The sequence below is a fragment of the Hyaena hyaena genome, unplaced genomic scaffold (genome assembly GCF_003009895.1).
Source record: "Hyaena hyaena isolate Hyena2069 unplaced genomic scaffold, ASM300989v1 scaffold_29, whole genome shotgun sequence".
NCBI lineage: Eukaryota > Metazoa > Chordata > Mammalia > Carnivora > Hyaenidae > Hyaena > Hyaena hyaena.
Genome location: NW_024080661.1, coordinates 3,201,762 through 3,272,503, shown reverse-complemented (window position 1 = coordinate 3,272,503; position 70,742 = coordinate 3,201,762). Strand labels below are relative to the sequence as shown.

The 70,742-nt window shown below is 49.8% G+C and overlaps 1 protein-coding gene across 2 annotated transcripts; it reads right to left on the bottom strand.

Moving 5' to 3' along the window:
• Window positions 1–15,780: 15,780 nt before the first annotated feature.
• Window positions 15,781–63,210, bottom strand: IGF2BP1 (insulin like growth factor 2 mRNA binding protein 1). 2 transcript variants are annotated; one of them, XM_039227920.1, is made up of 15 exons: window positions 62,747–63,210; window positions 61,479–61,539; window positions 36,915–36,963; window positions 36,330–36,381; window positions 33,920–33,983; window positions 31,852–32,133; window positions 30,823–30,957; window positions 29,882–30,004; window positions 28,674–28,809; window positions 27,269–27,391; window positions 26,864–26,983; window positions 26,034–26,108; window positions 24,675–24,806; window positions 24,290–24,403; window positions 15,781–22,538 (listed from the first exon to the last, which is right to left on the bottom strand). In XM_039227920.1, exons 1-15 carry the CDS (start codon window positions 62,919–62,921, stop codon window positions 22,446–22,448), a joined length of 1,734 nt encoding a protein of 577 aa, XP_039083851.1. In that variant the 5' UTR covers window positions 62,922–63,210; the 3' UTR covers window positions 15,781–22,445. The 2 variants fall into 2 exon arrangements, with proteins under 2 accessions (XP_039083851.1, XP_039083852.1); XM_039227921.1 differs by having other exon boundaries at window positions 26,864–26,980.
• Window positions 63,211–70,742: the final 7,532 nt, after the last annotated feature.

The following is a 70,742-nucleotide window of genomic DNA, read 5'->3' as shown; positions in this document are numbered from 1 at the left end:
CACAATAGGCATTTGATAAATGCGTGAAATTATGAGTTACCCTCATCCAACTTGAGGTGGCGCTATTTGCCCTGAATAACGAACATTCTCTTCTGGAACAGCAAGGTTACATCTATTAAATCAGCTAAGGCCGTTGTAACAAAATACCACACACTGTGAGAGAGTTCTTTTCTCACAGTTCCGGAGCCTGGCAGTCTGAGACCGGGGTGCCGGGATACTCAGGGTGCCGGTGAGAGCTCTCGGGCTGGCTGGCAGATAGCTACTCTCTCACTGTGCACTCACAGGGTGGAGAGAGAACACAGGCCTTCTGGTGTCTCATCTTACTAGCGCACCCACTCCACCGTAAGGGCCTCTGCCTCATGATATCATCTAAAACTAATTACCTCTCAGGGTGCCCTGGTGGTGCAGTCGGTGAAGCATCTGACTTCGGCTCAGGTCATGGTCTCATGGCTCGTGGGTTTGAGCCCCGCGTCAGGCTCTGTGCTGACAGCTAGCTCAGAGCCTGGGGCCGGCTTTGGATTCTGTGACTCCCTCTCTCTCTGACCCTCCCCTGCTCATGCTGTCTCTCTCTCAGAAATAAATAAAACATTTTTTAAAAATTTAAAAAACAAAATAAAATATAAGCTCTTCACAACTTCCACCGAACACTAAATCTTGGCCCCTCTTCTAGAACCTTTAACACCTTTAACCCCCAAACTACACCTTTTCTGTTCTATCTGCTCAGTTTCTAGACTGTTGTTCAAAGTCTGAGGAAGAAAATCTCATCCTGAGAAATGAAAAATGAGGTATATTATATATAAAAAAAAATCTCTCTAGAAGGGCCAGCTGAGGGAAGCAAATTTCCCACAACATCTAAAATGTTTTCTTTTTATTTTTTTATTTTATTTTAATAGATAAGCCTGAGAGGTGCCCTGTACAGAAGGAAGAGAGCTTGGCAAATAGTCTGAACTTTTCTAGCAATAAAGCTAGATACACTCTAGGGATAAAACTGACAGTGGAAATAGACCTATTGTAACAAAGCATAAAACCAAGTCTCAGCAAGACAGGGTGATGTATCCGTAACTTAACTGCCTGCGAGAATAAAACATAATATTCTTCATAGAAAGATAAAATAACTCAGAACCTCTACAATATATTACCACAATGTCCAACATACACTAAAAAATTACTGGACATGAAAAGAAGGAAAATGTAACCAATAGTCTGCAGATAAAACAGTCAAAAGAAGAAACTTTTTCTGTTCGTTTGTAGCTACTTTGGACAATTTCTAACTCCATGATACCCTAGAGCTCTCTTTTTACACTTTGAGTTAATTCCTTAACAACTTTCTACCTAGTTAGCAGGGTATTTTTTTTCTTCAATTTTTTTAAAATGTTTTATTTATTTCTGAGAGAGAGAAAGAGACAGCATGAGCAGGGGAGGGTCAGAGAGAGGGAGACACAGAATCTGAAACAGGCTGTAAGCTCTGAGCTAACTGTCAGCACAGAGCCCCATGCGGGGCTCAAATCCACAAACCATGAGATCATGACCTGAGCCGAAGTCGGATGCCCAACAGACTGAGCCACCCAGGCACCCCAACAGGGTATTTTTAAATTATTATTGAGCTACATTTGATATAGAACATTATTTGTTTTAGATATACAATATAATGATATCTATCTTTATATAGAGAGTAAATAATCACCACAGTAAGTCTAGTTAACATCTCTCACCATAGATAGTTACACAATTTTCTTTATCTATTCATCCACTGATAGACACGTAGGTTGTTTCCACATTTGGCTATTATAAATAGTGCTGCCTGGATAGCTTGCTCGGTTAAGTGTCCAACTTTGACTTGAGTCGTGATCTCACAGTTCATGGTTTGGGCCCCATGTCGGGCTCTGCGCTAGTGGTGTGGAGTCTGCTTGGGATTCTCTCTCTCCTTCTCTCTCTCTGCCCCTTCCCTACTTGTGCTAAACAAATAAGCATATAAATAAATAAATAGGGGCGTCTGGGTTGCTCAGTCAGTTCAGCATCCAGCTTCGGCTTGGGTCATGATCTCACGGTTCCCGAGTTCTGTGCTAATAGCGCAGAGCCTAGAGCCTGCTTTCGATTCTATGTCTCCCCCCTCTCAGCTCCTCCCCTGCTTGCACTCTGTCTCTCTCTCTCAAAAATAAATAAACATCAAAAACATTTTAAAAAGAAAAATAAATAAGCTTAACAGGGTTTTTTTAAAGAGACATATTGCTGGTTGCCAGAAGTGGGGTGGGGCATCATGGGTGAAGGGGCTCAAAACATACAAACTTCTAGTTTTTTATAACTTTCAATTATAAAATTCATACATCATGAGAATGTGATGTACAGCACGGTGACTCTAGTTAAAATACTGTGTTGCATGTTTGGAAGTTGCTAAGGAAAAAAATCCTAAAGTTCTCATTATAAGGAAAACATTTTCTAAGTGATACGAAGCAATGACGTGACACTTAACATCATCAGCCATCAAAGAAATGGAAATCAAAATCACAGTGAGATGTGACATCATACCTACTAGCACGGCTATTACCAAAAAGACAGACAACGATAACAAGTATTGGCAAGGATGTGGGAAAGAATATGGAAAAAAACCTGGCAGTTCCTCAAAAAGTTAAGCACAGAATTACCACAGAAGGCAACAATTCCATACATAGGTATCTACCTAGGAGAAACAAAACTATACATCCACACAAAAACATCTACCGGAATGTTTCTAACAGCCAAAAAATGGTAACAACCCAAGCTTCATTCAATTTATGAATGGATACACAAAATGCACGTATAGCATATCCATATAGTGAAATATTATTTGGTAACAAAAAGAAATGAAGTATTCAAAAGATATAGAAATATCAAATCGTTCTGCTATACACCCGAAACTAACATAATGGTATATGTCAATTACATCTCAAAAAAGAAGAAGAAAGAGAAGTACAGGCAAACCTCAGAGATTTTGTGGGTTTGGTTCCAGAACACCATGCTAAAGTGAATATTGTAATAAAATGAGTCAGATGAATTTTTTGGTGTTTAGTGCATACAAAATTATGTTTACAGTTTCCTGTGGTCTAGTAAGTGTGCAATAGCATCACGCCTAAAAAAATGTACATATCTTAATTTTTAAAACTTTATTGCTAAAAAGTGCTCACTGTCATTGGAGTTTTCAGTGAGTTGTGATCTTTTGCTGCTGGAACGTCTTGCTTTGATCTTGACGGCTGCTGACGGATGAGAGTGGCAGTTGCTGAAGGCTGGGGCGGCTGGGGCAATTTCTTAAAATGAGACAGCAGTGAAGTGTGCTGTTATCAGTGGACTCTTCCTTTCACAAGTGACTTCTCTGTGGCGTGCCCTGCCATTTGAGAGTGCCAATCCCCCGCAGAACATCCTTCAAAACTGGGGAGTCAATGCTTTCAAACCCTGTTTTATCAATGAAGTTCGCGTAATATTCCAAATCCGTTGGTGTCATTTTGACTGTCTCCCCGGCATTTTCACCAGGAGTAGGTTCCGTCCAGGAAGCTGCTCCTCATCTCTTCAACTTCATCAGGAGATCGCAGCAACGCACTCCCATCTCCTGGTTCCACTTCTACCTCCATTTCTCTTGCTATTTCCACCACATCTGCGGTGACTTCCTCCACCGAAGTCTTGAGCCCCTCAAAGCCATCCACAAGGGCTGGAATCAACTTTCTCCACCTCCTGTTAATGCTGATATTTTGACCTCTTCCCACAAATCATGAATGTTCTTAATGGCATATAAGTGGTGAATCCTGGGACCCCTGGGTGGCTCAGTGGGTTGAGCGTCGGAGTCATTTATTTCGGCTCAGATCATGATCACAGAGTTGTGGGATCGAGCCCCGTATCAGGCTCCGTGCTGAGGACAGAGTCTGCTAAAGATTCTCTCTATCTCTCTCTCTGTCTCTGCTCCTCTCCCCAACTCGTGCACACACTCTCTCTCTCTCTCTCTCTCTAAAAAGATAAAAGCAAAATTTTAAAAATTCTTTTTTTATATATATTTTTATTTATTTCTAGGAGAGAGAGAGAGACAGCGTGAGCAGGGGAGAGTCAGAGAGAAAGGGAGACACAGACTCCGAAACAGGCTCCAGGGTCTGAGCTGGCAGTCAGCACAGAGCCTGACGCGGGGCTCGAACCCACGAACCGTGAGATCATGACCTAAGCGAAAGCCGGATGCTCAACCGACTAAGCCACCCAGGCGTCCCTAAAAAATTCTAACATGGTGAAACCTTTCCAGAAGGTTTGCAATTCACTTTGCCCAGATCCATTAGACAAATCACTATCTATGACAGCTAAAATCTTACAAAATGTACCTCTTAAACAACAAGACTTGAAAGTCAAAATGACTCCTTCATCCATGGGCTGCACAATGTATCAGCAGGCATGAAAACAGCATAAATCTCATTGCCCGTCTCCACCAGAGTTCTTGGGTGACCAGGCACATTGCCAATGAGCAGTAATATTCTGGAAAGGAATCTTCTTTTCTGAGCAGTAGTTCTCAATTGTGGGCTTAAAATATTCAGTGAACCATGTTGTAAACAAATGTGTTGTCATCCAGGCTTTGTTCCTTTTATACAGCACAAGCTGAGTAGATATAATGTAATTATTTTTTTACATTTATTTATTATTGAGAAACAGAGAGAGACAGAGCATGAACAGGGGAGGGGCAGAGAAAAGGGGAGACACAGAATCCGAAGCAGGTTCCAGGCTCCGAGCTGTCAGCACAGAGCCCGACGCGGGGCTCGAACTCACAAACTGTGAGATCATGATCTGAGCAGAAGTTAGACACTCGACCGACTGAGCCACCCAGGTGCCCTGAACATAATTTTTTTTAAGAGAGAGAGAGAATCCCAAGCAGGCTCCATGCTGTCAGCACAGAGCCCAACACAGGGCTCAATCCCACAACCCTGAGATCATGACCTGAGCCGAAATCAAGAGTTGGATGGTCAACGAACTGAGCCACCCACGGGTCCCTTAACATAATTCCTCAGGGCCCGAGGATTTTCAGAGGAGCACTGGCTTCAACTTAAAGTCACCAGCTGCGTTAGTCGCTAACCAGAGAGTCACCCTATCCTTTGAGGGAGGTATTGACTTCTCGTCTGTAGCTAAGAAAGTCCTAGACGGCTCCTTCCTCCAAAGAAGACTGTTCTGCCTATAATGAGAATCTGGCATCGAGTGTAGCCGCCTTCAATAATTACCCGAGCCAGATATCCGGGACAACTCGCTGCAGCTTCTACATCGGAACTTGCTGCTATACCTTGTACTTCGATGGGATGGAGATGACTTCTTTCCCACGAACCCACCTCTGCTGGCCTCATTTTCTCCTTCTGCAGCTCCCTCACTTCTCTCAGGCTGCACAGAACTGAAGAACTTTGGGGCCTTGCTCTGGATTAGGTTTTGGCTCAAGGGAATGTGGTGGTTGGTTTGGTCTTTTATCCAGACTGCGGAGACTTGCTCTGTATCAGCGGTGAGGCTGTTTCCCTTGCTTACTCCTGTGTTCTCCGCAGCAGCACTTCCCATTTTCTCCAAGAGCTTTTCCTTTGCATCTGGGGCTTGGCTAACTGGCTTTCAGCCGATCTTAGCTTTCGGCACTAGGTTTAATCATTTCAAGCTTTTGACTTAAAGTGAGAGGTGTGAGGTCTCCCTTTCACTTAGAGGCCATTGTCGGGATTTTAACTGGCCTGATTTCAATATTGTTGTGTCTCAGGGGGCTGGAGATGCCTGAGCCAGGGAGAGAGACCGGGAACAGCTGACCAGTGGAGGACTCAGAACACGCATAGCACTTAGGGATTGAGTTCACCGTCTCACACGGGTGCAGTTGATGGTGCCCTAAAACAAGGACAACCATGACCTCAAAGATCACTGGACACACATCACCATAACACACATAATAACCAGAAACATTGCAAGAATTACAGAAACGTGACAGAGAAACACAAAGTGAGCAAACGCTGTTGGAAAAATGGCGCCATTGGCTTGGTCAACACAGGGTTGGCACAAGCTTTTGCCGCAAAAAATGTGGTCTCTTCAAAGCGCAATAAAACGAGGTATGCCTGTGTTGGTTTATCTACCACAAGGACAAACCTTGAAAACGTTTGCTAAGTGAAAGAAGCCAGTCATGAAGGGCCAGTTCTATTTCTAGGAAATGTCCATGTAGGCAAGCCAATGGAGACAGATTGGTTGCTGGAGGCTGAAGGAAGGGGGCAGTGGGGAGGGACCATGAATAGGGTTTCTTTGGGGGGAGGGATGAAAATGCCCTAAAACTAGGCTGTGGTGATAGATGCTGAGCTCTGAGTGTACAAAAACCAAAGGATTACACACTTCAAATGCGTGAATTTTACGGTATGGCATGGCTAAGGGGAATTATATTTCAATAGTGTTACCAAAAACAACAGCAACAAAAAACTCAAAAAGTAGCAATGATGGCATTTTCCGTCATGATAATATATGAAAAAATGTTGCATCTTACAGTCGTTGTCATCTTAGCACGGATTCAATATGGTGTTTGTTTTCTTAATTATCAAAGGGATCCTGGGACTTACGTATTAATATCCTTATCTCATAGATCTGTGAACAGTCGTTTTCTTGGATTTGAGGTCAGGTCTGTAAGGCTCCCACACTCTGCCTGCGGAGTGATTGCAAACCCAGGGTTAGTGTCCGGCAGGAAGAAGGTTGTGATCACAGAGGAGCTGAGGTCAAGGCTGAACCGACAGGGAAAGTCGAGCTGATTCTGACCCCCGGAGTCCTGATGGAGAATTAGGTAGGCGTTGGTTTTTCCCAAGCGGGACGAAAACATGGTAACTGGCTATGGGGCAGGACAAAAATCTGGCTGGCAGCAGGGTGTTAAGTATCCTCAACTCAGTCGTTTGCTCAGGAACTGGCCCGGTGCTACCTCCCCTGCTAAGTAAACAGTATGGGATTTGCCCCGAGCCTTCTTCATCCTTCCTGGGGGCAAAGTCACAAGCTCTGACTCTCTTCCTGGGAATCTTTTCATTTTTCTGTCGGAACCCTGCAGCCAGAAAGTTTCTTCCCTCTTCCTGGTGCCGAGGCTCTCCCCCTTAGGCAGGGCCGGGGTTCTGTCCCAGGGAGAAGCCTACAGATGCCCTCACAGGCCAGAGGTACAAGGCAAACTGCTGTGTGCAGTTTCTGGACCCCTTATTTCAAAGCAGCTTGAGGCTGGGTTAGAATTTTGGCTTCAGGCACAGGTAGCAAACCAGCCACAAAAACCACGAGGACAAAGAGGAGAGAAGAGAAGGTGGCTGAGTTAGGTATGTGCGTGTGAACGTACAGGTTCAACCCCATCGACGTCTAGGAAACAAGGACGCTCTGGTCACGGCCCTTGCTCCTGGAGATCGACGATAAATAACATGTAAACTCATCCCGACTCCCCTCTCTTTCCTGCCTCCTCAGGACTGAGTCTCCAGCCTTGGCCAGTTTTCTTCTCCGTCTTGTCCCTCACCTCCAAGTCCCCCCAGATTTGCTGAATCAACTCGTTTTCCCTTCGTGAGGCTCAACAAGGGTAGATTTATCTGGAAACCGGCATTGCTGGAGGCGCTGCATTGCTGCTTCCTCATTCTGTCCAGCCTCCTGCAGGACCATCCGCTCAGTGTTCCCTGCCCATCTGCCCCTGCCCATTGAATGGTCAAGACTGCCACGGGCTGTCCTCAATCAGGCAGACGTGGGGCTCTCCACCTAGCTCACGTGGCGGGGTTAGAAATAATAGGCTGTCCCACAAATCTCTGTCCACCGTGCTTGCAAACTCTGCTTTGTCGCATCGCCCGACTTAGCCTCGTTAGCTAACTGCCTGTAGTCTAAGATCCTCTCTCTCCTTCCAGAAGAGCCATGGGGCTGTATGCCTAGTCTCTACGGCCAGCATTTTACTCCATCTGCGATCCGCCTGTGTCTGGCCCACACCACACACCCGGCTTCATCCTTACGTAGCTCCCCAGTTTCTTTCTTAAACGCTCTGTCCCATCCTGGAATACCTCGCTGTGAGCTCGGCCACGACCACCTTAGGAGCTCTCGCCTTCGATTGCCAGTCACGGTCATCAACGTCTACAGTGGCCCAAACCCAGAAAGCAGTGCTGGAGGTGGGGACAGGGCGTGGGCAAAGGAAGCCCCAGGTGAGAGCAGCCAGCCTCCCTCCCCAGATCTCTCTTACTCGCAAATTCCAGCAGCCCGGTCTCCAAGAGGTAGATGTGGGGGAGGAACAGGTAGAGCGAGAGGGCTACTTAGGTGGTTTGGGTCTCTTACATTCTGGGCCCCTTCCCCAAACTCACAATTGAGTAACTTATTTATTTTGTTTTCATGTTTATTTGTTTTTGAGAGAGAGACAAGAGACAGAGCATGAGTGGGGGAGGGACAGAGAGAGAGAGAGAGAGGCACAGACTTCAAAGCAGACTCTAGGCCCCGGGCTGACAAGCCCAATGCCTGTCGAGGGGCTCAAATTCACGAACCACGAGATCATGAACTGAGCCGAAGTCGGGCGCCCAACAGACTAAGCCACCCAGGCGCCCCTTTAATAACTTATTTAGATGGGAGTTACTTTCAGAGACCAAACTGTCCGAAATGTGTTCTGCTGGGTGCATAACCTCAACTATCCAGTTAAGTTATCATTTCTAGTTTTTCCCTTTTTAGGAGTCCCTACCATCTTTCAGGGGCACCTGCTGCCTCGGGATAATGCCAGCTGGAAAGGTCCAGCGAATGTCCCAGCTGCTGCCCACTGCTGGGTCCTTTTTGCTACAAAGGGTGTGCTCAGGAAGCCCCAAAATGTAACGCAGCCCACCCAAGAGTCCTTGATGGGCATGGCACTCATCTCCCCCACAGATGGAGATGGGAGTGCCACCCTGGAGAGGCATCTCTGGTAGGCGAAATAATGGATACCCAGAGGTATCTACATCCTAATCCCTGGAACCTGTATACACCAGTTGTATTGTCTGATAAGGGGAATTAGCCTTGCATTAGAATTCGATGGCATTATGGGGCGCCTGGGTGGTTTAGTCGGTTAAGCGTCCAACTTTCGCTCAGGTCATGATCTCGCGGTTCGTGGGTTCGAGCCCCGCGTTGGGCTCTGTGCTGACTGCCAGCTCAGAGCCTGGAGCATATTTCAGAGTCTGTGTCTCCCTCTCTCTCTGACCCTCCCCGGCTCACGCTGTCTCTCTCTCTCCTAGAAATAAATAAAAAAATAAAAAAAATAAAAAAAAAGAATTCGATGGCATTAAAGTTCCTAATCATCAGAATTTGAGATAAGGAGATCGATTAACTGTCCAAAAAAACGGAAGAAGTTCACCAACCTCTGTCACTGTCAAGTCCTCAGTAGACCTTGACCAATGCATATGCCCCCCAGCGCTCCCTGGGCAATAAGAGATCTTGGTTGCTGCCCTAGTCCAGTTTGTTACTTGAAGGAGGTGATGTCTGGGGAGAAGGGTTGGAACACGAGTCTGAACAGCACAGACCTCAGCAGGGCTTCTGAGTCTGCGTGGTCCTCCTGTCTGTCCACAGTAAACGCCAGAGCTGGCCAGGCACCTACCACAGCCCAGATCTTCCCATTCTGTGGCCTGATAGTGAGACAGAATTTCTCTTATGGGCAAACCATTAGTCTCCTCTTTGGGGACTTCCTGGTGGAAATGCCAGGGTCCACCTTGTGGACCAAGTTGTGGTCCAACTCGGACCTTCCATGTGTTTTCTCCTCTGTAGCGTGAAGGGCATTTACCTCCACCTGTGCCTGGGCTTCTACTTTGTTGAGTTAGTTGCCCCATGGCTGAGGTTTTCTGGATCCAAGTGTCCCTGACAGTTGGTGCCAACTGAACAAGCCAGTCTGACCCCAAGTGGCTATCTCATCATCTGGGTGCTTATGTTTTCCATTGTAAATCCAGGCTAAAGTGACCCTATATAACCCCCGAGGGAAGTTACAGCTTCCCCTTACTGCCGCCCGTGGGTACTTATCAGAAAGTTCCTCTCGAGTGGGCCATTGTTTCATTGTTGAGGTAAAAACCCACTGAGATTAGCGCCCTTGTAAGAGACCCAGGAGAGTCCCTCCGCCTTCTACCATGTAAGAACAGCTGGAAGATGGCTCTCTATGAACCCGGAAGCTGGTTCTCATCAGACACCAAAGCTGTGTATGACTTGATCTTGGACTTTCCAGCCTCCCTAGGAACCAGGACTCTGAACGATAAATTTCTGTGGTTTATAAGCCACGCGGTCTGTGGTTACAGCAGTCCAGGCTGACTAATGCACTAAGCTTTGGGGGCGCCCAGGGGGTTCAGTGGGTTGAGCGTCTGACTCTTGATTTCAGCTCAGGTCACGATCCCAGGGTTGTGGGATCAAGCCCCACATCAGACTCTGTGCTGAGCGTGGAGCCTGCTTAAGATTCTTTCTCTCTCTCCCTCGGAACCTCCTACCCCACTTTCATGCTCTCACTCTCTCCCTCTAAAAAAAAAAAAAAAAAAGACAATCAAGGTTTTGCCCCAAACCATCCCCAATGTTCCTCCTTTCCCACTCATTCTAAGAGCAGACCCTAGTATAACTCTGCATAAATGACTGCCCTTGACCACCAGGAAGTGTGGTACCCATGGTCACAGCCACAGGTGGGAGGGAAGGAATTTTTCTCTCCTGTGCAAGAGGGGGAACCACCCCCATGCTATTTTCCTCAGCTTTATGAAGTCCTCTCCTCTTCACCTGCAACTCCAGCCAACCCAAAACACTAGGGTCTTGGGGCAACAGTAAAGTACCCATTGTCCCCTTTGTCGCCAAATGTTTTAACAACCAGAGTCCAAGCATCCTGTACCATAGCTAGTTCATTGAGCTACAGGGTCTCACCTATCTTTTTCCGAAAGGACGTTGTGATCTCCTCAACCTCCAGGAGAAGAGGTGTTAGAAATCCAATAAAACCAACATGTCAGGGGCAGGTGGGCCAAGCCCCGTGTAGTATGGCCTCTGTGTGGGTGGAATGGCATCCCCCTAAAAGATATACCCACCCTGAACCTTAGAACGTGACCTTATTTGGGAGCACCTGGCTCAGTTGGCTAAGCGTCTGACTTCAGCTTAGGTCATGATCTCACATGTGTGGGTTTGAGCCCCGCGTCGGGCTCTGTGCTGACAGCTCATGAGCCTGGAGCTTGCTTTGGATTCTGTGTCTCCCTCTCTCTGCCCTTCCCCTGCTCATCCTCTGTCTCTCGGTCTCTCAAAAATAAACATTAGAAACAAAAATTTTTTTAAATGTGACCTTATTTGAAATAAGGGATTTTGCAGACGTCTGTAAGGCTCTTCAGATTAGGTCATCCTGGGTGAGGGTGGGCCATTAGTCCAATAGCGACTGTCTTCACAGGCAACAGAAACACAGAGACAGAGCCACAGAGAAGACCATGGGAAGACGGAGGCAGAGATTGGAGTGATTTGCCAACAGGCCAATGAGGGCCAAGGACCGCTGTCAAGCACCAGAAGCTGGAAGAGAGGCGTAGGTCTAAGGGCTTCCAGAACAGACCTGCTGACACCTCGATTTCAGACTTCTGGCCTCCAGAACTATTTTAAGCCACCAGCTTCGAGGTAACTGTAACAGCATCCCTAGGAAACGAATAGAGCCTCTTTTACAGCATGACAAATAGGCCAACGTTGACCAACTTCTGCCAAGAGTTACAAATTTTGAATTAGGAACACAGAATTTTTTACTTTGTGAAAAAACAGCAGTTTTTCCTGGCCTGTCAGGGAAATTCATTGTTTCGAGACACGTTACTTGGCAGGCAGGCCTCGAGAGTTGTTGGGATTATTTGGTTGTGGTCGCCCCCTGGCAGGCAGCCAAGGCCACTAAGAATGGGATCTTTAACTTGCCAAACAACAAGACATCATTATAAAGCAAGAAATAACACGGGTTGGGGAGGATGTGGAGGAAAGGGAACCCTCACACGCTGCTGGTGGGAATGTAGATTGGTGTAGCCGCTATGGAAAACAATGTGGAGGTTCCTTACAAAATTAAAAGTAGATCGGTCCTATGGTCCAGCAATTCCAGCTCCACTTCTGGGTGCCTATCCGAAGAAAGGGGAAATGCTAACTCGAAAAGATCCATGCACCCTTATATTCATTGCAACGTTATTTACAATAGCCAAGATATGGAACCAACCTGAGTGTCCATTGATAGATGAATGGATGACGACGTGGTCTATATAGACAATGGAATACGACTCAGCCATAGAAACAGAATGCCGTCGCCATCTGTGACAACATGGATGGACCGTGAGGATATTATGCTATGTGAAATAAGTCAAAGATAAATACCACACGATTTCACTTCCATGTGGAATCAAACAATCAATCTGAACAAACAAAACAAAACTCAGAGACACAGAGAAGAGACCGGTGTTTATCAGAGGGAAGGTTGGGAGTGGGGAAAAGGGTTTGGGGGTCAACCGTATGGTAAGGAATGGTAACTAGACTTATCATGGTGATCACTTTGCAGGGAGTGTACAAGCATCTCTCTGCAGTGCGGCACACCTGAAACTAACATAACATTGTATACCAGTTTTGCATCAATAAAAAAATAAAGGGGCAGCTGGGTGGCTCAGTCGATTAAGCATCCAACTCTTGATTTCAGCCCAGGTCACGATCTCATGATTCGTGGGTTTGAGCCCCACGTCTGGCTGTGCCCTGGCAGCGCCAAGCCTGCTTGGGATTCTCTTTCTCCCTCGCTCTCTGCCCCTCCTCCACTGTGTGCAAGCACACATGTACTCTCTCTCTCAAGAATGAATAAGTAAATAAATATTATATAACTATACATGCTTATTATAGACAAATAGGACATAATGTACAATGGAAAAAATAAAAACCTTCCTATGCAGAGATTCAAAAAAAAGATATCATCGTAGACCAAAAATCTTGGACAGCAGAATTTTCTAGCACATTGCGTGCATTCAGATTCAGCCTGCGACACATTTCAGTACCAATTATGACAGCTCCTACATTAAACGGTCTGGACCCTTCACTTGCAAACTTACTTCACCTTTACCTCCAGCACCACGAGCACCACCACGCCCCGCCCGTTGCTTCCCTGCAAGTGTTTTGCCCAAACTCCATTAGGTGCTTCTTTTTTATTTTCTTCAACAGAAACACAAACCAAGAAGTTTTAACATAGACACTGTGGGAATTGTGCTTCCTTTTGTTAATGTTTATTTAGATTTGAGAGAGAGTGTGAGTGTGCAGTGGGGCGGGGGGAGGGCGGTGCAGAGAGAGAGGGAGACACAGAATCTGAAGCAGCCTCCAGGCTCCGAGCTGTCAGCACAGAGTCCGACGTGGGGGTCGAACTCAGGAGCTGTGTGACTCTGACCTGAGCTGAAGTCAGACGCTTAATCGCTTAATCCACTGAGCCACCCAGGGGCTCCATACTTCCTTTTGGTTTTAAGTGGCCATCAACTCAGCCTCAAACTCACCCTTTAACCCCTGGAAGTACCGATCCTACCTCTAGCCGCTTGACCTCCAAATGTCTATCAACAGGTGGTATTATATTAACTACCAGGTTCCAGAAAGTCCTATGCTCTTACCTGACCCACGACCCACGCAGTTCCCAAATAGGGAGGACTCCTGCCCTCTCGCCCACGACTTAGGTGAGGGCTACACTACCAGGCCCTGGGGCACGCGTAGTGGCCCCTACCCTGGCCCATGCAGCCTCCAGTCTTCTTTTAAGGGCACCGTACCTTTATGGGCCCCACATTGGGCACCAAAGTTGTCAAGCTCACGCACACATGAGAAGGCAAGGCCAAAGCCAGGTCTGACTGATTCGACCAGTAAAGATATAAAAAGCCGCTTTTGAATTTACCACTGATTACTTACCCAAGGGGTGAAAAGAAGGGGGTTCTCACAAACCGGCAGATGAAATAGTTTTCGTGTTTCAGACACCAGTGAAGGTTTGTCTTGCGGAGCTGGTAGTTAACTGTACTGTTAAAGGTCCAGGTTCTTGGGGCACCCGGGTGGCTCAATTGGTTAAGCGTCCGACCTTGGCTCAGGTCGTGATCTCATGGTTCATGGGTTCGAGCCCCGTGTGGGTCTCTGTGCTGACAGCTCAGAGCCTGGAGCCTGTTTGATTCTGTATCTCCCTCTTTCTGACCCTCCCCTGTTCCCGTGCTCTCTCTCCTAAAAATAAATTAAAAAAAAAAAAAACATTACAAAAATGTTATAAAGGTCCAGCTTCTAGAATCAAACGCTCTGTGGCTTTAGTAACATAACCTCTCTGGTTTTCGGTCCCATTGATAAAGCGTGAGTAACATTCATTTTAGGATTGTCGTGAGAGTTACCATCATGTAAGGCCACGGATGCCTTAAGTGTGTGTAGAAGCACACTGTTGATCCCAACACACGCTGACCATTATTAGCAAAGTATCCACAGGGATTTATTCCCATGTTTAAGCCACCTTAATGATTCCCGAAACAAGGCAGGGAACAAATATTCACCTCCTGTGTGAAGTTTCCACCAGGACTTGAAAATCATGTCCCAACATTTATCTAATTTGGGGAGGCACAAATAACAGCAACACGAAATCCAGACTAATGACTTTAACTCATCCAAGATCCGCTTTCAAAACTTTTTCAAACAAGATTGGAATTGGGGCGCCTGGGTGGTTCAGTCGGTTGAGCATCCGACTCTTGGTTTCGGCTCAGGTCATGATCTTAGGGGTTCACGCGTTCGAGGTCCACATCCGGCTCTGGGCTGACATGCGGAGCCTGCTTGTGTTTCTCTCTCCCTCTCCTTCCCCCATTCGCTCACACTCTCGCTCTCTCAAAACAAACTAAAAAAAAAAAAAAAAAAAGATTGGGTTAAGTAGGGAAAAAAAGAAAAGATGTGGAGGGAGAGGGTTGGAAGGAGAAAAGATAGACGGGTAGACAGACATTACCCACCGTCCTGGGCGGAAGTGAAGTCTTCACAGATCTGCTCAATACCCAGGACAGACATAAAGTGGGAGGAACGGATCATTCCATTCTAAGCGTGTTCCCTTGCCACCAGACCTCACACCACCATAACTGGTGCTAGACCCAGCTATTTAGGGTCCAAACAGACCTAGGTCTAAACAGATGACCTCGAACATGTCTTTTTTCTTTAACTTTTAAAAAATTTTTAATGTTTTATTTATTTCTAAGAGAGAGAGAGAGACAGCGCGAGCAGGGGAGGGTCAGAGAGTGAGGGAGTCACAGACTCTGAAACAGGCTCCAGGCTCCGAGCTGGCAGTCAGCACAGAGCCGGACGCGGGGCTCGAACCCACGAACCGCGAGATCGTGACCTAAGCGAAAGTCGGACGCTTAACCGACTAAGCCACCCAGGCGCCCCGACCTAGAACATTTCTTTAAGCATGGTATTGCTCAGGACCGTCACATCACCTTTGAGAGATGTCAGAGCAGAAGGGGCTGGGCCAAGAATCAGGGTTGCCGTGTTGGGAGTCTAGGTTGTGTCCCACCGCCTGGCTGACATTCAGAAAGACAAACAGGCGAGGGCAGGGTCACCGTAGACTGTGATCGAAACAAACCCGGAGGGAAAAAGAAACCATCCGCGTAGCTTTTCTTGGGGCAGGTGTCAAGGAGAGCAATACTTCTTCCTCATTTCCAGAGCCACCGAGGCTGCTCTGCACGATTCCACAACACGTTCAGTGGCGGAAGCCATATCCCAAAGCGCAAAGGACGTTAACAGCAAGGCACCGTCTCACGCTGAAATCGGCTGCTGGAGGTCTGAGCATCTTAGCTACCCGACCCCAAAGACTCTTGATACAGACAGACACACACACACGGCTTTCGATAGAAGTTTCCTTTTATTTTTGAAATTGAAACAGCAGAATCAAGTGGGCTGTAGCTGAAACAACCTTCACGGGAAAGGCTGACGTGCCTGTCCGGCAAAAGAACAAATTCGCAAAGTCTGAGCCAGCCGCCCCACCTCCCCGGACAAAGCAAAGTACAGATTAAAGGGTGGGAGAAAGGGTACAATCAAAATACCGTGGCGATGGCTGGCAGACTTCCAGCCAAGTACAATTTTTGAAGCGGCCGCGAATTACAGAACAGGATAGCGCAGTCACGTGCGGGAGCCCCCTCCGGCCGCCACCAGGATCCGCATTCCGAAAACACGTTTTCCACTCTCCTGAGTGGGAGAGGTCTCAGCACTGGAGCCTCACTCGCTGTGCGTTGGGGAAGGAGGGCTCCTTTGATTTATTCTGGTTTCCCGGACCGGGAGGGAGATGCTGGACGAAGGGGAGAATCCAAGTGGCGGTAGAGGATGTTTATTTGTTATGCTAACTCATCATCTGCTGAAAATTCATTTTGAACACCTTTACATTGCAGTGGGTTACATAAAATTTACACGGACGTGTTACAAGTGGCCTCCCAACCCCCACAGGGAAAGGGGGAGTCAAGACTTAAGCACCCCAACACAGTCTTTAATCTTGGTGACGGGGGGACGGAAGTCACCTGGCCAGGAGGGTATCAGGGGGAACACAGGTAGCACTCGCTGGCGGGCACAGGGGGTGGGGGGTGGGACAGGCCAGGGGGGCAGACTGTGACCGCTATCCCAGTCAGGATAGCACATTATCTTAAAAAAGTGGAGAAACTCGCCGAAGAGTGAAACTTATTTATGGGGGAAGGAAAAAAAAAAAAAAAAGCCTGGGGAATTAAAAACAATCCAGTGGTCACTGGAAAATGTCTCCCTCTTTTTTTTTGTTTTTGTTTTTTTACTATTTTCTTTTTTTTGGTTTTTTAAATTTTTTGGAAAGTATTTTTAAGGTAATATTTTTTTTCCTTTGGAAAAAGAAATCTTTTTCCCCCCCTAACCTAAGCAAGTGGAGCCGCCACTACCTAATTTATCTCTATTGTCTTGCTAAGAGGTAGATAAAACAAAAGTGAAATGGGGCTTCTATGAGGAGGTCCATTAGAGGGTGGGGAGGGGCGGGGATCGCCCGGTGGACTCCCCCACCCCCCACCCCCAGACTACAAAGACGCCTGAGTGACCAGAGGACCAGGGCCTTGGACCCTCTCAGGACAAAGGATCCCACACCACCTCTTCTTGACCCAACTGTCCCCGTGAAGACTGAGGATATAGCGGAGGTGCAGCGTCCCAAAGAAACCCTGTTGAAAGAGTTCTCTGCTCTGGCTTCCCCAGGCTTCCGGACGCTATGGCTGAGTGCTGGGTTCCAGGCCAGAGCCCTGAACTTCACCTCCAGCCAGCCTCTCTGGTCCAGCGACACAGGACAAAGCAAGTGAGAGGAGGTCGAGCCAAAGGGAAAGGGGTGACACACTGGACCCCGGGGCAAGGAAGGCAGAAGGCGGGGGGGGGGGGGGGGGGGGGGGCGGACCTAACTTGCCAGACCTCCCGGCCCCATCGACAGGGAGGGGTGGGGGTGGGGGGCTCCTGGCAGGCCTGCCTGTTCCTTGAGAACAAACCACTTTGCGGCATTAGCCTCAACTCACTTCTCCTGGCTGGGATTCATACCCTTATGCACGAGTCCCTGCCCCTCGGTTCCAATCTTACTGTAAGGATTGAGGTAGTTAATCCATTTCTACTCGTAGCGTCCATCACCTGTGGTGACTCAAAAACACACGCTCCCAAGGAACTTCCTGCTAGTCCATTGAAGAAAACACAAATTCTTCCATGTCTTGTCAGTCCGGATTCAAGCATACTAGACACCATGCTCATGGTGGCATCGCCAGGCTGTGCCCCGAGGAGGTGCACGGGCCCAGGGGTCAAGGTTGGGACCTGGCCCTCCCCCTCTACCTCCAACCTTCGGTCACGAGGCCTCCTCCCTGCCCTGTACCCCGGAATAGAGAAGCCTTATGTATCCAAAGGACAGAAACCGAAGCTTTCAGCTGGTGTTAACTCTAAACGTCTGAGTCCAAAGAAATGTTCTGCATCTATGTCATCGAGCGTTTGGAAGGGAAATGAATGGCTTTACGTCCCCTGGCACTGAGGATTTGTTCTCCATCTTCCTGCAAGCACGGTGGTCAGGCCGTGCGGTCTTCCTTGTGCCTGTTCTCAACAAACAGGCAAAGAAACAGTTGCACGGTTTGAATGTCAAAGCCACTAGGATCTCCCCGGAAGCTTCAGGAGAATGAAACGGATGGCCCACCTCCCCCGACCCACCCTGGGAGGCGGGAGGGGAAGGGGTGACTAGAGGTGCCGGAAGTCCGGGCGGTCCCTCTGGGGCTCTGTGAGGTAGTTACATAGCACTGCCGGTTCCCAGTTTGGCAGAGGGTACGTCTGGGGTGGGAGGAGGGGAAGGCACCCTTGAGAGCTAACTGAGGCCCCTCCTCGTTGCCAGTCTGCCAGGCCTGAAGGGAACTCGCCATGCTATCTCTGCAGTGGGGGCAGGGGACGGAGAGCAGCCCCGCGTGGAGGAGCCCCAAGCTTCCCCCTCCCTCCCCAAAGTGCAACCAGGAGCCAACGGACCCCTTTCTCGGCTCCCTACCCCTTGGCAAGTTAAGTACCGCCCCCGAGTCCCCAGGAGCCTCAGGCGGAAGGGACGGGCCTTCAGCTCACACGTTTCCAGGAGCCCCTCTCAGAGGGCCCAAGGTGGATGTTCAAAGACGGCTACTGCTTTGATTCAGAGACGGCCTCTCTCAGCCTCTGTCTGTCTTTGGCACAGAGGAAAATGGACAACAGGGCCACCTGGAGTGTCCCCCGCAGTGTTCTCTGGGTTTTACATGGGGTCTTTTCTGCCAACAGGCAGACCTAAGAATAGCTCGCAACCGCCCCCGGAAGCGGAGAGCTCACGGGAAAGGAATGAGGCCTGGACAAGGCCCTGGGGGAGGGCAGCAGGGGCTAAACTCGGTCCCTCCGCGGGGCTCTCTCCTACCCAGAGCCGAGGCCACGACCCACACTGCCAAAGGCAACCAGACCCTCGAGGGGATTAAAGCCATCCGGGTGTTAACTGTCAGATGCAGCTTTGAAGTTAGTGAAATCAAACCATTTTGGTTTTTTTCTGGTGTGTTCCACAGAATAAAAATATATCCTAAAGAGATGGTCCTTTCTTAAAAATATATATGTAGCGCACGCACACACACATATATATCTCGCGCTCTCTCTCTCTCTCCAGTATAGAAGTGGTTTTCCAAAAGTCACTTTTCTCTGATCATCCAAATCTCCCAAGTGCTTTCCGAGTTGACTTATCTCGCCAAGGATGGGGAAATGGAGGTGATGTGCAGGAGGGCAAGGCGCTGCCCCAAGTCCTAGCCTAAAGGGTCAAAGGCGGGCCGCCAAGACAGGTCCTTGATCCCGCTAAACTTTAACCACCAAACCATATTCCTTCTGCTTCTGATAGGGTTAACTTGCACAACTTTCCTGCTGGGCAAATGTCGGCAATGAAGGAAAGCCATGCCTTAATTCACCTAACGTCTGACAGTCCCTTGCCACACTTCCTGGCCTCTGCCGAGCGCCAAGCCAGCCGGAGGAAAAGGACGTGGGCTTAAGGTGTGAAGGGAGCAGGATCCCAAGGAAACTGAACACTGCAACAATCACATTTCAGGTACTGTGGGTGGGGTTTTTTGTTGTTGTTTTTTGTTGTTTTTTCTGCTGGTAGTTTGAACCGGGTATTAAAGCATGCTTGCTGCTGGAAATTCGCCTTAAATCACCAAATGGCCGATGTCTGAATGTTACCTGCCTTCGTTTTGGGATAAAGCATAGAGAGCCAGAGATGGAAGTAGGGAGACCCGTTTTGGGGGGTTACGACAGGTGGGAAGCTCAATTATACTGGCCTGATATTACCCCTAAATGCACTCCTGCTTCCTCCTCTCTTTGGGGGCAGACAGTTGGTTACAAAGGAAGTGTCGTGGGGACACAGGGATAAGACACGAGCGAGGCAGGAAGCTGTCCCCAGTCACATTCCCATACCCCTGACCCCTTCTTGCACCCACCGCCCTAAATCGACAAGTCCTTTAGCTTGGGTGCACGGTTAGAACCAATCAGATCAATCTAAAGATGACAAGAGACGAAGGGGCAATAGTCTGAGTGTCTGTTTGCTCCTTGGTCTGTTGACACAGACCCAAAGGAACAGCAAGACGGCACTGAAAAGAACAGCCACAAAAAGAAAAGACTGCGATGACAAACCAGGTGGGCCTCTCTGAGGGTTAAGAGAGCAGCTTTGCCTCTTCCACCAACGGAATCTTGGCTCCCATACTTCTAGAAAGAGAAATAGAGGGTTTTTGTTTTTCTTAATGGGTATATATATTTTTTTAGATATTCTTTCACTCCTCGATAAAACGGAGGCAATATTTTAAAATATCTCAACAGCACCACTGGTGGGGAAAACTGGCCGGGATGCCCTTGAACCGAAAAGGGAGAGAGTGGACGCCCTGAGCCGGCGGCTGGGCCACTGGAGGCCCACAGCTCTGCCAGGTCTCTGAATCCCAGCAGGCGGGACGTCCCAGGAGAGGCCAGTGGCTTGGGAATCCGGGACTCAGAGATCAGGGCCTCTCACCCTCGCGGCCGCTGAGTTCCCAGCCCCCTCCCGAAGAGCCAGCCTCTGCTGCCTTTCCCCCAGGGCCTGTTCTCCATAGAGAGATCCTAAAGGCTTACACTGGCTCACGTTGTAAGAAATTATGAAACATAACTTTCTCGTTTTTTTTCTTTTCATTAAAAAAATAAAATATTCAAGACTATCAGCTTCTCTTTTGCTTCGCTTTTCTTTTTTATATAAAATATCAGCAAGCCGCAAAGGAAAAAAAAAAAAGGTTAAAAAAAGGCGGGGGGAACAAAAAGGAAAGTAATTGCTGAGGTAACTTCATACCTTGAGGTAGTTTACTTCGCGCACAGCATTACCTGACTGACTCCGCCCACGTGTCATGGTTGTCTCTCGTCGTTGCAGTGTCGCGGAAGGAGGGGACTCCGCGCATGGGCTTTTTCCACATGCAGAGAGGCCTTCCTTCCTTCCCAGCACACTTGATCGCATTGTCCAAGGTAGCTGACTAAAGTGCACCACCCGGCTAATATGCATTGACAATCAGTATAGGAGGAGGGAAGGCCCAACCTCATTTAACTGATGGCTGCTGTCTTCCACAAGGGCTGAACTTCCAAAGGGATCTTACTGAGCCTGGTAAATTAATAAATTAAGCTTATTTACCACTTTTGTGCATGAGGTGGCTGGTATCAAGAATTCTGCTTTCAGGCATGACTTTCGTCACGCCGGTGATGCGTGGAGGCAGAAGCCATCGGTTAAATGTGCCTCTAGGATAAAGACAGAAGCAAATACTCTCCAATGTACTGAATATTCATAAATGCATGCCAGGTGATGGACTTCAGCTTTACCGGCAGCTGGGGGTTGGGTTCCACATCCCACCTCCACCAAGGGAACAGTGCCGTGGGGGGGGAGTGCCCCGCAACCCCTGCCTCTGGGAACCAGCCCTTATAGGAGCACATGGGCTGGAGCGAGGGCCACAGTGGCAGCCTTTGGGGCCACTCGAGTCCTCCATGGAACTGAGACTTTATCAAGGGGAGTTGTGTCCCCTTCCCAGTGCTCATATCCAATCATTAAAATAGACTTTAAAAAAATATAAAAATCTGCCTGAGAATGATGGGAATCAGGGACGGTACAGTGGTCAGCCCCCATCCCGCTGAGCGCTCAGTACCGCCCACGTGCACCTCGACGGGCAGAAGGACGTGAACGGGGCAGGGAATCTTGGTGGGGAGGTCCCCGCCAGGGTGGAGAACATTTTAACCGCGCCAATTTTTCAAGACGGTGGGTCTGGACTAGATCAGCCGTAAGGGCCCTCCTTTTAAACGTGGATTACTATATATTTTAATCACATCTCTCCCCCGCTCTGTATGCCTTGCTGTTCCTACCGGTTGGTTAGGGAAGGAGTGGAATTAAACTATCGATGCTGGTGCGTCTGCTCCTCTGAGTCAATAACGTAAGCAAATCACTGCAGTCGCTCCCACACCATTTCCCGCAGCGGTACGGATAACACAATTAGTGTGACTTCAGGAAGAGGCTATATAGGAAGAGGTTATGTCAGGGCACGAGAATAGAGGTATTTTAATCAACGAACCAAGTAGGAGAGGGTTGGAAGGATTTTTAGGGTCGAGAAGCAAACCATCCTTTGAGGCTGATTAAAACACCCCTCGGCATGATTTAAAAACCTGAAGGAAATTTTATTTCTCTTCCCACTGGGGCCTGACCCACTTTCTTGGTGGGACCTGGAGAACTTACTTCAACAATCCACGTTTAAAAGCACCCTGAGCTAGAATTTCCGTGGTGACACCCTGAGGGGTGGGCAGTGTCGGGCCAATTGGTTGGGCGTGTGGGGCCGAGGGATCAGGGTTCCTCACTGGAACGTCCTTCCTCGAGCCAAGTGGGCAAACCTGATCTACATCCCGGCCCGAGTGTCCCTGATTCCCACTCATTCTCAGGCCTGCTGGGGAGAACGCGCTCTCGATTTCAGCCCGTTGTCCTTGAGTCGCCGCGGCGGGGAGGGGGCTGGTCACTTCCTCCGTGCCTGGGCCTGGTTACTCTGTCCCTTTTGGTGCAGCTGTTTCACTTGGGCCAGGATGTCTCGAATCTTCCGCTGTGCCATCTGTAGGACAAAAGGGACGAACGGCAAGAGGGAGGGCCTCCGATTAACAGGGTCGCCACACACACTCCTGACCCCCAAACCAAACTCCGGGCGTTTCCGGGAGTATGTGCTGTCAGCGGAGCCCACTTCCCCAGTGACTGCGCCACCACGCAGGGACACGTCCCCAGGAAAGGGGATGAACTGTCCAGAGACAGGCTTAGAAATAAGCAGTGAAACCAAAGCTCCACCGTCCAAGATGGGTACGAAGGGAATCGACTGCAAAATGTGACACAGGTAACCATTTACCAGAATCGCTTCCTCCCGTAAAAGGAGTGCTTGGTTTCTTGGTTAAATACAAAGGCGGTCTGGGTTGAGGGAAAGACCGTGGGCTCAATATTTCTATCACCTCCTCCTTGGTCAGCCCCACACGGACGGCTTACAGAGCTTTCCTCTCGAATCCTCATCCTAACAAATGAAAAAATACTCCCACTTTGGTACTGAATACATCCTGACTCTGGGCATCCTTGGATCCATCCTTTACCCTCTTAAGCTCACACCCCCATTTGTAAAAGGAGGCTGTTATGGGGATTACGTGAGTTAGTGTACGTAAACCACATAGAATGCTGCTTGGTGTATGTGATGTAGCCACCGATACGTGGCTTGGTAATTCCTCTCCAGAGATGGTCACGGGAAATTCAGCCAAAGCCATACGGCAGAAAGACCATGCACGGGAGGTTTGAGTTCAAAGTGCTCTGCCTCCAAGACCCAGGTTCCCACTGCTGTAGCGCCACACCACACACTGGGAGCCAAGAGCCCGGATTCGTGGTGCCGGCACTGCCTGAGAACAGTGTCAGGCCACCGGCCCGCTGCGAAAGGCCTGTCCTCTAAGAGGAAGCGGTTGTGCCCAGTGGTCTCCGTGTCCCTTCTAGTTCCAACACTGGAGGGTTGTAGGCAAACCCCACTACCTTGCAATCGTCCTTCTCTGACTTTTGAAATTCAGAGTATTTGAACCTGATATCTCCCCTCCTATGCAGACTCTGGGGCCGGCCCCGATGCAGGGCAGGGCAGACTGGCTCCCTGGAGGTGGTGTGGGGATGGTGAGTTCAGAAATGGGACAGTGGAAGAAAAGGAAGCAGGGATGCGAAAGTCATGGTGAGAAAGGCAAAGGGACTGTACTGCGGAAGGGCCATGGAGAACAGGTTATTAGCGTTATTATTTCATGAGCAAGACTGGGGGGGGGGGTACCAATTTCCTTTCTTATCCTGTACAGAAGGTGTTGGCGAGAAGCACTAAGTTCAGACAGTAGGAAACACTCTTAATCGATGACAAAGAACATAAACTATATACAAGTTATTATATAGAATATACACTACACATGAAATTCTCGGGTCACTTTCCCACAGCCCTAAGAGGGAATAAGACATCTACACGTCACCCTCTTAGACCTAGAAAAGAATGACCCAGGGGCGCCTGGGTGGCTCAGTCGGTTAAGTGTCTGACCCTTGATTTCAGCTCCGGTCATGGTCTCACAGTTTGTGAGTTGGACCCCACCTCAGGCTTATGCTGACAGCACAAAGATTGCTTGGGATTCTCTCTCCCCTCTCTCTTCCCCTTCTCTCTCTAAAAATAAACTTTAAAAGAAAATGACCCGGCCCAGAGGCAGGCAGAGTGCATCAGATTCATCCAGGCCACGGAGGTCAACATCTGGAGTCTAGCCTCTCCGAGCCCCGGGCTCCTGGCGCCCTCCGGCAACAGCCGAGTGCCATATGTACCTGGCTGGCATAAAAATGCCCGATGATCTTGACGATGACCTGGTCGTTCTCATCAGGGGTCTGGTCTCTCGGCACCACCACCTCGGCTGCTGTCAAATTCTGCAACTCATTCACCTGCGTGGAGCGGGGTGAACAGAAGCTCAGGGCGCCACCAAGAAAGCATGGGTGGGGGTGGAGGGAGGGAGGGAGGGAGGGAGGGACAAGCGGGGTAAGTCACCGGCGGATAACCAGAGGGCTCGGAGCTGGGCTGTTGAGGCGAAGTAGGCAAAGGAGCACATCAGGAGTCCTAAGGCTGTGCAGGGTAGGGGGGTGGGAAGCCAGAGCAGAGCTGCCGGGTCTGAGGAGACCAAGAGCCAGAACTTCGAACCCGGCCCTCAAGGCTCACCGTTTTGCCGCCTTTGCCAATAACCCTGCCAGCGGCTGACGCCGGCACCCGGATGTGGGTCTCCAGCTTTACTTCCTCCTTGGGACCAAAGAAGTTCTCCTCCTTGAGTTTTCCGTAGATTCTCCCTTGAGCCTGAGAGGAGGAGGTCCTTGTTAAGCGGCCGGCCGTACCCGTGACAAAAGGGAAACAAGGGAAACAAAGAAGTCCAGTCCCCGAACTCCCTCCTGTGCTGCCCCCCGGCCAACCCAGGAGTAGATCAACCATCTACACCAGGTTGAGTGAAAATGACCTTTTCCTGGCAATGACTTGTTTCTTCTGTCTACTTGTAACACTGGAGGGCGGGGGCAGAGTAATGAGTACATACTTCCCAGAACAATTCATCAACTAACTACAAATCCCTCTAGAGTCTGAGATGATCCCATTTACTTGAACAAGGCCCTAAAGGACACTTTAGGCCACGGGACACTCCCCACAGGCCACAGACTCTGTCTCATCCTCCACCCCTGCCTAGGTCGGGATGTGCTCCCTGTTAGCTCTTGGGTCATGTGACCAGAAGTTCAGGCAGCTGGTGTTGGACACAAAAGGTAAGAAGGGAATGTGGCATCAAGGATCTTCCTAGGTAACTAAGGCAGAGCACGAGAAAGAAGCCCGAGGGCTTCCTTCTGGCCCGTGTTCCTGTAAACCTTCAGACATGAAGAAGGAAACAGAAAGTCCACAGAAACTGAGTGTGATGCCAAATTGAGAGTCGCACTGCAATGGTTTATCCTGTGGAGACACTTAATCTCAGAGTCGTTGAGTTCAAGCCCCGCACTGGGTATAAAGGTTACTCAAAGAAATCAGGGTGCCTGGGTGGCTCAGTCGGTGAAGCGTCTGGCTTCAGCTCAGGTTGTGATCTTACGGTTATCGAGTTCAAGCCCCGCATCAGGCTCGGAGTCTGGAGCCGGCTTCAGCGGCTGTGTCTCCCTCTCTCCCTCTCCCCCCGTCACACTCTCTCTCTCAAAAAATAAATAAAAACATTTAAAAATGATAATTTGAAAAAAAATTAAAGGAACGGATTGGTTTTATGGGGCTCCTGGGTGGCTCAGTCGGTTTAAGTCTCCAACTTTGCTCAGGTCATGATCTCATGGTTTGTGAGTTCGATCCCCGCGTTGGGCTCTGCTGACAGCTCCAAGCCTGGAACCTGGAGCCTCTCTCTGCCCACCCCATGCTCATGCTGTCTCTGTCTCTCTCTCTCAATAATAAATAAAAAACGTTTAAAAATTTTAAAAAATTATCTTTTTTTTTAAGAGTACTGTGCCAACTTGCACTCCCGCCCAGCCTCAAGTCCTGCGCCAAGCTTGGAGGAACGAAGATGAGAACCTTAAATTGAGCTTCCGGGGGTCCAGTGATGATGACCATACGAACTTTGGAGTCAGGAGTTTCAGGAGGAGCAATCTACAAAACAAAACCAGCTGGTCAAAGAGGTGCCCCCCGCCACCCCACTTCCACGACGCACTCTCGAGGGTAAGAGGAGGCAGAACAAAGTCTCTGAATCCCAAGGTCACTGCCCCTGCAACCACCCAACTGTGATGAGGGCAGTGGGGAGTGTGTTCCGGTGACAGTTTCTAGGAGGGTCTCCCCATGGTCCACCCTTGCAGGGAGGGTGGGGCACAGACAAGGCGACCAGACCGCCCTCCCCAGGGAGGGTCACTGCATCTGATGGGCTCCTCCAAGACCACGACGCAGATGAATGAGGCTTGTTAAATCCATCCACTCTTTTCACTAGGTAAGATTCTCCCTTCTTTCTGCATGGGCCCCTGGCCAAGGAAGGTGAACAGCCGGCCATCATTTCCAGCAACCACTGTGCACCAGGCACCCTGAACCCAGGGCCTTGGCTTCATTGTCCCCTAGTGTTATGACAGTCATGAGCAAACGGAGGCTGAGGCCTGTGGCGTTGGGGTGGGGGGTTGGGACCCAGGTCAATCTGTGCTTCCCCAGCTGGGGTACCGCTCCCCAACCCCCGCCCCGACCCCCGCAGTCTCAAAGCCCAGAAGCAAGGGCAAGGGCAAAAGCAAAGGGGACTGCGATCCCTCAGAGGAAGAGGCCACTCAAGGGCAGCCACATGGAGGCGTCCGGAAAGAGGGTCTGAGGTGGTGGAGGCAAGGAACGCCCCGCCTTCCTGGGCCCTGGGGGTGGACAGAGCAGGTCACCTTAATGGAGGCGCTGGCGAAGCGTGAGAGCTGTTTGATGTGCTGTCCCTTCTTCCCGATGATGGCGCCCACCGCCTGCGCGGGGATGAACACCTGCACCATCTCCTGCTCTGGAGCCTGCTGCCGGAACACAGTGTGTTATTAGCACGGGGAGGGGGTGGCTACACCCTCCTGGGCTCTCCCTCGCGCAGCAAGGGTCAAGGGGAAAAAAACCAGCCACCGGCATCCCCAGCAGCATCCGAGGGACGGCCCCGGTGGCTGGAGTTGGCACAAAGGGGCCTCCCAAACCTCCCCTCCCTCTCCCTGCAAATCATTCCCCTAGTGTTAGGCTCCCATGTGGGGCTGGGCCCCAAGGGAGGCCACGGAAGGGCCCAGGGGTCCCCTGGGATGGGATCCGGCACCTACCATAAAGGAGCTGTAGGGAGCCGCTCCAGTGACGCTGCTAGGCGGGGGCGGGACCGCACTGGATGAGGCTGGAAAAAGACCCACAGCCGCCAAGTTCAGGCCGGGGATGAGGTGTGACTGCAGCTGGGGAAGGAAGGCGAGGAGGAAGAGGTCAGCTCCCCCTGCAGGGGCGTGGCTGAGCCCAGAGGGCAAGGAGGGGGGAGGAGGGGAACACAGGAGAACAGGTGCTCTGCTGGCAAAAACCTGCCTGCCCTTCTGGTTATAACACACACTCAGAGCGTGAGCTTGTGAGTGAGGGCACTTCACGCCTGGACTAAGAACCAGCCATGCCACCCAAGAGTCCAGCACTGCCTCCGATGCACCCCCACCCCAGTCCCACCTCTGGAGGCTTACACCGCTAACCCTGCACTGGAATATCCCAAAGAAAGCACAGGGAGGACGGTTCTCTGTTAACTTCCAGGACTCGCCTTTATCTCCCGCTCCCCGCCATCCTCACTTCCCTTTAAAAATCAGATAATTGGGAGCGGGGGGCGGTGGGGGGGGGGCCAGGGCGCCTGGGTGGCTCAGTCAGTTAGAAGTCCAACTTCAGCTCCGGTCATGATCTCGGATCTCGCAGTTCGTGGGTTCAAGCCCTGCATTGGGCTCCATGCTGACAGCTCAGAGCCTGGAGCCTGCTTCGGATTCTATGTGTCCCTCGCTCTGCGCCCCTCCCCCGCTCGTGCTGTCTCAAAAATTAACGTTAAAAAACAATTTAAGCCTATTTATCCTTAAAAAATTAAATGGAAAATAAAATAAAAATCATACACCCTTGTAAAAACAAAATCAGATGATGGGCTCTGCGCTAGCAGCACGGAGCCTACTTGGGATTCTTTGTCTCCCTCTCTCTCTACCCCTCTCCCACTCCCACCGTCTCTCTAAAAATAATAAACTTAAAAAAATTTTTAGGGATGCCTGCCTGAGTAATAGGTTGAACATCTGACTTCGACTGAGGTCATGCTTACCCAGTTCGTGAGTTTGAGACCCGCGTCGGGCTCTGTGCTGACAGCGGGAGCCTAGAGCCTGCTTCAGATTCTGTGTCTCCTTCTCCCTCTGCCCCTTCCCCTCTCTGCTTCTCTCTCTCGATATACAAACATTATAATTTTTTTTGCTCAGACAAAAACAATGGACCCTCTGCTCACTGAAACACACATCAACACGAACCATTCAGGAAGATCACAGACCTTGAGGCCCAGGAGACCTGACCACGGCCCAGGAATCAGATAAAGAATCTCAAATAATTATACTTAAAAGATCCCAAGGAACAGAGGTCCTAAAGCACGTGGTCTGCCCACCCCACGTGGAGACCCCCTTCCTCTGTGGCTCAGGCTCAGAGGAGTGGTGAGCAGAAGAGGCGTGTGGCACTCACACTCATGGCGGCCACGTCGTTCTCATAGGCCTCCCGAACTTTCTTCATAATCTCCTGTTCGGCCCTGCAGCAGTTCTCGATGGCGCCCTTCACGGTGATGGTCCTCTCGGGGTTGTAGAGTGTGAGGTCCTGCAGCCTGGTGGGAGAGCAGAGCCGCGTCACCCGTCCACCCACAGGCGGGGACCAGGACTAGAACCCGCCTGGTCACCAACCACAGAAGCCGTTCCTGCAGGCAGTTTCCCCTTCAGCAAATAGCTCCCTGTCTCTGGCCATCGGTCCATAACCAGGGCCGGGAGCGAGGTGCAGGGAGGTGAAAACACCCAATGGGAAACCCCTCGATGTGGGGTGAGGCCACTCAGACAGCTTTTCATCACCGGTAAGGCAAGGAAAGGAAGGTGCTCAGGACTGGAAGTTCCCCCGGTGGTCCTAGGCAATCCATGTCCTGTTCTTTGGGAACAGAGCAGGTCCGAAATAAAAAGAGGCACAGCACTCGCCGAAGACCTAATCAAGCTGCCTGACTTGGGTTTCCTGGGGGGGGGGGCTGCACAGGTAGAGCGCACGCTCCTTCCTCAGAAAAGGACCAGAGCCAGGCCCCTTCTCACCACCTGGCTGGTGGGTGTGACACCCCGAAGCCTGGCTCCTGGCTGCGGTTTCTCTGGGACACAGGTCGGAGGACTGAGGAGATGCACTCTCACAACACCGGCGCTCACAGAGATAAATGCTCTTGGCCACATCACTCATTATTTTTTGATGGGCAGGAACCACAGCCACCTCGAGGGGCCACGTAGTGAGGCTCAGGAAGGAAATAACTACTGCTGCCCTCGAGCCCCCGGGGCATCCCGCTCATAAAGAGGTAAATGAAGGGCGCCTGGGAGGCTCTTTGATTTGGGCTGGGGTCATGATCCCAGGGTCGGGGGCTACATAAGATTCTCCCTCAGGGCGCCTACATGACTTTTCAGCTCAGGTCGTAATCTCACTCTTCGAGCCCCGTATCGGGCTCTGTGCTGACAGCTCAGGTGCCTGGACCCTGCTTTGGATTCTGTGTCTCCCTCTCTCTCTGACCCTCCCTTGCTCACGCTGTCTCTCTCAAAAGTAAACAAACATTTAAAAAAATGTTTTAAAAATGTCTCTCTGCCCCTCTCCCCTGCTCGTGCTCTCTCTTCAAAATTAAAAAAATTTTTACATAAAGAAGTAAATGAGAGCCTTACGAAGAGATGGTGATTTTCGTCTCTGTGTCCTGCTCCACCTTCTTCAGGTTGCGCCCTTCCTTGCCAATGAGACGCCCCACGAAGTTATTATGGGCCAGGATCTTCAGGGGAACCTCGTCGGCCCTTGGGAAGAAGCGACAGATAAGGGTTCCTTAAAAGGCAGGCCACGCTCAGACTCGGCCTCGGTCATCTCGCCACCAAAGATATGGGGTTTCCAGGACAAACCACAGGACAAAATTACATTTTAAAAGATGAACGAGGGGCGCCTGGGTAGCTTAGTCGGTTAAGCGTCCGACTTTCGCTTAGGTCATGATCTCGCGGTTCGTGGGTTCAAGCCCCGCGTCGGGCTCTGTGCTGACTGCCAGCTCGGAGCCTGGAGCCTGTTTCAGTCTGTGACTCCCTCTCTCTCTGACCCTCCCCCCACCCCCTTCCTAGAAATAAATAAAACATTAAAAAAATTTAAAAAAAATAAAAAATAAATAAAAAATAAAAGATGAACGAAAACTAACATATTGGTGGTTGCTGCGGGCTCCAGAAATGTGGGAGCAGGGGATGGGCTGTGCCAGGGGAAGAGGGACGACCAGATTGATGGCTGTGCTCCTTACAGCATCTATGCCTTTGCAGGTATATGCATATTAAAACCGACCCACCCGTGTACTCACATAACCACATCCTACAGAATCCCATGCAATTTAAAAAAGAATGAATGAGGTGGGTACATAGCACACACACACATCCGTGCCCAGCACACCCATGTACAAACACTCGTGTGAGTGTACAGAATTGGCAAGAGTGTGTATGCGCAGAGTTACTTGTGGGAAAGAGGACCCTGATTCCCAGTTTTTATCTTATCTATTTATCCCCACATTCTTGCTAACAGTTCGCAGTGCGGCAGGGGAAGTGGCACCCCCTCGTTACGAGGCGCTGAGTGAGAGCCTTACGTTTTGGTGTCCTTTGCTTCCTTCTGCATAATTTCCAAGATCATCTTACATGCAGAGGAGCAGCCCTCAGGTGTGGAGTGGACGCTGATGGCCTTCTCCGCGGCGCCTGCGTTCTCCTTCCTGTGTACATCTATCCTGAGGACGGCAAGGTCAAAGGTGGTTAGGCGTCCCTGGCGAAACATGGAGTCTTCAAACTCAAGCCACCTTTTCTCAGTCAAAGGTACAGAAGGGGCTCTTGGAACGCATCCCAAGAATGAGGAGGGGCAGAGAGAGGGCCAGGGCGAGCCAGGCAGCCCGCTGCTCCGGAATGGCTCAATCAGGGGATGGTGGGGGACAAGGGTGGCATCCAGCACAGGAACACAGGGTTGGCGGACATCAGCCCACAGCTCTAAAGCTGCGTTTCCCCCCCCCCTTAAGTTCTGGACTCTCCTCGTGCAACAACTATAAAGGGAAGGTGTGCTGTCCCAAAGTAAATAATAAAGGAGGCATTCAGAACAGAATATGGACATGTGACCTGTTCTTTTCCAGAGTACACTGGTCAGACACAACGATTAGAAGAGTCAACTATATGCAAATGAAAACAATAAAGTACAACTTAAAAAAGATTTTAGAGGAGCAGCTTTGGGGATGGGACTAGGCAGGATTCTGACCTATTCCCGAGGACCAACTCTGGCCGGGCTGCCGGGCCCTGTGGCCACGAATAGGCAGTATCAAAACCACAGGACACCAGAGAGGCTGTCTCACCAAGACTGGGTTTGCTTGATGAGCCTTTTCTACAAGAAATTATAGAGCCCCTCTTACGAAGGATTGTGTGTCCCTGCCACTGGCACCAAATGGCCCACCCCGGGCCTATTCAATCCCCCTGCCTGCCCGTGCCTTCCCTGGAGGCCATGACTGAAGTAGTGACCCCTGAATGAAGAGGAAAGGGAACATGTCCCAGGCAAGATATCTCCTACGGGATCAATACTGAGGCTCCTCACTGTGTTTCCAGAAAGCCCCCAACTCCATCTCCCAGTGGCCCAGACTCACTTGGACTGGGTCTGTTTCGTGATGTTTCGGATGGTGGCCCCCTCTTTGCCAATAATGGCGCCCACATATTGGGTGGGCACCAGGAGCCGCAGGGGAATGTCCACTTGCTGCTGCTTGGCTGGGGCCCCTGCTGCCACAGGGGAGCCCTGGCGGGGCTGACCCCGGGAGCCAAAGCCTCCTCGGCGCCCGTTCTCAGGGCCTTGTGCTATCTGCTCGTCGGGAATGTAGGAGACCTTCAAGGCGTGGTTCTCCAGCTGGTGGCCATTCAGCTTCATAATGGCTCTGAGGACAGAGGGAGAATCTCGCAGTCATGCCAACCCACACCAACCACAGCAAATCCCCCCCAACATGTGTAAAGCACACTGGGTTACGAATTGGAAAACACGAAAAGCAAGGGAGATGACCGCCTGTTCACCCTACCAACCTCCACCTCAGAGAACTTTCTAGTCTAAATGGCTAAAGACAAAGGGAAACCTAAATAGGTGGTTTGCAATTGGCTTCTTAATTTCAGCCATATAATAATCTCAACTGGGGCACCTGAGTGTCTCAGTCGGTTAAGCATCCCACTTCAGCTCAGGTCATTTATCTCGCAGATCATGGGTTCTAGCCCCGCATCGGGCTCCGTGCTGACAGTTCGAAGCCTGGAGCCTGCTTCGGATTCTGTATCTCCCTCTCTCTCTGCTTCCCCCCACCACCACCACACTCATGCTCTATCTCTCTGTGTCTCAAAAAATAAACAAAATTTTTAAAAAAATAATCTTAATCATAAGATTAATGTGAGAATCACAGGTCATTCCTGATAGCGACTAAATGTAATTAATAAAAACGGGATGACACAAGAGGCTTGATTTTATGCCTACGGAGTCTGGCACCTTCCATACTTCACGATACCACACACACACACAAAAGAGCCACAATGCCGTGCTTACCACTTAGAAGCAGTATATCAGGAATGTCTACAACCCAGGGGTGAAGAACAGTGTGCAGTGAGCCATGCCCCAACCAGTCCCACACTGGGTGGCACAGGTTAGAAATATCAACAAGGCAACAACGGGAAGAGAGGGTGTCGATGTGACCTTTAAAGCCAGGCTAACGACCATACACTGGCCACACAGGGCAGTAGGGGACCTCCAGAAAATTCTGAGTCCAAGAGCCAGCCCAAAGGAAACTGGGGGCAGGGCTCCTGGCTGGCTCAGTCGGTAACTCTTGATCTCAGGGTCGTGAGTTCAAGCCCCTCACTGGGAGGAGAAATGACTTTAAAAAGTATTTAGGGGCGCCTGACTGGCTCAGCTGGAAGAGCACGTGACTCTTGATCTCAGGGTCGTGAATTCAAGCCCCACGCTGAATGTAGGGATTACTTAAAAATAAATATGACTTTATAAAAAATAAAAAATAAAAGAGGATGGTTATTTGAGGAAGTAGTGGGATTTGACGACGTCATCGCTAGGTTGGAGGAAACCGCAAGGATGAAAGCAGCATGAGGCAGGAACCAGAAAGCCATCAAAAGCAAAATGTGGCAAAAGGCCCGTAACAGGTCGGATATGAATGAGTAACTTCACAAAATGTAGTGTGTTGGTACCAGTGGGTGAGCGGCGTAACTGCTCAACCAAAGGGCTTAAGGAACTAGAAACTGTGGGTGTGGCGAGGCCAAAAGGATCCTGCAAAAAAGCATAAACTGGGCTTGTGGCATCGTTGCAATAAAATGTCTGCCCCCACTACATCAGAAGATGTAGAGCTCGCAGTTCTGCCCGACACTCACTAGATGGAACCATCAACACGGCAAAGGGCCTCTGTGGGTCCAGGGCAAGGAGAGACAGGGCCAAAGCCAAACTTTCCTGGGAGGTCTTTGGGTCCCTTCCCTTCCATGTATCTGCTATCAGTCCCTGGTGAGTTTCTGAACCTCTGAGATGCCTGAACCAAAGGACAAGAGTCTGGGATTGGCTATCGCAATAATAGAACCGAAGAAGGAACTCGTGCCTTCCAGGACCCCAACCCTGTAGAAGCGGGGGTACCTGGCACCCAACAGCCCACAAAAGACCCTCCTTGCCCCACGTTGCGGCCCACTCACTGCCTGGTCTGTTCCCGGTTGGAATAGGTGACATTCACCACTGCCGTCTCACTCTCCGTGTTCACTGAGGGAGCAAAACAGAGGCCAAGGTTAGAGCAGGGAGACCTGGAGATGCCACCAACGAACCCCCAGGTGTTTACAAGCTCATCTTTCCAGGTTATAAGAAGTCACAAGTGTTGTAAGAAGGAAATACCTGAGTCACAAGGCAAAAATATTTCCCTGTTGGGCCCCTCTCACCAGAACTAGAAAACTGAAATGAACCTTTTTTGCATTTTCCTTTCTTTGTCTTCCTCTGATGCCCCTACCCAGCCCAAAAAGAGTCTGAGCAACAAATCGGTGTGATCAACCCAGCAGCAGCAGCTAGGCGGCAGGAGCGCAGTTACAGGCACACACACCCAGCGCGGGACAAATACAAATTTACTCTTGAGAAGTTAGACTAGTCAAAAGGCCACACCCACGAAGTTAAGATCAGCAATTTGTATAAGCAAACACCCCCCAAGACATGGTCTGTAAGAACACGGCGAAGAGACTCCCACCCACTTCGGAGCAACCTCAAGGACAGGGAAACTGAACGCGAGCGCGTCTTGACCTAATTAAATGGGCTGAGAGGAGCACCTGATGGGGAGTCAATTTCCAAAAATCTTGACAGTGGAAATGCACATGCAATCTACCATGACTTCGCGGCACCTGCCATTAATCCCATCAACGTCCTAGGCTCTCATCATGAAACCTCTAGGTCTTTCCAAAGGGAGACTGGCCAGGCAATCTGGGGACACACTTCTCATTTTGAATCAATAAAATGCCCAGTCTTGGGCATCACTGTCTTTTGATTTGGGGTTTCCTGGGCCACCTTGGGGTGGAAGACACTGACAAAAACCAAGCCTCTCCCGGAACCATGCTGAGAAGTCCCTTGGCCACAAATCCTCAATGCAGACCACTCTTCAACCCCTCTGGCCTTCATCCGCAGAGCTCCCCCACCATAACGGTGATGGGGATCCTCCAAGAATAATCTTTCCCATTAAACGGAAGTCAGTGCAAAGTTCTGGTCCCTGGAGCTTAGGTTCCAGCTGGAGCAGACAGCAGGAAGGACAATAAGCAAATTCTACAGGATTATCACACATTGATAAATGCCATGGAGAACTGGAAATCAGAGTAAAGGAAGTGGGGGTAAAGGATACGATTTTAAATACAGTAGACAGGAAGAAAAAGGACACTAGAAGGCGCTCTCTCCTGTCCAACAAAGTCAACCATTTCCCATTCCGTTCTCTCCAGGGGGCAGGTGTCCCTTCCTGATACAGCTTGTGATATCGCTCCCTGGTGAGCTGCGGTCAGATTTAAACTCATGTGGACTCCTGCTGGGCTGCCTGGCGAGGCTCTCGATGTGCCCCCCCAAGCCAGCGCTCAGTCTTGCTATCTGTCCAGGAGTAACTCCGTCATTAGGCTCACGCATGAGCAGTACAGGGCAACGGTTATCAGTGTGTCCAGTCCTGTCCTGGCAAATATTTATGATGAAAAGGCAGGCTCCAGGATTAGATCAGGAGAACCCAGTTTGAAGGACTGAGCACTTGCCCTTGGTACTGGCAAAAATATTTTCATCTAGTGCTATTTCTAGCTGGTACCATTCCACAGGGAGTTGAGAGGAAAATGTACATCTTCATGAGGTGATGATTTACATCTCTCAAAGATCTACAAACTCAAATCGTATCACCTTTTCTAATGGCCAAGCTCTACTGTATGCCCAGCTAAAACCACTCCACATTTTAGCTCATTTCTTCTGAAAATCAGTTCTAATCTTAAGCAACAGAGAATTCTCAGCAATCATACCAAATGGGCCATGACCTAGGCTGCTTTCTTATTATTTCTGCTGTGGGCCCACTCTTGAAAGACTATGCCTGCCCATCACTATGTGCCAATTAATAAATTCTCTGCCTTTTTTAATTGACCCAAAACATGTAGCTGAGAATCAGAGCTTCTAAAAAGAGACAACCAGTTGATGGACGATTCCAGCCAAACCCAGAGCATCATGAAGCTTTTAGAGTTGAAGGGCTACAGACTTACCCAGGCTGAGGGCACAGTTTCCATTCTTAAACTACTGCTGACATCTCGGGACCTCTATCTATTTCTACTGTGCTTGATCCCTAAGCGCCTAGGAACACCGTGCTAGAAATGAGCAACTTTGCTCATTAACAGGAGAAACCTGTCCCAGGGATAAAGGCCACAGTCAAAGCCAGGAGAACATGGCCACAGCCCACCTGTGGCGTGTCTGTCTCCCTTCACGCCATATTCTGCCCGTCTTCTTTCAGGACGTCAAGGTAGATTTGGTGGTGGAAAATGAAGCAGAGCAGATCCCCCAAACCATTCCCATCCCCACTCCCCTCTTCCCTGCCACCCACCACCTCTGCACTCTTACCTTGCTCGCAATTCTCCACAGTACCATATTGAGCAAGCAGGCTATCCAGCACCTAGGAGCACAGAGAAAGGAGGAAGGGCACTCTGAGCGTCCCAGGAACTGTCACAAGGCCAGCCCCGGACACCCCTCACCCCGAAGCAACAGCGGCACAAGCAGAGCCTTAGGTGGGGACTGAATGTTATCACCTGTTCAGCTTACTCTTTCTAGGGTACCAACACTCGCGGTGACCTCTCGGGGTCTCTTTACAGAAACGTGCCAGAGCACAAAAAAAGCACTGAAGGGCCATTTTGGAAGTAGACTTGGGCTGCCAGGTCCCTAAATCAACTTCTGCTGTCATGGAGTTTGGGGCCTGTGGAACACCTCCCCCCTCTATAATGTGTCTCATCACAGGGCCAAGCCCAAAGGTCTCACACTGATAGTCCTAGGCTGAGGATGAGACCCAAGCTACGTCCCTAAGCAATGGCCTCCCCAGCCTACCCCCAACTGCCAGCGAGCCTCCCTGGCCATCTCTGCCAACTCACACGGACCGGGGCTTTCCTTCCAGTCTCTGCTACCCCACCCACGGAGTCTCCCCCAATCACTTACTTCCCAACGAAGCTGGGGTGGGATATTTCGAATCTGGATTTTCCGACTCCTGAAATTAGAGGGAACAGGATTAGTGACCGCCCCGGATGCGTCTGGGGCCTCTGACCCCGCAGTGTTTGATCCTTGCCCCAGTCTTTATCTCCCTCCCTTCTGCTCAACACCAAAGTCTGAGAATCCAACAATGATAACCTTTGGGAAGAAGAACTGGTGCAGGGGTGCCTCACTCTAGAGAGTAAATGACCAGTGCTACCGCAGACAGGGAACCTGAAACCAGATGCCCTAAGCACCAGGGCCATGGAATTCCTTTAAAAAAGAAATCACATCTGCTGTGTCCACCCCTCTACTTAAGCGTTCCCAATCCTTTTCTTCAGCAACCATCTATTTCCATCGATTACTTCCCACTATGTGTCAGGCACTAGGAATACAAAGCTGCTACAGAAAACAGTCACTAATCTGATACCCATTTAATCGTTGCCTACTTCATGCTGGACTTGGCTCCAGATGTTGGGGAGCTGGCGATAAGCAAAACCAAGTGCCTGGCCTCAAAGTGCTCACAATTTATTAGAGGAGACATACACGCAAACAAATTACAACAGGATAAGAGAGCAGTCAAGTGGTTTTTATACAGGTATGGATTTAAATCTGTATTCCACTTTTAATAGCACTGATCTTAAAATTTAACCTCTTTGGGGCTCACTTTCCTTTCTTTGTAAAAGGGGTATAATCCCTATTCACGCGGTTTTAGGAGCCAGTAGGTAAGTAACATTAGAGCTTCGCAAAGGGCTTCAAGTACTCAGAAGTGTAATAGCAGAGGCATCTGGAATACTAAGGTGAAAATGGTTAACACGCAACACACCATCATGACCACCAAGTCCCCTCCTCCCAAATGACTACACCCTCTCCCTCCCAGCTTTCAAACACCTCTTAAAAATGTAGTCCGTTTCTCCCACCCCACCCACCGCAGGAAGACTTTTAGGTTCAAGGTTGACTCCTAGCTCCTAGGGCAATTAACTGCTCATCCCCCAAATCAATGCCCTAATCCCTGGGCTTAGGGCACTTCAATTGACTTGATCTTCATCGGTCAATTGTCATCTGGTCTTCACATATACATCCTCGATCACAAACTTAGTTCAGGGACAAGGTCCAAAAAATTCTAATGGCATGAGGGACAACTGGCCTGGGAAGCAAGAAAATCCAGTTCTAGCTCTTAAACTACCTGGATCGGGTCTTCATCTGACTAATAAGTCAAGTACATTTCAGGCCTCAGTGTTCTTACAAAGCCCATGTCAGCTCTTGCCAAGCTGGAGGGGGCGCTGGGGCGAGGGGGTTGAAAATACTTGGGAATGAGGGAAAGGACACTAAGCTCTAACTGAAATGCTTCCCTCTTGGCTCTGTCCTGAGCCAGCTCACTCATTCCATCTGTGTGACCTCAAGTGTCTTCAGCTGCAAAATGGAAACCAAAGGGTCTCTCTGATACCTTCTAGCTGTGCAGCTCTGAGCATATGAAGTATTGATGAAATACGCTAAGAGAACCTCTCCCTGGGACGAAATAACTTTAGAATAGGTGTTGAGAGGCTATGTATATGGCTCTCTTCATTGACTGGTTCGTGAATCTGACCTAAAGTCAGATAAAAGTGCAGGACAAAAGAGTAGGATAAAAAATAAGTCCAGTTCCTTGGGTCCTCAGATCCCCATACCAAGCCACCTTCTTTGATTTCATTCCATAGGCAAAAAAGAGGGAGCCCCATGGCGTCTGACCCTGGGAGGGATGGCCCATACAACACTCATGTCGTGCCCAAACGGGCAGAGAAAACTCAAGAGCCCTCACAAAACATAAGTCCAACCGTTGGAAGACTGAGAGATGGTCACACTATTCCACAAAGCCTGAGGACAACTGGTCTAGCTTGAGGCCAAAGACAGCAGTTACTCAAGTGGAAGGAGGAGGCCCTAACAAACTCTTCCGGATGGAAGAGGTGTAGGGGCCGCCTGCCAGGGAGTTCAAACCTGTAAGGGGTTAAAGCAGCCCCTGGACAGGGGCTCGGTTTGAAGATGGCTCTTTCAAGATGGTCCCGGAGTGTAATCTCCGGTCCAAAGGCAACAGTACCCTCCCCTCCTCCTTCGAACTCCCAGTTTCCCAGTTTCGGGGGGGTTTTCTTTTCAGGGTAGTGAAGGGTTGGGGAGGGGATGAGGTGAGGAAATCAAATCTCAGTTTGGGATTTTAATCCATATCCTGAAAGCAATGGCAGTCTGGAATGTCTGGAATGTTCCAGGAGAAGGAGGGGGTGGGAGGGCAGGGCCACACAACCAATGACAGAAAAGGCCTCCTGGCAGCCCTCTCCCACCCCCAATGACAGAGAAGCCCCCACCCCTGCAGGACACACACACCCAATCCTGGGAAGCCAAGCCAGGCTCCTTCAGGCCTCCAAGCCTCCTTTCAGCAAAGCCCCCAACCCTGATAAAAACACAACAGAAGCCACGAAGGCCCTTTGTCTTTTAAGCCCTTGGCCTGGTTTCTATTACTTATGGTGCTACCTAATTTCTTTCAGGCCCACAGCACATGGGGCAATGTTGGGAACTGTACCCAGTACTCCCTTCCTAAGACCCCTGCTTAACTCTCAGACTACGGAGGCTCGACACAAGCTGGGCCGGGGCACTGTGTGTGCTGAGGGCTGGGGGGGGGGGGTCCAAATGTAAGCTAAGAGCACTGGGTGGGGTACTTCGTTGCTCTGTGCCTTAGTTTCCTCCTGTGGAAATCGACACAGCTTTTGTGAGGGCTGGAAGCGGTAAGGCACGTGAATCGGGGCACCTGGCGTGGAGTGCGTGCTGAAGTTCCTACCCAGGTCGTCAGGGGTCCGGACGAGGATCGGGGGAGGCAGGCAGGGAGGGCTGACAAGCAGCACTCGATGTGATGATATGATGGTAACAGCTATAAATATTCAGCGCTGGGGAGATCATGGGAACCCCCCCTCCCAAATCCCTTTCCCCTGCCTCCCTTGTCAACTAAAGGGCTGCGGTGTGGCCCAGGGACCCACTCCACTTTCCAGTGTATCCGCTCCCGCTATGACTGAGCAGTGCCTTTACCCTACAGGCAATGGGGCTCTAGATCCTGGGCAGAGCCTAGAGTGCCTAAACCCCAACATCTGTTGTTCAGAAAAGGCCAGAGAATGCCTAGAGGCACAAGAGCTACCACGCATCCACCCAGGAGCTGATAAACCTGGTGAGTGATGCTTCTTGGCAATGAAAGCAATGGTTTTCACCCACCTAATTCTTGCCCTGGGTGCCAGCTCCCTGTGGCTTCTGACCTCTTTGCCTGCCCTGCTCTGAAGGGCAGTTACCAAGCCCTGGGGCAGCTGCCAGTACAGAGCAACCACTGGGCAACTACTTCTCTAATGGGACCTGGGGGGTGGTGAAGGCCCAGAGCCTTCTATCCCCTATCCCTGGGGAGACCCCACCCCCCCAGGAGAGAACAGAGGGAGAGAGCACCCATTCAACAGCAGAAGGAGTTAAACAGCAAACCAAGACTTTCAGGAAGCACAGGAGCTGGATACCCGGAAAGGGATGCGGTTCGGAGAGCTCTCCCCAGGAAGGAAGTTCCAGTCCCTGTCACCTTTTCAGAGAAGTGTCACTGGCTTAGATGGGGATGGAAAACAGGTCAGTTAGGGAAGGGCCTAACACTTGAGAAATACTTTAAAAAGATCAAGTTCAGAGTCAGCGCTGGCCAGAAGACTCCCCTTGCCCATGATGGTGGGGTCCATGGCTCCCTTTTACAGACTAGGGCCCGGAGAACGGGAGACTGAGCTAGACTCTAGGCCAAGTCACACAAAGTCAGGCTTTGAACTCAAAACCTGTCTGATTCCAGGCTTGGTGCACTGGGCCCTGCGCTCCTGTTTTGATGGAACAAAAGGAACAAGAAGCCTTTGCCAAAATATAGTCAAGTTAGACCGAAGGACAAATTGACAATATTCAGAATTCATACAACAGAGTGAACGATGGGTCTGGCTAAATGGGTGCTGCTCTCCAATAAATCAAACCATTCCTCCCGTAATTTCTTAGTAACTTTCCCCAGCAACGTATTTCCCTAAGTGGGTGAAGTGCTTCTATCACATTCTCAACACTGGCTAGGTATCTGATAACATTATTATGAACCAGTGATTTTACAAGGCCTTGTATTTTTTTTTTTAATATTTTTATTTATTTCTAGGGGAGAGAGAGAGAGACAGCGTGAGCAGGGGAGGGTCAGAGAAGAGAGGGAGACACAGACTCTGAAATAGGCTTCAGGCTCTGAGCTGGCAGTCAGCACAGAGCCGGACGCGGGGCTTGAACCCACGAACCGTGAGATCATGACCTAAGTGAAAGTCGGATGCTCAACCGACTGAGCCACCCAGGCGCCCCACAAGGCCTTGTATTTTAAGAAAAGGACCGTTATAGATAAAATAGGGTGTCTAGAATTTGTTTCAAAATAATCAGGGAGGGGAAGAAAAATACTGATTGCATAGGAGTTGGTAGGTTTTTTTTTTTCTTTTTTCTTTGAGAGAGGAAGAGGGAAAATCCAAGGCAGACTCTGCGCTGTCAGCACAGAGCCCGACGCCAGGGCAAAATCTCATGAACCATGAGATCCTGACCTGAGCTGACATTGAAGAATCAGATGCTTAACCAACTGAGCCACCCAGGCCCTCCCGTGAGTTGGTAATTTTTAAAACTAGGTGATGCGTACACGGGAGGTTTATTATGTCATCCTTCCTACTTGTTTGTTTGTATTTGTTTTTCATCATGAAAACTGTTGTTTTTTTTTAAATGATTCTTGCTCACCCAGTTTTAAAGCCACAGTAAGTTCCAAATTAATGGATCTAACTAAGGAGGTTTTCCAGTTGGTGTCTGTATTAGCAAGAACGCAAGCCTTGGTGATGAGCCTGCAGGGGACAGAGAGGGGGCAGGGGACAGAGAGGGGACATGGGCCTGGGGTCCAGTGCTGAGAGAAGCAGGTGCAGAAACATGCCCTCTCCAGAATGGGGCCTCCCTACAGGGCTGACTGCACACTCGGTACAAGGAAGGACTCCAAGCCTCCTGGAGAAAGGCCTCCTGGAGAAAGGCTAAAAACCACCCCAGGGAGAGTTCTAGTCTTTCCACCCCCACAGCTCCAGGAGAAGGTGCCATCTTCCATCAAGCAGATGACCTCACCCCTCTCTAGGAGGAGGAGCTCCTTTAAACCAGGGTGGGGTCAACCAGTGGGGGGGGGGGGGAGGAGCAGCAACAGGTTTTGGAAATCTTGTCCAGCTTCAGGCCCCTTATCAAAAGTCAAACCTGGACTTTCATCTCTGCAGGGAACCAGGATTAAACTGGGATTTCCAGATTAGATCCTTCACCTCCACCCCTCCCCGGGGCCACAGTTTTCAGACTAGCAGGCTATGTGGCCTTGGGCAAGTCAAACCTCAACTCTCAGGACCTCAGTTTCTCACTTCTGGGAAACAAGGGTCAGGATTAGCCTTTTTACAGGGTCTCATGGTCCCAGACATGGATCAACCCGGTCTACCTCCAGGAAAGGCTTTCTTAATCAGAGGAATTTTCTATGTCCTGATGATCTCAAGTAAGCGGTTCTTAAGATGCCCCTCCTGCCTTTTTGGAGACTTGGTTTCCATTAAGGAATGTGATAAAAGTGAAGAAGACTCTACACCAGAAAAACGCCCAACATTCTGCATGCAGTTTCAAGGTTTTAGGAGTTGGTGAGAGCTTCGGGATCCATCCATACGCCCCAAATTCCGACATCCTTCCACACATCTACACACTGAACTCTTCCCGATGATGTCCAAATCTTCACTCAAGCCTACAGGCAACTCCTCAAAAAAGCTGGCAAGAAACTAACCAAAGGCAATTAGAAAATAAGCTTGGCTGGGGGTGGGGTTCAAGTGATCACTGGCACGCTGGGCAAGAGCGAGCCACAAAGATGTTACAAACCTCCAGACACATCATGCTCGCTCAAGCCTAAAAGGCAGGCAAGAAAAACTCGCTACCATGACCTGCCTCAAGGTTTCTGTAGTCCAAGTGCTACAGGCATTTACTCCATAGAATTCGTGGCACCTATCATGCGCCGGGCCCGGGCTGTCCACACCACAGTAGCCACTGGTCACGTGTGGCTTTGGAGCAAATGAAATGTGGCTACTGCAACTGAGGAACGGAATTTCCTTGTGTTCCGTATTTATATAATTTAACTTTTCCTCCGTAAAATTTCTGAAATCTAAGTACAGATCAAAGGTTCCCTGTGAAACCTCACTAGCATCTGACTTGTAGTAGGCTCTACATATTAAATACGCCCCAGATTCTTTATGACTTTGTACCCCACCCCCCAAAATAAAGACCTCCTTATTACGTTGATTTCATGTCGAATGGATAATAACTCTGAATTTTCCGGGAGCACCGAGGTGATTCAGTTGGTTAAGCGTCCTGACTCTTGATTTCAGCTCAGGTCATGATCTCAAGGTTCGTGAGATCAAGCCTCAAGTCGGGCTCTGTGCTGACAGTGCAGAGCCTGCTTGGGATTCTCGCTCTCAAAACATAAACCAACTTTAAAAATAATAATATTTTGAACTTTTCAATTCATTTTAGAATTAATCTTTTTTCCTTATTTTCACTCTTTTCTGACATGGGTCCTAGGAAATTTCAAAAATTAAAAAGAACCTAAGCCAAAAGAAGAAAGAAAGAAAGAAAGAAAGAAAGAAAGAAAGAAAGAAAGAAAGAAAGAAAGAAAGAAAGAAAGAAAGAAAGAAAGAAATTTACATACGTGGCTCTCGTTGCATTCCTACTGTATAAGGCTGGGCACTGTGCTACAGTGTAGAGCTAATGTGACAGAAGACAGGCAAGCCTCCTGTGCTCAGGGAGCTGACAGTTCAGTAGGGGACCCCATTTGGTTGGGGATGAGAGGAAGGAACAGACAGGGCTAACTGGAGAGGAGAGGGAGGCTGTCCACTGGATCCCTTTATTTTTTTAATGTTGATTTATGTTTGAAAGAGAGAGTGTAAGCAGGAACGGTGGGGGGGGGGGGGGGGGGGGGGGGGGGGGCAGGCTCCAGGCTCTGGGCTGTCAGCACAGAGCCTGATGTGGGGCTCGAACTCACAAACTGTGTGACCTGAGCCAAAGTCAAATGCTTAACCGACTGAGCCACTGAGGCGCGTCCCATTCGCAGGACCACTTTAGACATGGGTGATGCCGTGGACTTCTCTGACAAGAGAGTGCCCTGTGGCTAAGGCTGGAGTAGAAGCACCCTCCCAAAGCTGGCTCTCCTCCCAGATTCCCCCAGCTGGAAGTCACACATAAAAGATGTCCCAAAGTGCCAACCTCTGCCTTTTCCATAAGATCACCACTGACCCAGCCCTTCCTCCCCAGCCTGCCTCCTTCTCCCTAGAGGGTGGAGAGGTGAAGAAAATAATTGTCCAGGAAAGCCTCTGAAGGGGGCGGACCTGGCACGCTCCAGGCATGGCAGTAGCTGAGAAAGGGGGCGGGGCTGGAGGGGAGGAGGAGCTGGCACCATGCCCAGGGCTCCGTGCCAGGCTGGTCCAGAGGCAGGGCAGCCAGACAGGCGGGCTGTCAGGTGGGTTGGTGGGCAGGGTAGGGGCTGCAAAGGAAAATATGAACCTACTGAAAGACAAGACTAGGCAGGAAAGATGCCACCACGCAGGTGAATGCCGGGGCAAGGGAGGGGGGAAGGCAGGGACAGCACTGGGTTCTGGGAACGTGGTCTTTTTAAAAAGTGTTTATTTATTTTGAGAGAGAGAAAGAGTGAGCAGGGGAGGGGCAGAGAGAGAGAGGAGAGGGAGACAGAATCTCAAGTAGGCTCTGCACTGTCAGCACGGAGCCCGATTGCAGGGTTCGAACTCACAAACCACTGAGATCATGACCTGCGTGGAAATCAAGCGGAAACCAAGAGTCAGCCGCCTAACCGAGTGAGCCGCCCAGGCGCCCCAGTGTGAACATGACGTTTAAAAATGTAGCACACATGTACTGTCCCACATGTGCTCTGACTCCTGCGCTAATGCTGGAGACAAGCAGAAAGGAAAAGCGAAACTCCAGAAGCGACTCTGGGATGGACCACATACCCCTCTCCTTTGGAAGGCTCTGTACTATGTTTAATATGCTCCTGGCCTACGTGAAGGCAGAGAAGAGCGGCGGGAGGTGGGGTGGGGATCGCGAGGCTTCTTATGTGACTAAGGAGACACACACACACACATACACATACACGAACCCAACACTAAGAAGTTCCTGTTAAACGAAATCAGATTCATACACTGAGCAGGAGACAAGTATAAGCCCCTCAAGCCTGAGCGGGTCCTCAACAAGTCACTTTCAATTGACAGTTGGAGAAACGGAGGCTCAGCAAAAAGGACAAGAGACTTGGCAGCTCTAAGGTAGAACTAGAACTCGGGTCTCCTCCCAAGGCTGGCGTGTGCTCATCTCACCAAAGCTTGCTGCTTTCTCTCTGACAAGGAGTGTTAACAGAGCAGAAGCTTGTAAAGCCCCCATGTCAGCAGCAGGAAAAATGCCCATATTCTGTATGGCTAAGTGCGTGCCAACTGGCTTTTACTGCATGCGGCTCTAATTTGGGCACAGGGTTTAACTCACAGAAGAGCTAACTATACTATAATACGGCTGGATGGCTGTCAGAGAAATGCTAGCAGTGTGAAAGGACAGTCACCAAAAATCCTTGCAAACTTTCACGTCCGTCTAGGGACAGGCAAGGCAGCGAAGGTGAGACACGGCGCAGTGAAGGCGTTAACTGGTGTTAGCAAGCAAACCTCTGCGATGAATACTTCGCTCAACTCACTCATCTTGGAAATAAATGGTTTGACAAGACAGCCCACGTTTTGCTTTTTTTTTTTTCTTGCCCATCTGGGCAGCACCAGAGGAAGCCAAAACAGAAGCTCTGAGACAGAGGAGCTCTTTCCAGACAAATTTCAAGTCTGCCCGGGCCAACTGCCTCTCCCTCCCACCACCTTGCTCTCTGCTGAGAATTGTTGTCTTTCACCTGAGTGGTTCCTAGAGGGAACCGAACAAGCTCTATCTATGCTCCTAAGTGCGAGGAAGGGGAATCTGGGAATGGGGGAGGTGGGCAGAAGCCGCCTTCAGAATAAACCTAACGCGTGGGGACAAATGATAAAGAGGTGAGACCCCACGTGAGCAGTACAGGCTTCCTGCTGGAGATAGTGATGCTACGAGGTAAGAAACGAACTGTTGTGGGGGCATCTGGGTGGCTCAGTTGATTAAGCGTCCGACTTCGGCTCAGGTCATGATCTCACAGTTCGTGGGTTCGAGCCCCGTATAGGGTTCTGTGCTGACAGCTCAGAGCCTGGAACCTGCTTCAGATTCTGTGACTCTCTCTCTCTCTCTGCCCCTCCCTAGCTTGCCCTTTGTCTCTCCGTCCCTCAAAAATAAATAAATGTTAAAAAAAATTTTTTTAAGGAAGGAATGGTTCCGGACATCGTTCACCATCCTCCTCAGGCTAGCAGGGAGATCTTTCCAGCATCTTCTCTGCAGGTGGGGGGAGGCTACCATGCTCTGAGAGGGAAAGGCAGAGGGAGGGCTAGAAAGACTTATTTCCTGCCCCGACCGCAGGAGAGAGGTTGGTTGAACTCTCTCCCCCCACTCCCCCTCCGGTGGGGATCTCAGCAATTCTCCAGAAAGCTTAAGAGCCAAAAGGTCTGGCACTCCGGGACCCAGAGACCTGGCTGAGGCCAGAGCTGGCGCTTGGCAAAAGCACCATGGGGCATGCCTCGGAAATGGAGAGAGGCCGAGGCTCTCTCCTCCGTAGGGAACAGCAAACCCGGAGAGCCTAGTGCAAGACAGGATTTGGCGGTGGAGCCCTCAGAAGCAAGGAAAAAGGAAACTAGACCAGCCTCAAGAGAAATCCGTCTCCAGCAGCTCCATTCCAGCCCCAGGAAAAGACCCTATGGTACGGAGCACAGTTCCTGGGATCATTAGTGTTCCCTGCGAAAGGATGGGAATGCATCCCAGTATACGTTTTCAAAAAATGATCATCGACCATCCTATTAGTGGGAAGAAGCCCGGGTTGTGCTGTGTCCCTCCTGCTCGAGGCTAAGCCCTAGACGGATTCCCTCCGGCTGCCTGCCGGCCGAGACCTGCTGTTGGTAGTGGGAAACTTCAGGGCGCTGGTGTCTGCTGGGGTGAACGGTTCATCAGAACAACTGTCCTCGGCCTCGGCCCTGCCTCGAGGCGGGGCAGCTGGATGCCCTTCCGCCGGCGCTTCCTCCCCCAGCCCAGGGGGAGAAGGCTTGGGCCGCGTGTCCCACCAACACGGTCCAAGATGGTGCAGCCGGCAAGGTCTCGGCCATGCCAGGAGCCCCAGGGTGGCCAGCGGGGCCCTCCGCCGCCCCGAGGAGGGCCGCGGAGAGCGGGGACAGGCAGGGCAAAGGAGGAGAAAGAGGTGCCTGGGAAGGGCGGCAGCAGCTGAGGGTGGGGGAGGGCTGGCAGCAGCTGGGGGGAGGAGGGGAGCCCTGGGGAACGGGCAACTGAGAAGGCCGGAGCAGCTGAGCGGCCGCGCTGGCGTCGCCGGGCCTGCGCCCCACGCGGGCGGCCCCTTCCCCCAGCCGCTCACCTCGCCCGGGAAAGCCGCCGCCCGCCCCAGCCGCTGGGTGGGCCGCGTCGGCGGAGCTCAGGGAGGGGGCAGGCGATGCCCCCCGGCCCCGCCCCCCCCCACGCTCGGTCGCAGGCACGGCAGTCTGTTCTGCCGCCCGAACCCCCCTCGGTACCCCGACTCGCTGGGAGCGGCCCGGGGCCCGGCGCCCGCCGGGCCCAAGGGGGGCCGGGGGCCCTCGGCTCCCCGGCGGGGCCCGCAGGGGGAGGGGACAAGCGCCCCCGGGCTGCCGGGTGGGGGTGGGGACGGGACTTTGCCCTTTGTGTATGTGTGTCTGTGTGTCTCTCTCTCTTTTTCTCTCTCTCTCTCTCTCTCCCTCCAGAGCCACCGGCCGAAACCCGACCCCATGAGCGAGCCAGGCAGCCAGCGAGGGGCAGGCTCCCCCTCCGGGGTCCTTTAGTAAATCCAGACCCGACCTCCCTGTGGTCAGGGCTGTGACTGAGGTGGTCCTGTGGGGGAGGGGGCTTCCCGCCTGCAAACAGGCCTGCAAGCATTTAAGTGGGAACCGGTTGGGGGTAGGGGGCCGGGAGGGGGCTGGAAGTGGGGCCGCAGGAGCTGGAGGGGAGAAAATGGCCCGGGAGGCGGCATTCCTTAGAGACCTCGGCCGGGCTGCGGGAGGAGGCAGGCCCAGGCCAGGCAGGCCTCCCACCGAGAAGGCAGGAACTGAGGCCCGGGAGTGGGAGTGGGCCGCGCGGGCCAGGCTGGGGGCCGTAGGGCCCGGAGGAAAAAAAGACCCCCTTTCCGGGGCGTCCCTGGAGCCTCCTCGGAAAAGTTACAATCGGAAGAGTCCTACCTTCCCCGCCCCCACACACACACACACACACACAGTCTAAGGCATTGGGTGAGGAGGACCTTCTTTGTGTGCCCTCTTGGGGTGTCATTGATTAATGATAATCTTATTAATACTCCCATTTGCAAGGTACTGGAGGGTTTACCAAGTCCTTTACACCCACATCCCCTAGGAACCTAGAACAGCGGCAAGAGTTTGACTGGAGCCTCTAACCCGCCACAGAAGCCGAAGATTTTTTTCCTTTCCATTCTGCAGTTCCAAAAAACCAGGCTCAGAGAGGTTAGGTGACTAACTCAAGGTGTCCCTTAGCCACCGAGGTCCGCTATACCACGAAGTCAGCTCGTGCTGGTCAGCGAAAAGAATCTACCTGGGTTCTCGCTCCTCAAAAACATACAGAAGCTATGAATTATGGTTCTGTAGGCTTGTAACAAAGGTCAACTCTTTGTCCCTTCCTGCTAGGAGGAGGGGGGGTGGGGTGGGAGGAGAAGCATCTCAAGCCCTGCCCTTCCCCCCCCAGCCTCCCATTTTCTCCGGGTGGAACCCAAACAAAGGTGGGGGGGGGATGAGCGCTGGTGCTTACCAGAATGCCAAAGGATTGAGGCCCTTGGAACTCAAAATACCTAGTTTATTTCATGGGGCTTCTGGAGAAGATAAGTAAAGGGGGCCAGGAAATGATCCGGACCCCAGATTCCAAGTTTCCCAATCTGGGGAAATGTCAAGCCAAAGTTGATACTTGAACTGACCCCACGCAAGTCGTCGTCCACTCCACTCTTGTCCCGCTCACATCCCTCTCCGTGGGTCCTTTTCATTCTGAGAGCAGAATTCCCCTTTCCCACCTTAGCTGCCCAGACGAGGAGAATTTTGTTTTCTTCAGCCCCTGAAAATGGGCTGAAAATCCCCACAGGGAGAGGAAAATAAAATGCAAAGCAGGTATACAAGAGCTGGGTGAGAAAGAGGCTCAGAACAGGGAGAAATTAACATTGCGCATGTTTTTGATTTGCTAACCTTATGCTCTTTCCCCCCCCAAAAGCTCAAGGTAAGATTCAATTTCTTATATTAATATATATTTTTCAGGAGGGGGGATGGGGAGGGGCAGAAAAAGGAGGAGGGACAGAAAGAGAGGGACAGAGAGAATTCCAAGCAGGCTCCATGCTGTCTGGGCTCTTATACAGCACAGAGCCCAGTGCGGGGCTTGATCCCAGGACCCTAGGATCATGACCTGAGCCTAAATCAAGAGTCAGACACTCCACCGACTGAGCCACCCAGGTGCCCCAGATTAAATTCCTTTGAATTGTTGGGGCGCCTGGGTGGCTCAATTGGTTAAGCATCCCAACTTCTGCTCGAATTGTGATCTCACAGTTCGTGGGTTTGTGGGTTCTGTGCTGACAGCCCAGAGCCTGGAGCCTGCTTCGGATTCTGTGTCTCCCTCTCATTCTGCCCCACCCCAACTCGGGCTCTGTCTCTCTCTTTCTCTCTCTCAAAAATAACCATTAAAAAAAATTTTAAGCAAATACGGGGCGCCTGGGTGGCTTAGTCGGTTAAGCGTCCGACTTTCGCTTAGGTCATGATCTCGCGGTTCGTGGGTTCGAGCCCCGCGTCGGGCTCTGTGCTGACTGCCAGCTCAGAGCCTGGAGCCTGTTTCAGTCTGTGACTCCCTCTCTCTCTGACCCTCCCCTGCTCACGCTGTCTCTCTCTCTCTCTCTCCTAGAAATAAATAAAACATTAAAAAAAATTTAAGCAAATAAATAAATTTCTTTGAACTGTTAAAAGATCACCCGTTCCCACCTGTTCCCACCTTCTTAGAAAGCTCAACCGTAGAGGTAGAAAGGCTTGGCCGTGAATCCCAGCACTTCTGCCTCTTCAAGGTATTGACTAAGTATTGACTGGCTAAGTTACTTTAACCACTCAGAGTCTCAGCGTGTTCTGTAGAAGGCAGATACCTGCACAGCGTCCTTATCAAGATTGAGCGAAGTGACACTGGTTAAATGTGAATAGATACTCAGTAAATGCTCCCTGTAATTGTGGAAGGAATTCATCTTTTGACCTGAGTCACCTGGAACAGGACTCTGGAGCAGAGAAGATGCTCAGTTAAGGAAATAAACGGGGGTACCGTGCGCTACCTGCCTGAGGCCTCCCCACGACAGTGCTACCCCCTCTCTCCCAGATGAAGTGTCTCCCCATCAACAGCTCCCTGTCAATCCATAATGCTCTCCTTAATCCGCTCCTATTTTGCCTGCCTATCCTCCAAAACACAGCTTAGCTCACTCAAAGCCTCCCTCCTCTATTTTAGTCCCTGAGGTTGTGTGCCTCCCATTTTAATGCATAGTCTCTTGGCCTCTGCTGTGTCCCACAGCTTTTCCTGGATCTAGAGTGACAATGCTGGAGGGCACCGATCGTATCTTGTACCTCTTTTGCGCACCTCCTCTCAACCCTTGTTTCTCTTCCCCACCCTGAAAAAGACCCAACAGTGCCAAATAAAAAACCCAACTAATAATTAGTATTTAAGGCGGGGGGCGGGGGGGGGGGAGTCTAAGGCAAAGACTCCCATTTGTTACAGGATTAAGAGGTGACCACCATCCACTCTGTAAGAAATAGCAATCCTGGCAATGGTTGAAATCCCACAGGTGGGGTGGGGAGTTTCTGTTTATGGAGTGCAGTTTCAGTCCTGCAAGATGAAGAGTTGTAGAGATGAATACAGGTGATGGCGACACAACACTCTGAACGTGCTTAATGGCAATGAACTGCGCACTTAAAAATGGTTACAGTGCTGCGACGCCCAGGGCACTCAGTCAGTTAAGCATTTGACTTCCCCTCAGGTCACGATCTCGTGCTTTCTGGGTTCGAGCCCCGCATCAGGCTCTGCGCTGACAGCTCAGAGCCTGGAGCCCGCTTTAGATTCTGTGTCTCTCTCTCCGCCCCTCCCTTGCTCATCTCTGTCTGTCTCTCAAAAATAAATACACATTAAAAAAATTTTTTTAGGGGCACCTGGGTGGCTCAGTCAGTTAAGCAGCCAAATTTGGCTCAGGTCATGATCTCACAGTCCGTGGGCTCGAGCCCCACGTCGGGCTCTGTGCTGACAGCTCAGAGCCTGCTTCCCAGTCTGTGTCTCCTCTCTCTGCCCCTCCCCTGCTCGGTCTCTGTCTCTCAAAAAATAAAGACATAAAAAAATTTTTAATAATGGTTATGATTGTAAAATTCATGTTATGTATGCTTTAGCACATATTAGTTATTTCTTTAAAAAGTTTCATTAATCTCAATTATTTTAAAATAATGATTTAGGGGCACCTGCAGAGCTCAGTCGGTTAAGCATCCAACTGACTTCGGCTCAGGTCATGATCTCACAGTTTGAAGAGTTTGAGCCCCATGTCAGGCTCTGCGCTGACAGTGTGGAGCCTGCTTGGGATTTTCTCTCCCTTTCTCTGCCCCTCCCTTGCACGTGTTCTCTGTCTCTCAAAACCTAATTTTTACAAAACCTTAAAATAATTATTTTAAAGAGCATGCAACTCTTTGGTCTCCAGGTCACGAGTTCAAGCCCCACTGGGGGCCTAGAGTCTACTTAAAATTAAGTAAATAAAAGGTTAAAAAAAAGTCAAAGTGAAATATTTAAAATTTGTTTCCAACCTAAACAATTCAAATTTTCAACTAAAAAAATACTTTGATTTAAAATTCTCTTACAATACCGAGGAAAAGGTAAAAAAATAAAATAAAAATCTAAAAGCTCCTGGAGAAAAATGAACTGAGCAGTTGTATCCCCTTCCAGCTCTACTCTAAGACCAGTCTTTCCCTTGTCCTTCTCTGTGTTCCGGAATACCTGGAGAGGGCACCCCCCTGCAACAGGAGACTGCACGCAGAAGAATCAGGGGCTGAACGAAGGCGTGCATGAAGGAACGCAGTTAGACGCACCAAACTTCACAGCAAAACGCAAGCGATCTCCCCAGTCCGTTCCGTCTTGTTAAATCTTTTCTTACGCGGAATCTGGCTGTAAACATGTATTTTTTTAAACTCTCTCCTCCCTGCTCCCCTGCAGAAAATGGCTCCTGCCAGAATGGCAAAGCACCCCTAGCACACACCCGGGCTAAAGCTGCTGACAGTGGGATGTCTTGAAGAGATCCCTCCAGTCACAAGCTTAAATTTAGCAAACTGCTCACTCAGGAAAGTCCAGCGAGGGGCCAGGGCAGGAAAATGCGAGAATGGTTATCTCATGGAGACATTGGATGCTTGGGAAGACCACCTTATTATCCCACCACTTGCCTGCCCCCTGCTTATTCCGGACAAGTATCACTCTACTCTGCTCTGAAAAGCCAGCAGCAGCAGCAGCTCGCAATCCAAACGGTAGTAACCACATTCAGGAAAATCCTCTAGGTGACAGCGAGTCGGCCAGGTTTTCCCCTCTTACATTCCGTAAAAAGTTGCTGGTGTGGAGGACACTCAACAAAAGGACTAAAGAAAACCTTCTTCCGAGCCCTGCTCCCTTCCCAAGCCAGCCCCCTCTGTCTGAACACACTGGCTGCAGCCACCAGCAGCCTGGCCTGGAGGATCATCTTTACTCTTTAATTTAGGGTTCTGTCTCCAAATCCTGCCAAAGCAAACGCTCTATTACAGACGGACTTCTCCCAAGCAACTCAGAGACCTGGAGGAGGAAGTAGAATAAGTATTTCTAGCTCGGAACAGACCTCCTCCACCGGTTTCCTCCGCCCGACGGCCCCCACTCCAGTTCCGGTCTCCCGTCATCTTCTCCTCTTCATCTTCAGAGTCCCTAATGGGAAGCTGAGGAGCCCCAAGCAATTCTAGATGCCACTCCAGTGGGGAGGCGACACATATCCTTCCACATACGCTAATTGTAAACCCCTTTATAGTAACTGATTAAAGTCACAAGCCTGTTAAATGGCCAAAACCCACATCCGGAATGGAAGCCCTTCCTCTCCCCACCCCACTCAGAGAAGGTTCAATCCTCAGTCCCTAGACTGAGATTTCGTGCACCCTTTGAACAGGGAGCCCCGAAGGGTGAAAGTGGACGCGACGGTGGGCGCCAGGGAAGGTGAGGCTGCTGGAGCGCTGCCCTCTACAAGGGCACAGGAAAGGGAACAGCGTATGTGGTCGCTTGCCGGACACCGAGGGACCCCCAACTCCGGCGAGGCCATTTTGTTAGCCTACCACGAGGGGAGCGTTAAGGCAAACATGCCTGTGGGGGAAGCTGCTCTCCTTCCTTCCTTCCTTCGTCAGACCCCCAAGGACTCCCCGAGTCTCCTTCATCCTGGATTCTTGTAATGCTTACCTCATCTGCAGAATGAAGGTGGTCCCTCACTCACCAGTATCCCTACACTACATGCCCCTTTGACAGCAGCCCTCGAGTGTGAAATTTCACCTGGCGCGGCCTCATGGCATCCACGATGCTAGAATCTATGGCCCACTCCCCTAAGGAAAGATCAGTAGCATTCTGCACGGTGCTTGTACCGCCTCTTCAAGCCTTTTGCCTGACAGGATGGGGTAAGAGACTTAGCAGTGGGGTCCATAACTCAGAGGGTCTGGGGGGGATTGCCCTAGCGAGCTTCAGCCCCCTCTTCCAAAAGGTGGCTTTTCCTTTCAACATACAGGTCATCAAAGCTCCCTAAACATCAGTCCCTTTCAATGTGCCTAGCCCTCATTGTCCCATGTAAAATACATGCCACATTCGCGTAAACACACTTAAAACACCCGACCTGCTGCTTTAGAGTATATGCCCCCAGCTGCCACGGTCCAAAGACAGAAGGCAGAGAGATCTGTATCTAAAACAAATAACAACAGCAATAATAATAGTTAATGTGTAGTAACACCGTGGTTTACAGTTATAGAACTTGAGGCTTAAGAAGATTAACTTCTGCAGTTTCATAGTCTTTGCCTGACTCCAAAGCTTGTGTTTTTTAAACACCAAGCTCTCCTGGGAGACCTTTCCCCCACAGTCCCAATATAGGGTGGGGGAAGGGACCTAGGCTAGGTCATGAGACCCTGACCTAATAGAGCTTCCTCTCTCTCTTTTTTAATCTAAGTCCTACAATTTAAAATTTTTTTAGTGTTTTATTTACTTCTGAGAGAGAGAGACACAGCTTGAGCAGGGGAGGGACAGAGAGAGGGAGATACAGAATCAAAAGTAGGCTCCAGGCTCTGAGCTAGCTGTAAGCACAGAGCCCGACTCGGGGCTCGAACCCACGAACCGTGAGATCATGACCTGAGCCGAAGTCGGATGCTTAACCGACTGAGCCACCCAGGCGCCCCAAGCTTCCTCTCTCCTTGAGCCTCAGGAGTTCAGAATGATTCCTGTGCCCCCGGCTCCTGCTGCTGAAGAACTCAGACCCCCACAAACAACCTTTATACAAAACCATCTTTTTTTTTTTTTTTTCTGATTCCTGATTTCTCCTCCGAAAGATTCTAACTACATCCAATCAACGAAACCATCCAATCAAACTTCGCAGACTTAACATTTTCCATTGCAAGTGGCCAAAACATCTGGATGCCGGACTAATTTTTCAACTGAAACTGACTCTCAATGAGTAAAAACTGAAGTTTTCCTTAACCCTCTTCTACAGAAATATTGAGAGGGCTGACTAGAACCCATGGAACAGACGCGGTGTGGGCAAACAGGTCCTCTCCTGTGGCCTCTCAGAGAGGGAGTTCTCCATTCCCTTTCCCTATGCTAGGAGCGAAATTCACACCCATCCATCCTGTCTGGTCCCTTGGGTGGCTTGAGCCACCAAAATGCCACATGTCTAATAATCAGACTTCTCCTTAGGGGCTTTGAAATTATCTGGACATCCCAGTCCAATATTCTTCGAGTCACCTAGCTATTTGCTCTGTATTTCATTCAAGAAGCAGTTTACTAATGGTTCGCCATGCTCTGTGCTCTCTGCCGTATGACCACAAGACAGGACTTCCGTGATGGGTCTCTGAATCCTGCAAGATCGGACTTCTGTGATGGAACTCCCTGCCTGGCCCTGTCTGTTCTGTACAGTTGATTTCAGTGTCTTGCAATCAATCAGGTTTTCTCCGACTGTATTGAAATGACTGCGGTCCAGACCTACTTTTGTCCTGTGGTTTGCCCATAATCAACATACAGTTTACTTCGGTGGCCTGTGTTTAGGATGGAAACTTGTTCCAGCCTGCTGTGCCTTCATTCCTGGACTATTTATTGCAAACCTACTAGCTGCAGACCCTTACAAAGCTGGCTCTGCTTGTTGGGTATCAGGACGACCCCTCCCACTCACTACAAAAGTACATAGAGCCCCCCGTGAACCAAATCTGAGGGGCCATCCAAATATTTCTATTGGAACGGAGCTAGTCCACTGGAGACCGAATATCTTCCTGCTGGCAGTGCCTTCCTTCCAAGGGTATGGCTAGTACAGACACCCCCAGGGTATGATCGATCTCTTCCTGGCCAAATCAAACTTTTACCGATAACCCAAAAAACATGTGCTCTCTTGAGTGCCTGTCTTCAGAGACCCTGCCTTGCTTTTGTTTTGACAGGCATTTTAAAAGGTGTGGGCAGGGAGAGGAAATGGGCTGGGCACAGGTGGAAATGGCGGGCCAATTTTGGGGTTACATATAGTCACACCCTGGCTGAGACCCAGAGAAAACTCTTCTTCGAAAAACCCTCAGTGGCCCACCTGAGGCGCTGCGGCCGAACCTTTTACCCCACGAATAAAAGGCGTCCTAGAAACTCTGGTGACTACTACTCCCTTTGTTGTTATTTCAGCCTTTGGAACGTGGGGCCAGTCCGTTTTCTAAAGGCTCCTGGACCCTGTTGAGCTCCCAGTCCTACGCCCCATTGCCAAGGGGCCTGGGCTACTGGGAAGGGCCCACCACCACATGCACCTACCTCCATTTTCTCTCCACCTCTCTCGTCCTGTTTGCTCCCTCTCTACACACCCCTCCCCAGGCCTCTTCGCTCCGCCTTGGCTTCTTGCTTCTGCCTTGGGGTGGCACGGTCTAGGGACAGGCCGGGCGCCCGCAGCCCGGGGCCGCCCCACGTGGGCGCGGCTGGGGATCCGGGGCTCTCAGGTCCAAGGCGAGGCTGTCCGGCCGCGGCGCCGCAGCCGGGGGTCTCGGGGACCCTGGGCGGGGAGGCCCTCCTGGAAGCCCCACCCCCACCCCACCCCACCCCGGGCCCGCGGGTGCACCGACCGGGGACCCCCCCCCCCCCATCCCCCAGGGAGCGGAACGGGCGGCGATTGCCGATTGCGGGGCCCGCGCGGGCCCTCCAGGAAGCGCAGCCGGCGGCGCAGCCGACTTTCTCGGCTTTTTGAAAAACGGGAAGGGAAGGCAGGCGACCCCGCCGGCAGAAAGCGCCTTGCCCTTCGCCCAAATCTCCCACCCGGCTTCCAAGGCTGCCGCCGGCGACCCCCTCTCCCCGCCGCGGGTCGCTGCGCGCCTCCGGCCGCTGCTCTTTAAAAGGGAAGCGGGAACTCCACCCCAACCCCCATCTCTCTTTCTCTTTTTTTTCCCCCGTCTGGAATTTCCAACCCGGGGACTGACTCGTCTGATTTCTCCAGTCTCCCCTGCTGCTTTTTTTTTTTTTTTCCCTCCTCTTTTCTCTCCCTTAACACTCCCATCCCATATTCGAAGCTGCACTTTCTGGAAGGCATTGGCCACGTTTTAAAATCTTTATAGAGGATGGACGGAGAATTCAAACCCTCACAGCTGGCAAAATGTCTGTTCTCCAAACGCCTGTATCATACATTTATTCTAATGGCAACACTACCACCATTGGCCGACCCCCATCCCAGATAGAACCCAGATACATCGTCTTCTAGCAAAACCTCCCCAAATTGCAACACAGCACTCGCTGGTCTCTGCCCCCCTCCCTCACTCAACTAAACCAGATCCGAAATTGTTAATGTTTTATAATCGTATTCTCCCTAGCCGATCTCAATGGTATCTTTGTCAGCTGGCTGTTACACATTAAAGTGTAGAATAAACTCTGACGAAATAGCCTTAAAAGTACCCACACACATAAAATAGAGTCAAATGACATATATTAAGGTAATTGAAAAAGATTAGAAGCTCAGAACCTTTGAATCAAGATTTTTCCAAACTGCTCATGTCATGTATTTCATCTCTGAAACATAATTGCCAGAATGTTTTGCTCTTTTTCCACCAAGAGCTATGCCATCACCAGAACTTTACATTTGGAACAGTTGACCATGCTTGGAATACATTAGTGATGGGAATTACAATTCTTTCCCTTCTTTCCTCCAAAGTTCTCCATCGTAGAAAGCACTGGAGTAAAACTTCATCTTTTGACTTTGGGTCAGAAAAGGTTTCTAGAAACCCTCCACTCTTCCAGAGGACAGTCAGACACCACTGTCCTCAGGAAAGGATCTTGAAACACTGTGTACTAAATGGCAACAAGTTCAGGGTTCTCCCCTGGCAGTAAGGCGAACATAATTCATGAAATGTGTTAAGGTTTACATTCTAGGTGGAAATGAAGTGAGAGTGAATTGATTTCCACCTTCCCTCACCAAAGTGTGCAGAACAATTTAAGAATCAACCATTTTTAAATTTAAAGGCAAAAAACAAACAAACAAACAAACAAAAAAACCACCCTAACCACATACTAAGGAGAAAACCTTTTACTAAAGTGTCAAACTTAACTGGGTTCAATACAGGTCAGATATATCTTCCAACCGCTACCACTGAAGTAAAAGAGCCTGAAAATCCTCCCTCTCCTGTACTTTTTACTCCTTTGTTGTTTTTTCAAAGACATCCCTTTAGCTTCTTAAACCCCCTTATAATTCATCTTCAGCCCCTGAGAACAAGGTTTATTAAAGACAAATCCATTTCTGAAGGCAAAATCTTTTTGCTTCTTTTGCAAACATTTCGTGATCCAATTACTTCAGAGCCAATCACTCGAAATTGAAAACAATATTTTTGCCACTTACAAGACATTCCCTTCTCACAGATTCCCAAAGCCGCTAACTTTTTGGATATGAAACCGTAAAGTCAGAATAAAGTTTAAGCCCTTTCGGAGAGTTCTCCCACCTCTTTGGCTCTACTACCCAATTTCTGGGCTTTTTTTTTTTTTTTTTTTTAATAGTTGGAAGATTAAGGGAAAGGGTTTAACCCACCTCATTTTAAGGGCAGCTTAAGAGAGAACCACCACCGTTAACCTGCTAAGAAAATCAATCTTTTCCGTTGAACACATTTGATGCAGAGAAAGGCACTGCACCTCTTGCATTTCAACAGCAACACCTTTTATTTTTATGACAGTGGTTGACCATAGGTATGCTGTCTTTACGTCACATTCCTCTAGAAAAAGGCACACGCAATGGCAAATGAAAGTTCAATTCCCTTACAAAGCAAGTCATTTCCCAAGGGAAACAAGTCTCAAATGGGACACCCCTCCCCCCTTACCTTAAGGACCTTTCATGTCTCTCATATATATGAACCCTTCCCAGTACTGTTTTTAAAATGCGCTTGTCTTTTCTCCTTTGTCCCAATATTTGAGTGAATATACACAAATTCTCAACCAAAAGCCAAAACTGTTGGCCAGAATTCCAACACTAAGAGGGAGGTTGGAAAGGTGGGAGAAATTTGAGGTCACCCGTTTGACAAGTTCAAAGTAATGTTTTCCGTTTAAATCCTTAGTGCTCAGTCTCTTGGGTTCTTGAAAGGGTACAAAGTATAGTCATCAACTAGATACAAAGTTAGAACAAAACACATTAATACTTCAAAATCAGGGATGCTGACCTAACTGCTGTAATATTGTATCTTTTGTTGGGTTCCCCCCTCTTTAAAAAAAAAAATCCAAGCAAACAAACAAAAAGCAGGAACACATAGGGTGTGAGACTTTTATGAATCTCTTAGAAATGTTTCAAGTCCTAACTCAGTTGGAACTGAGGGCATCAGGAAGAGTTACTTCTATTTCTTTCAACAGTAAAAAGTATATATACACAAAACACATATACACAGCGGTTCATTTTGCTTCAAATATTAGTTGTAGCTAATTCACTAGTTCCTGTTTTATGCCTCCATGAGATTGAAAAAGCCAGTAACAGACCAACTGAAGAAATAGTTTTCAGACAGACTAAAAACACATACCACAAAATGCTTCCTTCAAAGAACACAAAATGATAGAGCAAACGGGCTTCATGCAAACACTTTTTTTAAATCCTAAAACTTCAAAAATTGATTCATTCTAGAAAAATGAAGTGCCTTCTCACCACCCCGCAAACACACACACACACACACACACACACACACACACACACACACACAGAAATCTGACTCAGTGTTTGCGCTCAAAAAATTATTTTGGGGAAGGGAAGAACACACAAAAGATGCAATTTAACATGGATGGGGAAAAGAAGATTTTGTATCCACTCTTCTCACAAACCCCACCCCTTCCCAAGTCAAAAGGGCCCTAAGTAATGCATTTTGGAGGGAACAAGGAGCCTAAAAACGGCTTGAAAGCAGATGGCTTAGGGGGTAAGATCCATAAATACAGAGCACCATGGAAATTAAAATATAAATGTTTTGGGTCCCATTTCATCACATTTTGCTATTTCTCTTGCCTTCGAATCATTCCCTTTAAAATTTAAACCATCCTGAAGAGCCAAAGGGGGGGGGGGGTAAAAAAAATCCCACATATTTCAGAATTCCAGTTATTCTGGATCTCTCTCCTCAACATGTTTTAAACACTCAGCTTTCAGTTCAATTATCCACAATCTTCTCAATAAGCCTACTGATGATGTCAGTGGGCTTCTCTCCTTTGCATCTCCAGGAAATGTTTCAAAATAATAAATAAGGCTCCCCCCCCCTTCCGATTTTATTGCCTCTTTACTCCTAACTCTAATTGCCTTTCCAATATGAGTTTGGAAGCATTGTGAGGTTAAATCACAGGCTCTATAAACACAGTTACAAGCCATATTGATCATCTATAGATACAATAGTTCCAACTTACTTAAAATATCTCAGAGCAAAACCCACTGAACAGATTTTTATCAGACTTAAACTTTGCAGTTAAACTTCACCTCAAAAAAAAAAAAGGCACCCAACCTCCACCTTCCCACCCAGAAAAGACCAGGGATTATTCTCAATGCGGCCAAGTTTCCAGCTGAAATTAGGGGGGAAGACACCCCAAGGAGAGGACAGGGTAACCCATGGCTCAAAGACTTCCTGGGAACTGCCACATAAGGGAAAACTCTGCACTGTCAACATGTTTCAAGTCAGATTTGAGAAAGCTAGACTCTGCCCTTATAATTTCCCAGCCAGAGTTCAATGAAAGACCTGAAATCCACCACGAATCAGATTTGGGGGTAACATGATGGCAGTACCCCACTTTGCTTAAGTGAGGATAGAAGGGTACTGGGACGCAGACACACACACACACTCTCTCTCTCTTCACTATTCATCCAGGGAGTTCTAGACCCTCCAAAGAGCCCCAGCTCACAGCCTGAACAAAAAGCTCTCACCCCAGATGGTCCCCTTGTAACAATGGACTGAAGGAGTGGGGGGGGGGGGGGGGGCCTCAGAAAGGATAGCACAGCCAAAGCATATTCTCTGCAAAATCCAGTCGGGAGGGGAGGCTGCTCATGTTCGGGGACTTAGGATAGGGCTCTGTGAAAAAAAAAAATAATACTGTCCTTGCCTGTTGCAGAGATATACAGAAAACAAGCATAAGGCTATGAATTCTTTTGGGGGCAGGAACTCAAAATCCACTCCCCCTAGGGAGTCGTAGGGGACCCACCCCCATCTACTTAAGAATTATGCTAAGAGATGGGTGGAGGAAAAAGAGAGAAAATGAGGCCTGCTAGAAGTTACAGAAATGTCCATGAGTTGGAACTCTTCGAAGATTTTTAGCTTGCCCGCAAAAATGGCCCCACACCTTGAACAAACTCCACAAGGTTTCTCCCCTATTGATTTTTCCCCCATTTTCCTTCTCCAAATACCATCTCTCAGCCCACCCCAAACCCGGCTTATTTTTTACAAGCTGTAAACCACCCATTACAAGATCTTAGCCAATCTTCCCTCCCTGCCCCCAACATCCGGAGTTGGGGGTGGGAAGGCCAGTAATGGGTTTCTTCCACTGGAGATACCACGGACCCCTGAACACCGCCTCTAAGCGCCCCCAGGTTGCCTCCCTTCTCAAAGAGCCCTTTCCTACCTTTGTTTTTTGGGGACCGAGTGTTCAATCTCTAGGCGTTTTCCTTGCAATTCGACTTTCCCTAAAGGTTAAAAAAAAAAAAAAAAAAGACAATATAAGAGCTGGAACAGGACTGTGGGGTGGGAAAGGGACGGAGGAAAGAGGGGGACTCGGGAGTCACTGGGATTGGAGACCGGCCTCGGATTCCAGGCAGTGGGGTGCGCGGCCGGACGCCTAAACGGTCGCTCGTGGAATGGTGGAAAACATAAATTCGTTATTGTGTTTTGTGAATTTTCGTTCTGCTCTGTTCTCCCACTGAGGCCAGTTGGGCAGTGGCTCGCTCGGGGAGCGGGATCCGGGAAAAGGGGCGACGCGGGCGCCTGCATGGGCGGGCTGCCTGCTCGGCTCCCAGACGTGGGGAGCAGGGGCCGGGAGAGAAAGCCCCCCCCCCCCCGCTCCCAAAGTGTGTGGCGGGGGAGGGGTGCAGAATGAAACTTTAGTTTCCCCGTCCTGCCGCGGAGAGGGGCTCCGGGCGGCGGGGCGCTCACCTGTCGGGGCCGGCGGTGGGCAGAGGCCCTGGGGGAGCGGCGCGGGGCCCCGCGGGGAGGGTCCCCGGCGGCCGCGACGCGCGCCTCTCGGCCCAGCCTGGGCGTCTCGGGAAGCAGCATGGCGACCCGGCGCCGCCGCCGCCGCGCCACCCCGCTCACGCCCCACTTTCAAATCAAAATGGCTCGAGCCCAGGCCCTGGGCGGGAGGCGGGACCCCCTCCGTCTCAGGTCCTGCCCGAAGGCTGCAGTCCCCTCTGGGCACCCGGGAGACCGGAGACGGTGCGGGGACCCTTTCCCCGCCTGGAAAGGCCTAGGGCGGAGGAACGGGAGCAGGGGGTGTCCGCCCAGAGGGGTGCGGGGGTGCGGGGGTGTCCAGCCTCGGAGAGGGAGGGGCGGACGTGGAAATAACGCCGGACCGGGGACCCCCACCCCCACCGACACACACAGCCAATGGGGCCCCCCGCCCCGTCGGTGGGGGGCAGGGGCGGCCTTACTAAAGGCTGCAGCGTCTGCTCTGGGGCTGGGAGGAAGGGGCGAGGAGGTCCGGGGTATTTCCGCGCGAGGGGCGAGTCGGGGGGACGCAGCGGGCGTCGAAGAAGGCGGGCGGAGGGCCGGCGCCCAGGCCAAGCCCCGCAGGCCGGGAGGGAGAGAGGAGTTGGCGGGCCGGGGGAGAAGAGGGGCATGGCTCCGTTGTTCGGGGGTTTCGTTGTGGCTTTTCCGGGGAGGTGGGCGCACTCTTACCGGAGAAAGTTTCGATGGCCTTCATGGCCCAGTGCTCGTCGGGGCAGTCCACGAAGGCATAGCCGGACTTGACCAAGAACTGGCCGCTGTAGGAGATCTTGTGCTCCGCAAACACTTTCTCCAAGTCCGCGGGGGTCACGCTCTCGTTGAGGTTGCCGATGTACAGCTTGTTCATGGTGGCGGTCTCGGGGCGCGACGCGGTCCCTGGCAAGGCCGAGCGGGCGGGCGCGGGCGGCGAGCCTCCTAGGCCGAGAGGCGGGAGGCCGGCGGCGGCAGCCGCAAACTTTCTTCGCACCCCACCCCTGAAGTTGTCCGGAGCCCGCGGCGCGGGGGGCGGCCTGAGGGCGCGCGGGGGTCGCGGGAGAGTTCGGCGAGGCCCGGGAGAAGTGCCCGCGGCGCGCTGGGAGGCGGACGACGCGGCGCTGCTCCTTCCCTTCTGTCCGAAACCCCTCCGAGCGGGCTGGTGTGTCACGTTTCTCCGCGGCCGCCCTGGCGCCGCCTCTAAATAAAATCGACTTGAAAAAAAATGGAGCGGAAAAAAAAAAAAAAAAAAGGGCGAAGCCACGTGGTGAAAGCCCCCACCCACCCTGCTCGGGAAGACCCCCGACGCCTCCGGGCCCATCGGCCCTTCAGCCCGGCCCTGCCCACCAATCTCTAGCCTGGGGGGGGGCACTCAACTCACCCCCGGGAGGGAAATAGGGCGGTGGGGGCCGCGTTCCCGAGGATCTACTTGCCCCCTCCCCCTTGGCTTGAATCTGGCCCCTAGGGAGGCGCCCCGCCCCCACCCATCCCCCTACCCCTGCCCCGGCTGGGGGAGGGTGGTCGGGCCCAGAATCTCCCACCTCTTTATGGGTAAAATGTACGGTTATTTTTTATTCGTGTGGCGGCTGGGGGGGGGGGCGGTGAGAGTTTGCCCACCCTACCCCGGTTAACTGCTAGCGACTGACAGGCGGGGAACGGCCGAGATAGACAAAGAGAAGCCGAGGACTCTGGGGTCTTCAAGCGGGGGTCGCGCGAGCCGGCGATTTTAAAAGAAAGGCGCCTTTCCCCCTAGATTGTTAAGTGAGGGGTCTCGGCCTTCCCGGCCCCTTTCCTGGGAGCCTCCCCCGCCTCCGGGAATCCGGGAGCGAGGGACCCTGCGAGCGCGGGACCGGGAAGCGGGGCCCGCGGGGGCCCGCGGCTGGGAACGAGGGATCCGCGAGAAAGCATGTTTCGGGATTCCCACGGGAGAAGGGGGACTCGCACCCGGGGCTGAGCTGCCCAACGAGGCCGTCTCAGGGTCCTGGGGGAACGCGCGGCTCCGGCCCAGGCTGACCCCAGGAGAGGGAGGGGTGGGGAGGAGGAAGAGGAGTGGTAGCGTGAGCAGACCCGAGCGAACCGAAGGGGGAGGTCTCAGGGAGGGAGTGACCGGGTGGAGAACCGAACGCTCCCTTCTCCCTCCCTGACGCGGGGGCAGACAGGTGGAGTCCCCTCCGCCCGCCCCACCCCGGCCGGCGACCGCAGCTTTCCCAGCGCCGGGTCCGGGGCTCGGAACTTTGTTTGGGGTGCAGAGCGGTGGGATCCGGGCGGGAAGGCGGGAGAGGGGCCGGGGGCGGGGGGCCGAGCGCGAAGCCCCGCCCACGTCCCCAGGTCAGACCCGCGGGGGGAGGGGGTAATTTCCGCTCGGCGCTCGGGGAAGCGAGGGGCGGGAGCTCGGAGGAGGGGGCGGTGGCCCCTCCCCCGCCCGTTCCTGGGGAGGGGGAAGCGGATCCGCCCTGGTCCCTTTCCTCGCCTTTGACCAACTCGCTCCGGATCCTCCGGCCCCGGGAGCCCGAGGGACGGACCCGACTGGGCTAGGGGCGACACGTGGGCGGTCGCACCCCGTCTCGGCGGTGGGGGAGGGGGCAGTGCGCCGCGCGTTTCGGAGTCCCGGATAGGCGGCGGAGAGCGGGACGCGCGGTCCACGCGCAACCGGGATCCCGGGCCGAGTGGCGGGCGAGGGCAACGAGTTTCCAGCGGAGGGGGCCGCGACGGCGCCGGGGGGGTGGCAGAGAGCGCGGCCCGGGGACCTCGGAGCCCCCCCAGGCCCGGGGCTCGGGGAAAGAAGCGGGGGGTGGACCCCCCAGAAACGCCAGACTCTCCCTGAACTGGGCGGAAGCTCGGCTTCTGCTCCGGGTTCTGCGGGAGGGAGAAACAATTTTGTCGGGGGCACGCGTGCTGCGAGGGCAGGTGAGGAAGGGGGTCACTCTCCCTTTCCCCGTCCCCGACCCCATTGTCTCAGTCGCCTGCGGCCCGGGCCGGCTCCGCAACACGTGTTGGCTGCACTGATATGAATGCCTTGGATTTTTTTTTTCCTTGTTATTATTTTTTGTTTGCAGAGTCAGCTCGCTGACTCCCGACGTGGGCACCCCGCTCTTCTGTCCGACGATTTAAAAAAAAGTCGGGACTTAAAAGACCACACGCCGCACCTTTGTCCCCCTCCTGGTTTTCCCCGCGCGCTGCAAAGAAACGGGGCTTGGGCGTGGGGGGAGGGCTTCCAACTCGGTTTCTCCATCTCCACCACCTTCAAAATCCAGTCTCCAAATCCGCGTTTTGTTCTAGCCAGCCACGTGTTTGTCGGATTTGGGGGGTTGTGATGGGGTGTTGTTTTGTTTTGTTTTGTTTTGTTTGCCTTTGCATGGGGCAACAGAAATTAAAATACTATGAGCTGTGAGTTGCTCAGTTTAAAAAGAATGTTTTCTATGCAGGAAGGTGGGCGACATCTGTATCCTACCCCCCAGCCCTCTTCCGACCCTCGCCGCCGCCCCCCCCCCGCCCTTCCCACAGATTCTGATTCTTAATATTTAGTCAGCTCTTGACCATAATTTTCACACAAACCCACGAGCTGGAAACGGTGGCTGCCACATAGTAGGCATTCAATAAACATTTTAAAAAGGAAAGACCAGCTAATCCAAACTGCAGAGCAAAGAGAATAAAGAGGAAAATTGAGATTCCGGGGGGGGGGGAAATCTTGCCAGAGTGTGTGTCTGTTGCCCGGGGACTTTTCTTGGTGATGTGTGTGGACTTTTGAAAGGGCTAAAAGATGGTCTCAGAAAGGCTCTTGTGTTTCTTGGCCTCTTCCTAAAAAGGAGCCCCAATCTGCTGAGATCTTTTTTGTTATATTGGGGAATAAGGAAGAGGGTCCTAGGCAGAGCAGGGCAGTTCCCAGAAACTTTAAGTGCTGTTTGCTCCATTTAATTTAAATCTCTAAGAATTAATAGAAGCACCTCTCAGGGTTTCTCCCTGGGGAACATACCCACTACTCTATCTCTTTATTCCTAAAACAAAAGCAAGTTACACCCCACAAAAATTTCCATCCAGACCTCTAAACTCCTGTAAAATGCAGCTCACCTTTTCCCACCCTAGATTCAAAGGAAAACAAAAATTGTGAAATCATCAAATTCGGTTCACTTTTAGATTTTTTCCCCTTTTAAAAAATACAATAGAAAGCTACATGTGAGTTGAAATTCATGTCTTTTACGTGTTTTAAAATGACAGCAGAGGAGAGCATACACATTTGTGAAAATGAACATTTACCAACTGTTGCTAAATTGAAACTGATTAGTTCTTTTTAAAAATCAGATGTCTCGGTGAATTCTAATCCTCCCCCCTGCCCCCACCAAGGGCTTCTGTGTATAGTCAGAGGCTGCAAGGACTCAAGAGAGAAGAGACAGCTGGGTTGAGATGCAGACCTTTTTAGCCCCCAAATCAGTTTTGCCTCAATGATCTGGCTATTTTAGGCTGGGGTTGGGGGAACTGAATGATGTTGATTGGTGCTTCATCTCCCCCCTGAGTGAGCCCAGCACTAAAATTAACCTGAGAGAAGGGTTATTTCTTGTGAAGACTCATATTCCTAGGATAGGAAAAGGAATGCGCCAACTTGGAATGCCATAACTTATCATTCTCCTTTTCTTTCCTTCTTTCTTTTGTTATTAAAGACAACTAATAAATATTGTATTTGTCTTTCTTATTTTTTTCCTACACAGCTTTTTGGGGAAAGAGTAATCTTCAGTGGGGAATTAAATTCAGTTTGTGACAGTTAAAAATATAGCTGCAGGGAAATATACATACATATATATATATATAACTGTAGGATAAATTATTTAATTTCTTTAATAACACTATTTTGATTATTCCACTTATTTATTATTGTTACACATATTTTGGGGTGTTTTTCTTTTTTTCTTAATTTCTTTCTTTCTTTATTTTTTTTTTTTGTTGTTGTTGTTCTTCTTCTTCTTCTTCTTCTCTACCTCTTTCCTCTTCACTTTTCCTGAAGAAGTGTTTGGTCTACTTGTGAGATTCAATTCTCTGAGTGCAGAAACACTGAAACTTGACTCCATTTAAAAGACAGGATTCTGATCCATTTTCCTTCAGTGTGAACATACAAATTCAGAGAGGAAAAAAAACCTGAAGACAATAAAAACTTTTTTTAAAAAAAATAGATTTCCTTTTTTTAAAAGAAAATTAACAATTCCATCGTCATATAATATTAATTTTATTTTTAAATGTATCTTCCTAATTGTTGTCCATGGGTAATAGTTTTGGATTTTCTCATCTTATTTGTATATCTTCATTTTTCACTTGCTGTTCTACCTACCAGAAGTATTTCTCCAAGTTTTCCTCAAAGTTTTCAAAACTATCATTTTTTTTTGCTAATATGTAACATTCAGTTCACTAGATGTAAGTTAATCATTAATCATTATTTTTTTAAGTATATAAGTTACATCAAATTTTTTTTACTTTTGTGAGAAGTGCTGAATAGATATTTGGGGGCATATAACTTTTTCCTCTTTTAAATGAGCTCACTTGAATAAATCCCCACAATATATACCATATTGTTAATTTTACATTTATCAATGACTTTCTTTTTAAAAGTTGAGTTGAGCATATTTTACAAAAGAGAGGACACAAAAAAACTGGAAAGCAGTTAGGAAGGAAATATATTAAAATAGAACTTTTCTGTGTTTTTTTCCTAATGTATCTTAATCAATTTTGAAACAGAACTATGGTTTCTAATGAAATACAGAAAAAGAAAAAATCACATTTATGGACACATGGCTACTTAGACGAAACAGTTTTGGGAAGAATTTGGTTTTTCTTTGCTTGGTTTTTATTTCTTTTGCTGCTGTTTGCTTGTTTTTCTCCTTGTTATTGCCTTGGGATATTTTGTTTCTTCCTGCAACTTGAAGTCTTGGTGTGGTTCTTTTAAATGCCTATAAACTTTGAAAAAGTGTAAATTAGTCCCCATTTAAAAGCACATGAAGCATTTTCTCCTGTCAAATAAATAAGGATAATTATGTGTTTAAGATAACTCATAAAATGGAAGGGAATTGTAAGCAGGATTGGAAGAAAAGGAAAATTCCCTTCAAATTATTATTGAGAAGTGTTGCATGTTTAAGACCTTAAAAAGAAAAGTGTTTATTCCAGAGATAGAAAAGACTCTAAGAGAAAAGAGAACTTTAAGAACAATCATTTGTTTTTCTATGGGTCACATAGCCTGTGTGACAAAACTGCTCAGTTTTTTGTTTTGCCCCAGGTTTGCAATGTAGGAGCCTTTAGATAAGGAAGGGAATCGTTTATTTTATTAACTTGTTAGAAATGGATGTTTCTAAATGCAGTTTGTGAGTAAGTTAAACTAGACCATACTAGCCCCTATTGACACATGTACAAGAAGTAGTCAATAACATTCCTCACACTACACTAACACTGCCTTTTGCATTTTTTTGACTCTATAATCATTTGGTTAAAAAATAATGAAGAATTTTGTTTAGTCCCTGGTTTGCACAAATGCAAAATAAAACACAGGTTAATTTGGAGGAAGATTGTCTAATTCAAAAAAAGATAAGGAAATGTTATTTGTCAAAATAAAACAAATTGTAAAAAGCAACAAAGGATTATTGTAAATATTATTTAAAGTGGAAATAGTAACAAGACAACTTGGTACTTGAAATCCACATGCCTTCTAAGTATGTAAATGATTTTAATTCAAAATGCATCAGTTACAACATCAAACTGCATGGAGTTAATTCGATTTTAGCTACATAACATTTATGCTTTTTAAGGCGAAAAGAAGGTTTCTATCTAGAAAGCAAATCAGTTTTGCTTGCCTATTTAGAATTTTATTCTTGATGATAAGATTAATTGCTTTTATTGCTGTTTCTCGTTAGGATTTTTTTTTTTCAGAAATATTTTCTCAAATATTTCAGAGTGCTGAAAAAGGGATGCTGCTATGATTTTTTTTATATTTATGTTTTAAAATTTTATGCATATACTGTTTCACTAAAATCTCGTCACCAAAACACTCCTTAAAAGCATTTCATCTGCCTTTGTAACACAAACCAGTTTTACAAAGAAAAGAGACCCAGACTAATAGAATGTTATTTTGGTTGTTTGATTAAACTGAGATATGAGTCAAAAACTGATTTCTGATTTTCATGGGTTAACAATCTAGAAAGAGTTTGGGTCCACCCACCTCTCCAGAAAACACTCTCACATGTTTAAGAGTTACTATTAACGCAACTTAACTTCCATTCTTGAAAAAAATAACCTGAAAAGTACTTGGTTAAACATTTATATGATAAATTACTGAATAAAGTTTATGATTATCTTTTCATTTCTAAAATGTGTTTGCAAATTGTGCAGGAAACAAATATTAGCGTTATTTCTAAATTGCTTTGAAAGGAGGTTCATGATATCCTTCCCTATCTTCCTCTTCCTCCCCACCCCTCCCCCCGCCCCTCCCCTTTCTCCCCCCCCCTTTTTGTTCCTCCATTTTTCCTCCTACTCCCGACACTGTCAATTCCTTTCCTCCTCCCCCTTTACCTTTACCCTCTTTTTAATTTTTCTTTTTTCTTTGTTACTTCTCTTCCCCTTTTTATTATCCTGCAGCTCCTCTGCCCCCCAACCCATTTCTTCCTTCTCTTTGATCAATATATCTATCCCAACGTTCCATACTTTCTTCGCTCTTTCCCTTTTCCTTCTTCCTGTCCCTCCATCACTAACTTGTTACCATTCAAACTGTTACTTCTGGTGAAGTGAAAGGCTATAGAGATGCTTGAATTATCTTCTACACCAAAAAAAAAAAAAAAACAATAATAATAATGAAAACTTTGTTACATTTTTGAGGCGAGCATTCAGACCACAGAGCTCCGGGTTCTCCCTGCATTTTTTATCTGAACATTCACTAGACACTTTTGCTTCTTTGTATCAGTTTTCTGTGTCTTACGTTGCTTGTAGCCGATTTTGTTATTAGCATTTTACGTATCAACTCCGGAGGGCAGAGCCTATATATGACCCAAGGAGTCCCACACGATGCTGACAGGTGTCCAAAAATATATATTAAATAAGAATCGTTTTTTGATGCTACCTGGAAAGACGTGGTCAGTGAAATCATAAAAGGCTGTGTTCAGTCTGTAAGTGCTTTTTCTTTCTTTTTTTCTTTTCTCTCCTTTCTTCTTTCTTTTCTTTTTCTTTCTGTAAATACAATACTCTGCAAATCGTCAGATTAAATACAAGTAAATGAAGCCATTCAAAAGGCTGATTGGTCTACATCAAGAACGGCAACCAAGGGGTACCTCTCTTGGAGCCTCACTCCCTAGTCTTGTCCCCATGACCATCCCGTGCCAGATGTCCACAGATGAGCACCCCCTTCCCTGTCTGCTAGGTAGCCTTGGGGTTCTTCTCAACTCAAAGCTTTGGCAGTCGGTGTCGATCATCAGAGTCAGTTGGTACACCTTTTACCATCTTTATCTCCCTTGATGCCATCCAACCAGATGACGGTCTCCAGAGACGGTTCACATGCACCTCCTACTGACAGGTGTCTTACGGTCTTCTTTCTGGGAATGTACCTAGCACCCCATCAACCATCTATTACTTTGTATGTCATCCAAAGCAAAAATGGGGTGCCTGGGTGGCTTAGTCGGTTAAGCGTCCGACTTTCGCTTTGGTCATGATCTCTCGGTTTGTGGGTTCTTGC

Coding starts and splice junctions, on each gene's coding strand:
- IGF2BP1 (XM_039227920.1), bottom strand. CDS start 62,921: ATGAACAAGCTGTACATCGGCAACCTCAACGAGAGCGTGACCCCCGCG. Junction 30,005..30,822: donor GAAGCAAAGGACACCAAAAC/GTAAGGCTCTCA, acceptor CTTCTTCCCAAG/GGCCGACGAGGTTCCCCTGA. Junction 28,810..29,881: donor ACGAAAATCACCATCTCTTC/GTAAGGCTCTCA, acceptor CTCTCCCACCAG/GCTGCAGGACCTCACACTCT.